Source organism: Heterocephalus glaber, unplaced genomic scaffold (genome assembly GCF_053883595.1).
Source record: "Heterocephalus glaber isolate CG9 unplaced genomic scaffold, H.glaber_assembly_v1.0 deba00001813, whole genome shotgun sequence".
Classification (NCBI taxonomy): Eukaryota; Metazoa; Chordata; class Mammalia; order Rodentia; family Bathyergidae; genus Heterocephalus; species Heterocephalus glaber.
The window spans coordinates 1,291,215-1,363,303 of NW_028258484.1; the positions used below are offsets into that span (position 1 = coordinate 1,291,215).

General features: G+C 41.9%; 1 protein-coding gene and 2 pseudogenes across 1 annotated transcript; 1 reads left to right on the plus strand and 2 right to left on the minus strand.

Moving 5' to 3' along the window:
- Positions 1-4,196: 4,196 nt before the first annotated feature.
- Positions 4,197-46,045, minus strand: Ulk2 (unc-51 like autophagy activating kinase 2). The gene is given in 17 exon segments (XM_087203917.1): positions 4,197-4,545; positions 5,693-5,828; positions 8,326-8,392; positions 8,394-8,481; positions 8,805-8,923; positions 9,377-9,555; positions 11,779-11,987; positions 13,610-13,649; positions 13,651-13,757; positions 30,930-31,033; positions 31,518-31,705; positions 35,892-36,012; positions 36,014-36,173; positions 39,935-40,015; positions 41,633-41,673; positions 41,675-41,745; positions 41,747-46,045. Coding segments are annotated over 17 exon segments (2,037 nt in total). The 5' UTR covers positions 42,014-46,045; the 3' UTR covers positions 4,197-4,486.
- Positions 46,046-61,171: 15,126 nt separating this feature from the next.
- LOC147820659 (MAP3K12-binding inhibitory protein 1-like) lies at positions 61,172-62,505 on the plus strand (annotated as a pseudogene).
- Positions 62,506-63,998: 1,493 nt separating this feature from the next.
- On the minus strand, positions 63,999-64,772 carry LOC147820660 (syncoilin pseudogene; annotated as a pseudogene).
- Positions 64,773-72,089: the final 7,317 nt, after the last annotated feature.

A 72,089-nucleotide genomic window follows, 5' to 3' on the forward strand; every position in this document is an offset into this window, starting at 1 on the left:
TCTAAATAGAGTATCATGTCATCTACAAATAATGACAATTTGACTTCATTACCTATCTTTATTCCTTCTATTTCTTTCTCTTGTCTAATTGCTGTGGCTAATGTTTCCAGAACTAAACTGAACAAGAGTGGTGATAGTGGACATCCTTGTCTTGTTCCTGATTTTAGTGTGAAGGATTTCAGTTTTTGACTATTTAGTATGATACTGGCTGTTGGTTTTTCATAGATGGCTTCTATCAGTTTGAGGTAGAGACCATCTATTCCAATTTTTTGTAGGGGTTTTATCATAAATGCATGTTGGATTTTGTCAAAAGCTTTTTCTGTGTCTATGGAGAGAATCATATGGTTTTTGTCCCTGGCTCTATTGATATAGTGTATTACACATTGATTGATTTTCATATATTGAACCATCCCTGCATCCCTGGGATGAATCCCACTTGATCAGGGTGTATGATCTACTTGATGATCTTCTGCATTGTTTGCCATTATCTTATTAAAGATTTTTGCATCTACGTTCATTAGTGAGATTGGCCTATAGTTCTCTTTTTCAGTTGGGTCTTTCCCTGCTTTGGGGATCAAGGTGATGCTTGCTTCCAGGAATGAATTTGGGAGTATTGCTTCCCTTTCAATTTCACTGAAGAGTTTAAACAGTAGTGGCAGCAGTTCCTCTCTAAATGGCTTGTAGAATTCAGCAGTGAAGCCATCAGGGCCTGGGCTTTTCTTAGTTGATAAGTTTTTAATTACATTTTCAATTTCATTGGTTGATATTGGGTGGTTCAGAATTTTTAGGTCTTCTTCGTTCAACTTTGGTAATTCATATGTATCTAGGAATCTGTCCATTTCTTCTGTGTTGTCCATCTTATTGGCATATAGGTTCTGGAAGTAGATATTGATGATCCTCTGGATTTCTGCTGGGTCTGTTGTCATTTCACCCTTTTCATTCCTAATTGCATGGATTTGGGCCTTTTCTTTCCTTTTTCTGACAAGGTTGGCTAAAGGTTTGTCAATTTTGTTGATTCTTTTGAAGAACCAACTCTTGGCTTCATTGATTTTTTTGTATCATTCTCTTAGTCTCCATTGCATTGATTTCTCCTCTGATCTTTATAATTTCCTCCCTTGTATGAGTGTTGGGGCTGTCCTGCTCTTCTTTTTCTAGAAACTTGAGGTTCAGCATCAGGTTGTTTAATTGGGCTCATTCTGTTTTCCTAATATGCATATTCACTGCTATGAATTTCCCTCATAAGACTGCTTTCATTGTGTCCCATAGATTCCGATATGTTGTATTGTCATTACTTAATTGAAGGAACTGTCTGATTTCTTCTTTAATTTCCTCTGTGACCCATTGGTTATTCAGAAGTGTGTTGTTCAATTTCCAAGTGTTTGTGAAATTTTTCAAGTTTTTTTTGCTATGGATCTCCAATTTCACTGCACTATGGTCTGATGATATACAGGGGATAACTTCAATTCCTTTGCACTTCCTTCAACATGTTCTATGTGTGAGTATGTGGTCTATTTTTGAGAATGGCCCATGTTCAGCTGAGAAGAATGTGTATTCTGATTTTTTGGGGTGGAAGACTCTGTAAACATGTTAAGTTCATTTGTTCAAGAGTTTGACTGAGTTCTAGTATTTCATTACTTATTTTTTGTCTGGTTGACCTATCTATTTGTGACAGTGGGGTGTTGAGGTCCCCCACTACAACTGTGTTTGTGCATATGACTTTTCATGTCCGTATTTCTTTTATATAGTTGGGTGCACTAGTGTTTGTTGCATAGATATTTATGATTGTCATCTCTTCCTCTTGGATTCTTCCCTTTATAAGGATGTAGTGTCCTTCTTCATCTCTCTTAATCAGTGTTGGTTTGAAATCTACTTGATCTTCAAAGAGGATAGCTACTCCTGCTTTTTTCTGGGTTCCTGTCACATGGAGTATTGTTTTCCACCCTTTAACTTTCAGTCTATGAGTTTCCTTTTGAATTGTGTTTCCTGTATGCAGCATATTGTTGAATTTTGCTTCTTGACCCATTCTGCCAGTCTATTTCTTTTGATTGCTGAATTGAGACCATTAACGTTGATGGTTATAACTGAAACGTATTGACTTGTCATTGCCATGAATTTTTCTTTTTGTTGGGTTCTCCCCCTTTAGATTTAATTTCTTGTCATGCCAGATGGGTTCATTCTGCTTTGCTTCCTGGGGTTGTGAACCTCAATGTCTGTTCCTAGGATATTGTGTAAAATTCTTTGGAGTGCTGGTTTGGTATTCACGAAGTTCCTAAGGTGCTCTTTGTCATGAAAGTATCTTACTTCTCCATCCATTTTGAAAGATAGTTTTGCAGGGTACATCAATCTGGATTGGAGGCTGTTTTCTTTTAGGGCTTGGAATATGTCACTCCAAGCTCTTCTTGCCTTGATGGTTTGTGTTGAGAAGTCTACTGTGATTCTGATGGGCTTTCCTTTGTGATTTGTTTCTTTTCTCTGCTTGGAGAACTTTGTTCTTCTGTTGTGTTTCTGGAATCTTAACAATCATATGCCTATGTGTAGATTTTTTTTGATCAAGGCTATTTGGAGTCCTATACGCCTTGCCTGTCTGTATTCAAGCTCTTTTCCCCGGCTTGGGAAATTTTCTCCCATTATTTCGGTGAAGAGATTTTTTATGTCATCTCGACTCTCTCCTGTTTCTTCATTGAGCCCAATCACTCTTATGTTATTCTTCTTTGCATCATCTAGCAGCTGCTGGATTGATTTCTCATGTTCCCTTATAATTTTGAAGCAATTTTTCTTTTCCTGGTCACTAATTGCAATCTTATCTATATCTGAAATTCTGTCCTCACGTTGGCTCCTTCGGCTGTGTAGACTTTCAATGGAGTTTTTCATGTCCTGGAAATCTATTTGCATCTGTTTTATGGATTCCATTTGTTTCTTATGTTGGGATTCCATCATGTTCCTCAGCTTCTCTCTCGATTTATTAATCATGCCTTGCACTAGGGGCACAATTTCTCCTGTTAACTGAGAAGTTATTTCTGATTTCATTTTTTCCAGAGCCCCTTTTGTTGCCAGTTCAGTGGGTCCAGGTGGTTGAGTATCAGTGTTTCATCTCATTTCCCTTTGGGGTTGCTGTAGGTGATCTGGAAGTCTGGTTTTGAGACTTATGTGTTTTCTCATTTTGACTAGGGCAAGGGGCTGTTAGTGCCTGCATGGATTACCTCCTCTGAGCTGGGAGAGGTGGGACAGGGGCTGGGAGCAGCAGTAGGGATGGTGATTCAAAAGCCCTTTCCTATGGGTTGGGAGCAGTGGGAGGGATGGTGGCCGGGAAGCCCCTTCCTGTGAACCAGGAGCAGTGGGATGGCAGCTCAGAAGCCCCTACCTCTGGGTTAGGAGCGGTGGGAGGGATGGTGGCCCAGAAGCCCCTTCCTCTGGGCCAGGAGCAGCAGGACAGAAAGTGTCCCAAAAGCCCTTTCCTCTGGGCTGAGAGCAGCGGGAGGGATGGTGACCAGGAAGCCCCTTCCTCTGGACCAGAAGTGAGATGGTGGCTCAGAAGCCCCAAACTCTGGGCCGGGAGCATAGAGACTCAGTACCTTGGTCTTGTGGTCTGGTGTCCTCTGCATCTTTGTAGTGTGGAACCAGGTAGCTGCCTGTCTGCAGCGGGGTGATTCAGCACATTCCGTGCAACTGGGGACCTCGGTAGGGCATGGGGAGACCTGCCTGTCTGCAGCGGGCTGAGTCAGCATGTTCTGTGTGACTCAGGACCTCGGTAGGGCATCTCAACAGAGATTATATATGAATTCTGGAAAGGGTATATGTATATAATCAAGTAAAATATTTCAAACAAGTCCATTGTGCCTCCACTAGTTTTAAACTGCAAAATCCAATACACAGTTGTTCTAACAAAGTAATGCAATATGAAAAATTTTGGAAGATTAACGTGTCCATATTAGATCAAATGGAAGATTTCAAAATTTCCTCCAACAGGATCTTTTGCTTCTTCTTAAACTATTTATTTCCTCCTGAGCTGTCTGAAGATACATGCTCCGATTCAGACAAACTCATGCCAAATATCAAACTGCCTGGTGAGATGTAGATTCTTTGCTTGTATACACCTCCGCAAACATGAAATTTTACACATTGCTCTGTGAACTGGACAGAACGCCACTCACTTTCTTTCATGTTTAATTATCTGTAAGAATAACTGTACTCATAAATCCAGTTCTAAGAGTACATTTATTGTACAGGTTCAAACTGGGAGCCAAGTGGAATACTTTTACTTCTGCTTCTACAAAGAAAAAAGGGAAAGGGGAGTGACTTCTTCAATAAGGCAGATTTTCTACAATGTAGCTTTTGGATTGTCTTCCTTCTTGAAATTGCTGCTTATTCTTTGGTAGTCACAAGTTAAGAAACTATAGTTTTCTGGGGATGGCTGACAGGACTGAGCAGTAATTCCAAACATATCACCACCTCACGCTCGCACACAGGCCACAGGCGAGCTGGCTGCTCACACAGTCCCAGTGCTGCAGCAGAGTGCTGACAATCTTCTTTCAATACTAGATTTATCTAGAAATAGAGTAATAAAAAATTAAATTCATAATAAAGACCATTTATGTTTTCAAAACCAAAGACAGAAGAACTAAGGAGAAAAAAATCACAAACTCTACTGACATCATCAGCTCTATACTATCTTTGCCCCAAAGATAACAGAATGTGAATACCTTTTCCTCTTTCTGGCTGGTAGCAGATTCCATGTGATTGCTAGTAAGTGCTAAACAGATCAGCATGTCACATAGAGAACCTTTCAATTTTAACAGTTAGCTTAGCTTGCTTACAAAAGTGTAAATAATTTTACAATAGTCATCCTCCTGTGGCTATACTAAATGTGGCATGACTAGGTACACCCTACGACATCCACCACCCGTTCCTCCTCAAAAACAAGATTACTGGGCTTGTATTTGATAAGGAGTAATACCATCCTGGTAGGCTATCAGTCTCCTCCTGCTATCTACACCAAATCTGCAGTACATAGGATCTTTATAGGAGTTTTTAGGAACTAAGATTTTAATGATAAAAACAATGTTCTCTTACATTTACCAGCACATATTTGCCAACAAAATAATGTGTAGAAATCTGAAGACTAATGACAAAAGCTATCCATGTTTCATATTCATTTCTAATCCTTACAACTCTGCAAAGTAGGCACCATTATCCCCTGTCTTACAGAAGAAACTAAGACCACATAAAGGTTAAGTAATTTGCTAAAGTTGGGAAAGCCAACACAGGCAATATGATTCCAAATTCTAAACTTTTTCTACTACACCTGTAGGAGACAACTAAATTGGAATCAATAAACACCACTTATCCTCAAAGGATATGAGCCAAGATGCCCAGTGGATGTCTGAAACCATGGATTATACCAAACTCTATCTATAAGTACTGCAACACCAAGACAGTAAATCTGATAAATGAGATGGCTGCTAAGTTGGCAGGTGGCATATATAGCATGGACATTCGAGACAAAGATGGGGCACAGCAGGATAGCTCAAGATTTCATCATGCTACTGATCAGAGCAGAACAAAATTTCAAAATTATGGACTGCTTCTGGAGATTTTCATTTAATATTTTTAGACACTAGTTGATGTTGGGTAACTGAAAATTCCAGAAAATAAAAACACAGATAACGAGAAATTACTGTGTAATTCAGCTTACATTTATGTACATTTTCAATATCTGCAGGATCCTGTAAAATCTTAGTAAGGCCTTCCAAAAGAAGGGCTGCCTTATGGTAGCGATAAACAATATCTTCTGTCTGTTGAAACATCTCATCCAGGGCAGCAGACTGAACCTGGAAACAGTCAATAAGAACGAGAAGATTCTCAACTTTTCCAAGAAAAGAGAAGTTTATTGGGCCAATACAGCCTTAAACAGCTTTAAAATTAATACATTTTAATGAAAAGATATAGTTTGCTAAACTACATAAAACTTGAAAGATTCTTCAGGATGAGCCAAAATAAAGGACCAGCTTTTTTTTTTTTTTTTTGGTACCGGGGATTGAACTCGGGACCTTGCTCTTGCGTGGCAGGCAGTGGAACCACTGAGCTAAATCCCCAGCCCAAGGACCAGCTTTTTAACAAAAGATCTACATTTAAACCCAGCCTTCTGGTATGCAGGGCCATGATTCAAAATTTACACCAGAACCCTTCTAAACTGACTTTTCTATGACTTCATTAAAAGTTTATTTTAAACATATGCCTTCACACTAGGGTATTGTGGCATTTCATTAAAGTACACTTTGTTACATTATGGTTAAATTATGTTAAGAGTCATCTGTTAGCTTATTTTTCCAGTCAAAGAATTTTCAGGTATAGTCTTCATTTGTGAATTCAGAGATACTGAGTACCTACCAATGTGAGGCACTGAACATACCCCAAAAGAGTGCTCACAATCTAAAGGGAATCTCAAGGGAACAACATGCAATTCTAATTCTACAGGGAACATGTTATATGGGAGGAAGCACTGCATGGTATGGATCACACAGGCCATGCATCTAACCCCAACTATGGAAGGAGGAGATTAAGGAAAGCTTCTAGGAGCTGATGTTTAGCCTGAGTAATAAAAAAGGAGCATGAGGGTCGAGATTTAGCTCAGTGGATCCACCGCCTGCCTCTGCAAGCACAAGGTCCCAAGTTCGATGCCCAGTACTGAAAAAAAAACAACAAAAAAAAAACCCCAAAAAGAACCCCCAAACAAGCAAAAAAAAAAAAGGAGCAAGAGCCAAGTGATGGGAAAGGTAAAGAGGGGCTTTCCAAAAAGAGAGGACAGCTGTAGTATTTATAGGTTTTCCCAACAGCATTCTGATTTTCTTGTTAATCATTGAATGCCAGAACTCTCAGGAATTCAGCATCTTAATTTACTTGTTAGCACGTGTCCTATTTCCTTTACAAAAATAAATTCACTTATGATAAAGTACTAAAATGTATACCGAAAATTAGAGCCATGAAACAGAAAACGGTAAATGTAACTATTGATACCTCTAAGCTTGCTAACTAGACACAGTATAAAGAACCCACTGAAATTACAAGGCTACTACTATCAGAAAGGAAAGAAGCAATATAATTTCTGATTAGAAGACATTTTTCCTGGCACAATTTTGTTTTGTTTTGTTTTGTGACAAGGTCTTGCTATTAGTCCAGGCTGGTCTTGAATTCACTATATAGAACAGGCTAGCCTCGACTCTACAACAATCCTCCTTCCTCAGCCTCCAGAGTACTGGGATTACAGGCTTCTGCCCCTGTGCCTGGCCTGGCACAATATTCTTAGGCAGTCTTTAATCAGAATGATACAATGTATATTATTCCTTTCAATGGTTTAGAATCATGTAATGTATATTATTCTGCTCAGTTTATATTGCAAAGTTATTTTCATATTACTGTTTTAATGGCTTTCAAAAGGACAAGAGTGTAATGTCAGTATAACTCAGAGCAAATAAATGGAAATGTATTACATTAATGTGGTAAAAATAACATCTCAATAAATAAAATTTTCCCTACTTACTTCAGAGCTACTATTTTTACCTATAATTCAGAGCACAATTTTCCCCCAGTAGAGACAAAAAATAGATTATTTCCAATGTTACAACCACCAGACAATTAGAAAAGCAGATTTTCCTTGGTGTCCGTACTTCAATAGTAAGTGGAACATTGGAGAACTTGCAGGTTGATTAACAAAGCAGTATTTTTTCTTTTATTAAGCAAAAATTGCTGGGGATTTAGCTCAGTGGTTCCACCACCTGCCTCACAAGCACAAGGACCCTAGTTCGATCCCCAGTACCAAAAAAAAAAAAAAGATTAAGCTATTGAGCAAAAATTAGTTCATTGGTTGTTTGGTTAATTCATGTACGCATGCAATGCTAGGGATCAAACCCAAGGCCTCACACAGGCTAGGCAAGTACTCCACTACTGAGTTATACCTCCAGTCCCCCACATTTCTTAAAACAGTAGAAAACACATAAGCAGAGCCAGCCAATACTTTTAGATGCAAACTATAAAAAGATGAGCTAACACCAAATGTCAGCAAAGTTTAACAGGGGATATAATAAAATTTTTATTAAGAGGAGTTTTAGGGCATACTGTGCATTCTTTTAAAAGGACAGATAACGTCAAGCAGGTGTTCAAAAAATACTCTTAGAGATAAGCATTTTAGTGCTACAAGATATTAAACCTTAAAAATAGTTATCATCTCAGGGCCAGGGATTTAGCTCAGTGGTACCACACCTGTCTTGCAAGTGCAAGGTCCTGAGTTTGATCCCCAGTACCAGGGGGGAGAAAAAATAAAATAGTTACCATTTCCACTGCACAATTATAGATGAGTTTTTCTGCAGTTACACTGTTGATTTCATCAATAAATCTGTTTGTCAGAGAAGAAGCGATTCAGCTTTTCTGTAAGTTTCTTGCACGTGGTGATGCAGAATTTATATCGCTTATTCAGATTTTTCACAACTGGAAAAAGTTGAGATGGGAATTGATTTTCCCCAGAATAACAACACAATGACACAAACCCTTCCTGCTGATATAAGTGACACCACATGACCACTGAAGGAAAGTACTGGTAATCAGGTTCTATGATGTCTTTTTCAGTATGAAAAGACAGCCCTTCTGATTTCTTTCTGTACTGATAAATGGTGAAAAACCAAAAAATAGCCATATTTTCCCCTGTACAGAATAATGAGCAACAGTTATTCCTCCACAAAAATTTTCTCTCTTGGGATGAGAAGGGGTGACTCCAGGGCCATGAAGCCTCATGCTACCATCTGCTTCCATACCTTGTTTCACAGCTGTCGATGGGCTCAGCTTCCCAGACTTGATCTGGGCTTTGGTGAGATGCAGGGAAGCTGCAAGCAGCTGTGTTGCTTTCATGTATAACATCAGCTGCTCCACCCTCCTGCACCAAGAAGACAGGAGCACAGTGTTATCTTTTGAACCAACTCACCAGACTCTGCATACCACAGATCAGCCCACCATTTATATAGTCTTTCTAAGGGAATCTTCTACATTTTTTAAAATGCACAGATAACTCCTAAAGGGAGAACACATGGCTTGGAGAAAGATCTGTAAACTTTGAAAACAACAGAAACACTAAGATAAAAATCCACATCATCTTCTCCTCATCAAGTATCTTCAATGGTATAACTTCAGGACAAACACAATGCTAGGTTTGCACAATAAACTCTCAGCTCATACAGTGACATCATATAATTACATAACTTCTAAAGAGATTCCACTGAAACTTTTAATGATGAGATGTGATTCTCAGTAAATAACAATACCTATGTCTAAGGTGCAAGTTTACAGAAAACAGGAAGAATCTAGAAATTAACTACAAAGGGACACATACCCCCAGTCTTTGCTCAGCTGGCTGACCTGGTCTACAACCACACTCTCCTGAATCTGGTACAAGAACACGGCAGATGTGCACAACTCAGGATTTCTGCCCTGCATGGCTGTCAGGTCCAGCACACACTCGGTGAACATCAGCATCATGTTCAGGCGGCATAAAGTGTCTGTGTGTTCTCTCTACAGCAAAGACAACATCATGTCTTACATGATATTAAGAATTTCTCTATATAGGGCCGGGGATTTAGCTCAGTGGTTTCGCTGCCTGCTGCGTAAGCGCAAGGACCTGAGTTCAATCCCTGGTACCAAAAAAAAAAAAAAAAAAAAAAAAGAATTTCTGTATATGTTCTGTATGTAATATTTTTCCATACTTATGAATGTCAGAATGGTCAAAGAAGACTGCCATTTTTAAATTCCAGAAAGCTGGTAAGAAAAAAACCACAAGTGAACCCATGTGGTTGTGTGTATTTATTTGTATGTATCAGAGCGCCTACATAAGCAGGCTCCAAAGAAAGGAGGTCACTGTGCTTTCACCAGAGAAAAAAAAGAATATGAACAATTAAATCAATACATGTGAGTCAAAGATCTCCCAGAATAGATGTCAAGATTGGAAAGATAATCTTCCCACCAAATCACATTTTTTTTGTGTGTGAATAAGGTCTGGCAACCAGGTTGGCCTTGAACTCTTTGGGTCAAGTGATCCTCCTGATTCTTGAATAGCTGGGACTACAGGTGTGTGCCACCATGCCAAGCTCTTAAATCACAGTTTAATAGTTTAGGGGATTCTACTGACTTATCATTTCAAAAATGCTTTTAGTTTCTGGTACTTTTTCAGTTAACAGTGATTTTTAATAGCAAAACTCTAATTTTCTATAACCTTTTCATTTATTTAAAAGAGGAGGTATTAATTCCCTTGATACAAACATTTGACAATGTATGCATGTATCAAAACATCAAAGAGAAATAGGTTTTTGAGATAAATAATAGCAGCTTCTATTTATTCTATTTAGTGTTCTCCACAAATATACAATTACTGTTTGCCAAATAAAAATAAAATTTTATTCAAAAATAAATAAAAATAAAAGAGGAAGCATGGGAAGACATAACAGCATTCTGAAGGACTATCACTTGAAAACGGGTATTCTAAAATTAGTCTTGAGATTTGCCTTTAGTTATAAGTATATTCTGAAATTTGAAATAAGACTAACAATTTCTCAGTCCTTTTATGGTTAAAAGATCAGACATGGTACTGCATCCCTATAATTCCAACACTCAACAGGCCAAGGTAGCAGGACCCTGACTGAGTTCAAGGCCAGGCTGAGCAATATAGCAAGACTCTGGCTCAAAAAAGAAAAGAAAGAAAAAGAAAAAGAAAAAACATAGGAATTGTTTTGCTAGAAAGAGAAGAATAAATCACTCAGTTTTAGAAAGTCTCTCTGCTCTATGACGCACAACGTCTATGTGCTCCAATACACTGAATACATGCTGGAATAGAATATATGTCTTATTTGATAGGAGACTGAAAAAAGTCAAGAATGAGTTTTGCAATTTTAGATTGGATTAGATGAATTTTGGGAATTGGTACTAAATTACTACAAAATGACTACCTGAATTTTGCATGCATAAAGTAGAAATGTTAGGTCTCACATGGAGAATTTGTTCTTCTTTTGGCCTAGAGAGCTCATCATTTTAATTGAAACCTCAGGCTAAGTTTAACATTCAAGAATCAGGGACTCAATGCATTACTCCACTGAGTGTTGTCCTTGGGTCAAGAGTAAGGAGCTGAACAGGCACAGCTCTGAAATCATAATAAAATGAACTTCTCTGGTTCTACATTTGTGCTCAGCATGCTTCAGGTTATGTGCAATGTGTTTTTTCCTATAGAACTGGATCCAATGAGGGGAAAGGCCTGATATACAAACATAAGTATACAGTCTTTTCAGCTAAACTGGCATTATGATCAAACTCAGGACCTTGCGCTTGCGAGGCAGGCAGCGGAACCACTGAGCTAAATCACCAGCCTATGGTATATTACTTCTAAACTTAGATGTAAGTACATTATTTTTACTTTGTGGAGAAAACCTTGAAAATAAAAAGCTGATTTTAAGGTAAGATTATGCTTTCAAAATCCTAAAACAAACAAATAAACAAACAAAACCCCTACAAATAGTAAAGCTTTGAATAAAAAAATTTAAGGAAACATAATATATATATGTCATTTCCCATGAACCAAACAATTCTATGAATGTCACCATCAATGTGATTTTAAAAATACACCAGTAATATTTTTTTAAATAAAGAGAAAAATGTGGAGCTATTCAAATGTATTTAGCTCTTATGTCATCACTAGAAAATTCACGTTACATCGATATTACATTAATATTCTACTAGAGTCTCCTCTACCTCCATCAGTGTCTCCTCCGGCAGTTCAGGGGCTTCAAAGGTAATGAGCCCCTCTAGGCTGGGGGCCGAAGCACTATAAGGCACGTATCTCAGGCTGGGAGCTGCCTCTGCTCCCGGTGGGGAAGAGCCCAAGCCTAGCCCAGGTGGGGAGCCCACACACACATGGCCAGTGGCAGAGCACAAGGAGCCTCCTGAGCTGCTGGATCCCACTGCAAGGAAGCACAGGACACAGCACAGCACCCAAGTTAGGTTACAAGGGAGTTTCACACCTACTCCTCCTTATTGAGTAAAACTTACTGAAGTAATAAAGGAAATGCTCAAGGAAAAATCCTTAATCCCTCACCAAATTTGAGCATATGACGTTTTTATTTTCCATGTTCTCTTTTTTCCTTGTCTATATGCATATTTATAGACATCATCATAGCCAGTTTTCTTAAAGTCTATTCTAAAATTCATATGCATTTCTTTGTTGTTCCATAGACTTCATAATTATAAAACTCCATAAATGCATAGTAGTTCAGGAGTCATTTATATTATTTCTGATTTTTTTCACATTACAAATATCACTGCAACAAAATGAATAAAGTTTTTCCTTTTGAATGCCTTCTACATGGTAAGTACTCCAACATGGTATTACATAAACAGAATGGAACCACAGATCAAATATTATAAACATTTGTACAGCTCTTCCTAAACACTGACATATTACTTTCCAAAGCAGCAGCTATAAGCACGGATCTCACAAAATTTCAACACTGGGCCTTATACTTTTAAAACAGTTGGTGCATGTGGCCATGGCACTGGATGCCTATAAGCCATTGAGGTAAGAGGATCACAAGTTTGAGGCCACCTTACCTCAACATAAGATCAGGTTTCAAAATAAAAAGGGCTGAGGACATAGTTTAGTGGAAGAGCATCCCTGGGTTCAATCTGGAGTACCACACCCACACCAAAAAAGTTGGCACAGTTAATAGATACAAAATTTTATTTTTAAATTATAATTTTATTAAGATTTTAATACCACTTATTGTGTATCTTTTGTTTATTAATGTGATATCTTGATTAGCAACCTACGTAGAATAAGAGAAATTAAAGGACACAAGGTACAGCACATATGACGATGATAATATATACTGATTGGAAGTCCTATCCCAATACTTTCTTAATGGATAACAAAAATATGTATTAATCTGTCTAAATATTTATAGTATTAAGTGCAAACATAGGGATCTAAAGTATAATACAAAATAAACAAAACAGGTTTCTAAAAAACAAAAAAAGACATTTTAAAATAATTTGTTGATTAAATAATAATATTAAAATAAGACTTCAGGGCTGGGGATTTAGCTCAGTGGTTTCACCGCCTGCTGCACAAGCGCAAGGACCCGAGCTCAATCCCTGGTACCAAAAAAAAAGAGAGAGACTTCAACATAGCTGTTGCTTTGAGGAGAAGTCACATTTGTATTATACTTTGTATTACAATAAACATGACATATGAATATATAACATGTTTATAGATTAATATATTCAATATGTATCACTGTTTTATACTTTACAAATGCTTTTCCCCCAACAAACATTGCTTCATATGCTCCTTATTTTTGATACCGGGGATCGAACTCGGGTCTTTCCGCTTGCAAGGCAGGCAGCAGAACCACTGAGCTAAATCTCTGGCCCCGCTTCATATGCGTCTTATAACTTTTTCAGAAAAGACTCATTACCACTTCACTGATAAAGAATCTGGAGGCAGAGAAGTTAAATAATTTGTCTAAGTTATAATACTACATCCAAAATACTAGCCATAGATTGTGCCAAGATAAACATTCCTCACCTGAGGTGGTTCTTGTTCGAAGGACCATATGAGTATAAATAAGGGGCCATGGCACTGTGTGGAGGAGACCCCACAGTGAAAAGGACAGCTCTGGAACTTGCAACTGTTCCTGCTGATGGTGCTACAACACCACAGGCTCCTGCAGAAGCTACAATAAAGAGTTAATAAAATGGCACATTAACTAGTGTTTCTATTAACTAAGAAACTTTGACTTTTATGTTAGTTTTTTAGTGAAAAGCATTTATTTAAATCAGAAAATTCTATATATTCCATTAAAAATATTTTAGTGTAAACTCATATCTGTCAATCTTCATAACAAAGTCTATACTCAGAGTTACTTTTGAACATTTCTAAAATACATCAATTTCAAATCATATCTCTTGAGGATAATTTGAAAAAGTAGAAACCAAGAACTGGGCTGGGGATTTAGCTCAGTGGTTCCACCACCTGCCTCGGAAGCGCAAGGACCCGAGTTCGATCCCTAGCACCCCCCTCCTCCCAAAAAAGAAACCAAGAACTGAGGATAAAACATATGGTTAAGCTGAATGGTGATTAGGAGTCTCCATAGCTATACAGTTTAGAAAGGTAAAAGAGAGATAAAGTACATTTATGCCTTAGAATCACACCCTTAAATCAATCAGGAAAGAAAGGAGGTGGGACAGGTTTCAAAAGATTTGACGGGCTAAGGTTGGGCTAAATGAGGAGTAGGTGAAAGTCCCCATCCACCAAAATGTAATCAATAAAATTTGTTCAAAGTCTTTTCACATTCAGGTATCTGAAAGACTACATTTATGGGACACAGATGGGGGCAGGAGCTAATACAGACCACAAATAGAAAAGAGGACACTATAACCAAGGGAAACATAAAATGTTGTAGCTTCACTCGCTTTTTCAATTATTTATTTATAGTGCTGGAGACTGAACCCAGGGCCTTCGTACTGAGTCCCTTTTTGATTTTAAGACAGTCTCCCTAAATCATTAAGTTGGCCAAGCTGGGCTCAAACTTTTGATTTTCCTGCCTTAACCTTCCTAAGTGCTGGAATTACAGATATCTGCCACCAAGCCCAGCTACTTGCTTAAAGTTGATTTTAAAAATCTCTAAGTCTTGCAGATCACATCTTAATTTCCTCGGGCCAGGGATTTAGCTCAGTAGCAAGCGCAAGGTCCCAAGTTCGATTCCTGGTACCAAAAAAAAACCCACCTAACATCTTAATTTCCTACCAGCTTTATTGTAGATTGCACCTTTGACTGAAGGCACCTAACTGGTTAAAATTATTCTGCAGCAAAATTGCTTTCTGTTCTCATTCCCTGTTCTGTATCTTAAATTGTAAGAGTAACTATTCTTAAGAAACAAAACTAAATAGACATGAGTCACTGAACTTCTTAATCATTAACTTTTCTTCAGCCTTAGCGAAAACAGGATATCTGACAACTTTCAGATAACATCAAAATGTGCATTATCTACCACAAAAAGCATCATTTGCTAATCCTATTCTTTAACTCAAAGTAGGAAGTGTAGATCATCTTAATTTGAAGGAAAACAATGTGTTCGTTCACTACAGAGATTGACCTGGAAGATGAAGGTGGATTATTATCACTGGATGTTCTGACAAAGAAAAGCCAGGAGGACAACAACAACAACAACAACAACAACAACAAACCCACTGAGGCTTGATGGTTATCAAGCCTGGATGCAGGATTCAGCAAGTAGTCTTCTGGTCCACTGCCCCTGCTCCTGTTTCCCCTCCCTATAAAGGCCTTGTTTGGCCCTGAGTTCCCTGCTGGAGTGTTGAGAACAGCTGCCCCTCCCATCTTCCAATGTGCTAGTCCTTGAAAAAAAACTAATTTCTTTCCCACCAAAGCCTATTTCTGAGTATTGGCTTTAAAGAATAGCTGGGCTCAAGTCTACCAACAACATTAAATCAAATACAGAAGAAAACTGTCTCAGTGCCCTCTTATCTACAACAGAACACAACAAACCTAAAGCATATATCAGGAGGAAAAAGAAAGAGCTCATAAAAAAAATTCTAGGGAGCAAGGGAAAAATAACTAGAAATTATTTAAAGAGCACCTATTTTTACACAGATGTATAAAATGCTAAGAGAATTCTTATTTAATGTGATGCTTTCAAGGTTTTATTTTAAACTGTTTTTTTTTTTTTTTTTGGTACTGGGGATTGAACTTGGGTCCTTGCGCTTTGCGCAGCAGGCAGCGAAACCACTGAGCTAAATCCCTGGCCCAAATGATGTTCCTGAGGTTTTATTCTTTTTTTGTTGTTTTTTTTTTGGTACTGGGGATCAAACCCAGATCCTTGCATTTGCAAGGCAGGCAGCAGAACCACTGAACTAAATCCCCGGCCCTCAAGGTTTTATTTTAAAAGGTATAAAAAGCTACTCATTGGTATATTTTAAGACCCAGGGTACTAATTATTTTTTTTGAAGGTCTTAAGTTTTTCCTATTATCAATAGTTTTTATTTTCCAAAAAATTTCCAAAGAAATGTAAAAATGTGTAATTTTTTAAAATGTCATGTACAAGAGAAAACAAGTTGTCAAAGATGTATTTTATGCCTAAATATTCCTTAAGAAAATCTAGTTTCACATCTATTAGTTTGGATTTAAATTATAACACACATTTACATAGAACTAATAAACTCAGATGAGCTGTTTTCAAAAAGTATCCTAACTCCTAGCAACTTTGTGACTTTTGGCAACACACACACACACACACACACACACACACACACACACACATCCAGATTTCAGTCTGAAGAGTTCTGCAGGTCTGCTCACCAGTGAAATAACTGTACTGATGAAAATGTTTTTTAAAAACAACCACTCTGGGACCGGGGATTTAGCTCAGTGGTTGCGGCACCTGCCTCACAAGCACAAAGTCCCGAGTTCCATCCCAGGTACCAAAAATGAAAAAAAAAAAAACCACTCTGGCTCAGAGGCAGAGCACTTGCCTAACATGCATAAATCCCTGAATTTATCTCTAACTCAGCAAAACAAAAAAATAGGAAGAAAAGCAGATTGTGGAAATTGTCCTAAGGGCATACAAGAAAAAAAAATTATTCAACCAAATCTACACCTCAGTAAGAACTGTCTGGCCTCTACTCACTGGGCACAAGTTCTAACCTAGGCCAGCAGATTGGGGCCCTTCTTGGGCTAACCTGTGCAAGTGGAGGCAAACTGAGAAGACCAGAGGCTTTTATCTCCACCCAGTGCCCAACTGACAAAGATGAGGTGTCCCTCCAAGAAAAATGGGCCACTATTCTCAACCCCAGCTCCAAAGCAGTGGTGCAGAGATTTTCTCCAGCAATGGAGGAGGCATGGAAGTTGTTTTTTTTTCTTTTTTTTTTGAGACAGGGTCTCACTATGTAGTTCAGGCTGGACTTGAAATCACTAGGTAGCCAGGCAGGCCTCAAACTCATGTCCATCCTCCTTCAGCCTCCCACGTCCTGGGATTACAGTTGTGTGCCACCACCCCTGGCCTGGAACAGAGAATTCTGAAGATCTCTCCAAGGCACTTTACTTTATGTGAAACAGGTCATGGAAGATTCAAGACTAAGGTGCTGTCAAAACCAATGAAGATTTTGGCGATAAGCAAATAAAGAAGAGGCTGGTACCTCCATGAGAACAATAAGGTAAACAACAGATCATCTAGAAATTTACCACAGAGAACCAGAGAAAGACATAGCTAAGAAGAATACTCTTGTGCTATAAACAAGAGTCAAAGGTTCTCCTCAAAGACTGTTCCTGCAAAAGACACAAGAAAATATCTCTTGTGCCATCTGACATCATCACAAAAAGGTGAGTACAGTTCAATAAAATATTTTGAGGGGGTAAGAGAGACTTCATTCACATAATTTTTATGATAGTATACTTTTCCTGTTTTTATTAATTGTTGTTAATCTTTTACTGTGCCTGATTTATAAATTAAACTTCACCACAGGTGCATATTTATATATAGTAAAAACAGTACATACAAGGTTTGGTACCATCACAGTTTCAGGCATCAACTGGAGATCTTGGAAAGGATCCCCTGAAGATAAGGGGCAACTATTATACAATAACAGAAATGAAATTCATTACAGGAGCTCAGCAGCAGATATGAACTGGCAGAGGAAAGAATTTGTGAAGATGGATCGATAGAAATTAGGCACTCTGTGTTCTACCCCCACAACATCAGAATATATATTCTTTTCAGTTGCACATGGGACATTCTTCAAAATAGGCCACACAGTAGCACATAGAACATACTTAAGGAAATACAAAGGAATTGAAATTGTCCCATGTATACTATCGGACCATAGTGCAATGAAATTGGAAATCAATGGCAAAAGAAACCAGAAGAACTTCATAAACACATGAAAATTAAATAACACCCTCTTGAGCAACCAGTGGATCACAGATGAAATTAAAGAAGAAATCATAGGGCCGGGGATTTAGCTCAGTGGTTCCGCTGCCTGCTTCGCAAGCGCAAGGACCCAAGTTCGATCCCCGGTACCAAAAAAATAAAAGAAAAAATAAAAATAAAAGAAAAAATCAGACAGTTTCTACAAATTAAGCAATAATGACAGTACAACATACTGGAACTTACGGGATGCAATGAAAGCAGTCTTACGAGGGGAATTTATAGCAGTGAATACCCATACCAGGGAAACAGAGCGGGCTCAAATAAACAACCTAATGTTGAACCTTAAGCTTCTAGAAAAAGAAGAGCAAGTCAAGCCCAAAGCTTGTACAAGGGAGGAAATTATAAAAATCAGAGCAGAAATTAATGCAACAGAGACAAAGAAAACAATACAAAGAATCAATGAATCAAAGAGTTGGTTCTTTCAAAGATTACATAAAATTGACAAATGGGAAGAAAGTGTTCAAATGGGAAGGGAAGAGGGAGAGAGAAAGGAAGGAAGGGACAAGAAAAAAACGGAAAATAAAAGGAAAAAAGGGAAACAAAGCTTTTGTACATAGGGAGGGAAGGGGACATAAGGGGAGGAGGGGAGGGAGGGGGAAGAAAATAAAATTTATTAAATTTTTTTTTAAAAGTATGCACTCTGTAGAAAAGAGAGAAAAAGAATAAAGCGTAATTGATCCTTGAACAAAATCAAGTTAGGAGACCAACCATCACACAGTTACAAATTCAAGGAAAACTTTTAGCCGGGCATGATGGCACATGCCTATAATCCCTCCACTCCAGAGGCTGAGGTAGGAGGATTGCCACAAGTTTCAAGGCCAGCGTGGGCTACATAGCAAGTTCAAATCCAGTCTGACCTACAAAGCGAGACCCAAGGTAAAACACACACACACAAGAAACCAAAAACAAAAACGCCAATCCAAGTATTTTTTGACTCCCCAAAACTTTACTAATAGTCTGCTGTTGACCACAAGTTTTACTGATAAAGCTGATTAACACATAATTTGTGTGTTATATATGGTAGTGAAAAATACATAAGAATTATGAGCTTTGTGACAATATGCAGTTTTTTGCACCTAATTTTAATTTTTATTAACATAATATGTTTACTTATTTATGGGGTATGGCATTATAATTCTACACGTTTACAATGTGTAATGATGAAGTCAGGATAATGAGCATCCCTATCTCAACAGATATGATTTCTTTGTGCTGAGAACTTCCAAATTCCTTCCTGTGTAATTAGTTGACATGTGTAATTAATTGTTCTAGGCTACAGTTATCCTACTAGGCTACAGAACATTAGAACTATGTTTCTTCCAATGTTATTTCAGCATCCATTATCTACTTTCTCTTTCCCTCCACTCTTCCTATCCTCTAGTGAGCTGTACTTCGCTCTCTACCTCTATGTGATCAACATGTGGTATTTGTCTTTCTGTATTTGGCTTATTTCACTTAATATAGTATCTTTCAGTTCCATCTATGTTCCTTCAAATGACAGAACTTCATTATTTTTTTTGACTGAATATTTCATAGGGGTCTACTTTCACTCTTCTGCATTTGTATATCTAGTTTGCCCCAGCACCATTATTGAAGAGAATCTCCTTTCTTCAATGTATGGTCTTGGCATTGCAATATACAATTTACTAGACAAATGAACTGTTCAAGAAGAGATGACATGAACATGGCCTTTTATGTGGACCCTCACAACATTTTAGCTGACTGCATTGCTAACAGGCAATAACCATGAAATTATTACAGTAGGACACTATGTACTGGAAGTTAATCATATGCAATTATGATTTAGTATTATATCCCTCAGGCTGGGGATTTAGGTCAGTGGTTCTGCCACCTGCCTCAAAAGTGCAAGGTTCCGATCGCTGGTACCAAAAAAAAAAAAAAACTTTACATTTCTCTTGACTGTGAATGGCATCATGTTCAGTTTTTGAGTGGATAAATTTTAATAAATTTTAACTTTTTGTAACATACTTGTGTATATGTTATACTAAATGACAAAAAAGATTATTATCTATATATGTTCACATGCATTTGTGACAAATGTTCTTATACTTTTTAAAAAGTTTTCGGATATTTTTAGGCTACAGATTGTTCTTTCAAATTGTTATAAATCTTCCTCTGTGGGGGGCCTTGCCCCCCCGCTAGAACTCTTGAGTGCCTTTTACGGACATATCCGGGCCTGCTGCAAATCTACCCGGCAACAAGGAAGTAGCCCCAGTACCCTCCTCTTGCTCCTCCCCTCTAGCCCTACGGTATATATGTTGTAACAGCTTCTGCAATAAACGAGACTTGATCAGAAACCTGTCTTGTCTCCATCTCTCGTGTCCCCTGTCCCCTCTCATCCTCGCTCCCCCTCTAGGGTCTCCGTTGACTTACCCGCGGGCCGGGACAAGTGGCGCCCAACGTGCGGCCAGAGAACGGGGGATCCAGTGAAGGACGCTGCTCAGGGGCCCTAAGATTAAGATTGAGGAACAAAGAGCACACTCGACACGGGAGAGGCTTGCAATTGACGTGGACCTGCCGTCTTTTTGCACCTCGGTAAGTTGAGCAGCGATTATGGGACAGGGCATTAGTCAGCACGAATTGTTTGTGCAAGGTCTCAAGAAGACATTACAGGCACGAGGGGTAAAGGTTACAGTCAAACAGTTGTTAAGATTTTTTGATTATATTAAAGATCTCTGTCCCTGGTTCCCTGCTGAGGGAACCATTGACGAACAGAGATGGAAAAAGGTGGGGGAAGCTCTCCAGGATTATTATGCCACTTGCGGACCCGGGAAGGTCCCGATTGCGGCGTTCTCATATTGGAATTTGATTAATGATATTATTTCTCATAAAGCGAGGGATCCACTGGTGGCGCAGGCTATACAGGCTGGGGAGGTAGCTCTCCGAGATGGTAAGGGGCTGACACCCGCCAGTGATTCTGACGCAGTCTCCCGGGCCAATATGGCGCCGGGGCCCAGGCCCGTTGAGACCACGACTTCTTTGTCAGACAAAGAAGAGGACTTGATGTCCTTTGACAGTGATGACGATCCCGCCCCCGACGGACATGACGTCCCTTCGGACCAACCCCAAACGGCCACGAACCCTGCCAAGCCCTGTAGGGCAGGGCCTCGCCGAACCCCTGCTTCCTTGCTTTCCGCCACCGACTCTAGGACAGCCCCACCCTCGCGGAAGGTTCCGCCCCTATATCCCTCCCTTCAAGCCTATCGTGGCCCGCCTCCGCCCCCAGATCCGCCCCAAGAGGGCTCCGGGTCGGAGGAGCCCGCGGGGGGAGCATTGTGGGGCGACTCCGGATATCCCCCTCCTTATATCTCTTCAGGCCCCGACACTCCCACTCTGGCATGTCCTGTTGTTGATCCCCAAAAGGAACTCCGGGACAAAATAGAATTTCTAAAAGAACAGATAAGGTTAGAAAAGGAACACCAAGAACTTATTACCCAGCTTGAAGGCTTAAGAACAGGCAAAGCCCATAAAAATGTCCGTAGAGAAGACAAACTTAAGCCACGACCCCCCGTTAGAGGGGCGGCCCCTAGGGTGCCATCCGGGTCGGGAGTATCCCTGAAACTTAAAAATGCGGAAGCCTTTCCCGTAACTAAAACTACTGACGCACAGAGACAGGCGTGAAGACACCACAGTGGTTTTGATTTTAAGGTCATTAAAAAATTTAAAACGGCTGCAGCTCAATATGGGGCCACTGCACCTTACACCATGGCTATTTTAGAATCGGTGGCAGAAAATTGGCTCACCCCAATTGATTGGCAGACTCTGGCCCGCGCCACCCTTACAGGAGGTGATTATTTATTATGGAAATCTAAATATGTTAAAAATTGCCGAGAAACTGCTAGGCGCAATGCTCAGGTGGGGAATGGATGGGTGCTTGACATGCTCCTTGGGGAGGGGGCCTACGCCGCCAACGACCAACAAATACAATTTGATGCGGGGTTATATGCCCAGATTCAGACCGCCGCCACTAGGGCCTGGAAAAAGCTCCCCTCCAAAGGAGACGTGAGTGCCTCCCTCACTAACATTCGGCAGGGCCCAGACAAGCCATTTGCGGACTTTGTCCACCGCCTTCTCACGGCGGCAGGCCGGATTTTTGGGAGCGCGGAGACAGGGACAGATTTTGTTAAACAGCTTGCTTTTGAGAACGCCAATGCCGCCTGTCAGGCCGCTATCCGCCCCTATAAAAAGAAAACTGACCTTTCCGGCTACATTCGCCTTTGTTCTGAGATTGGGGCCGCCTACCAACAGGGCCTTGCCATGGCGGCCGCCATGCAAGGCTTCACAGTCAAACAATTTTTGCAACGCCACGTCGGCAATAAGTGTTTCCGGTGTGGGGCCACCGGCCATTTTCCTAGAGAATGCCCGACCACTAAAATGCAGGGCCCCAATGCTCCGCCCCCCGGGCCCTGCCCCCGATGTAATCGGGGGAGGCATTGGGCGAGTGAGTGCCGATCCAAAACTGATGCCCAGGGCCGACCCCTTCCCCCTCTTAAGGATTCGAATTCGGGAAACGGGAAAGGGGGCCAGCCCCAGGCCCCCAACTCCAAACAAATTTACGGGGCGCTCAATTTTGCTCCAATAAACAGCAATCCATTTCAGACCTCATCAGAGCCACAAAAGGAAGTGCCGGATTGGACCTCAGTGCCACCACCCACACAGTATTGACCCCAGAAATGGGAGTCCAGGCCCTCGCCACAGGAGTCTTTGGACCCTTACCTAGAGAGATTTTTGGCCTCGTAATAGGCCGAAGCAGTAGTACCATAAATGGGCTGTTGGTTTACCCAGGAGTGATAGATAATGACTACTCTGGGGAAATTAAAGTTATGGTTTCTTCTCCCAAAGTTATTAATACCATTCAATCAGGCCAAAGATTTGCTCAATTGCTACTCCTTCCCCTTCTCTCTACCTCTAATAAGGCTCTAAACAACGCCCGAGCCAGCCAGGGATTCGGCTCATCTGATGTTTACTGGTCAGAGATACTTTCAGCACAAAAGCCTCTCGTGACCTTGTGGTTAGATGGGAGACAATTTTCTGGGCTGGTTGACACTGGTGCCGATGTAACTATCATAAAGGGAGAGGATTGGCCTCAGGCATGGCCATTAAAATACACCCTCACCCATCTCGGGGGTATAGGTCAGAGTGAAAATCCTAAACAAAGTGCCAAAGATCTGACCTGGAGAGACCAAGATGGTAATCAGGGCACCATTCAACCTTATATCATTTCAGGGTTACCTATTAATCTATGGGGAAGAGACTTACTATCACAAATGGGGATAATTATTTCCAGCCCCAATGAAATTGTCACTATGCAGATGTTTAAAAATGGGTACATTCCAGGAACGGGACTGGGGAAACACCCTACAAACCTTACTCACCCCATTGAGCCTGTCCCTCGGCCCCCTCGGGCAGGGCTAGGCCATTTTCCATAGGGGCCATTGACACTCCTGCGGCCCATGCTGAAAAGATTACCTGGCTCTCAGATGATCCAGTGTGGGTCGATCAGTGGCCCCTCTCTAAGGAGAAATTGTCAGCAGCTCAACAGTTGGTGCAGGAACAGCTTCATGCTGGCCATATTATTCCTAGCCACTCCCCTTGGAATACTCCCATTTTTGTCATTAAAAAACGGTCGGAAAAATGGAGACTCTTACAAGATCTTAGAGCAGTTAATAAAACCATGGTACTCATGGGAGCTTTACAACCTGGTCTCCCTTCGCCGGTAGCCATTCCCCTTGGGTATTACAAGATTATTATTGATTTAAAGGATTGCTTTTTCACCATTCCCTTACATCCTGCTGATCAAAAACGCTTCGCATTTAGCCTTCCAGCGACCAATTTCTGTACCCCAATGCAGCGCTTTCAGTGGCTGGTTCTGCCCCAAGGCATGGCCAATAGTCCCACCCTGTGCCAGTCATTTGTAGCCGCGGCACTCCAATCCACCCGAGACAATTGGCCTCAAATGTATATTATCCATTACATGGATGATATCCTTGTAGCGGGGCAATTAGGAAGTGAGGTTTTAGCTTGTTATGCTGACCTTCGACGGGCACTTGAATCTCATGGCCTCCAGATTGCCCCTGATAAGGTTCAACTAAAAGACCCTTATAACTACCTTGGATTTCAGATGAAGGGACGTCACATTTCCTCCCAAAAGCTTACCTTGCGGCTGGACGGTCTTAAGACTTTAAATGACTTCCAAAAATTGCTAGGAGACATTAATTGGCTTATGCCCTATTTAAAGCTCACTAAACATGACCTGAAGCCTCTCTATGATACCCTACAAGGTGATAACCACCCTACTTCACCTCGACAGCTCACTGCCGAGGGGCGCAAAGCCATCAGTACAGTGGAACAAGCCATTCAAAATCAAACAATTAATTTTATGGATTATAACTCTCCTTTACAGTATATCATCTGCAAAACCTCCCTCTCTCCCACTGCTGTCTTTTGGCAAACCGCTCCCCTTTTGTGGGTTCATCTCCCAGTTTCCCCTAAGCGGGTCTTTTACCCCTATTATGTTGCAGTTGCAGACCTAGTTATCTTGGGCAGAGACCATGGAAAGATGTACTTTGGAAAAGAACCTGATGTCATTATCCAACCCTACCCTAAGGACCAGGTCGATTGGCTTATACAAACCACCGATTCCTGCCCAATTGCTCTTGCTTCTTATTCAGGGTTATTGGACAACCACTATCCTCCCAGCAAACTTATTGACTTTGCCAACAGACATGACTTCATTTTCCCGAAGATCACTTCTTGCTTTCCTCTGCCAGAGGCTCTACCCGTTTTTACAGACGGTTCTTCCACTGGAATGGCTGCCTATGTGTGGGATGATAACATTGTCCAGTTCCAAACCGCCCACTCTTCGGCCCAGTTAACCGAGCTCCAGGCAGTCATAGCGGTCTTTACCGCATTTCCTGCCCGAGCTTTTAATCTCTTTACTGACAGTACTTATATTGCCCAATCTGTTCCCTTATTAGAAACATGTGGACTGATCAAACTTGCCTCTCAGACTGGTGGTCTTTTCCTCCAATTACAAGATCTAATCAGAAAACGATCCAAATCCTTTTTCATTGGGCACCTTCGCGCCCACTCTAACCTACCCGGCCCACTTGCAGAGGGCAACCGCTTAGCAGACCTAGCCACAAGACCTCAGGCTTTTGCCTATTCAATAAATACTGATGCCCCCAGTCCGATTGACCAAGCACAGAAGGCACACCAATTCCATCATCTTAATGCTCACACGCTTCGCCTTATGTATAAGCTTACTAGAGAACAAGCTAGACAAATTGTTAAGGCCTGCCCTACGTGCACTCTGCACCTTCCTACACCTCATCTGGGAGTTAATCCTCGTGGCTTGATTCCAAATGCCCTATGGCAAATGGACATCACACATTACCCTAAATTTGGAAATCTTAAATATATACATGTCAACATTAATACATATAGTGGATTCATATTTGCCACCCTGCAATCTGGGGAAGCTACTAAACACGTCATTGCTCATCTCCTCACTGCCTTCTCAGTGCTTGGCTGCCCACAACAAATTAAAACAGATAATGGTCCTGGCTATATCAGCTCTGGCTTCTCCAAATTTTACAAACAATTTACAATAACACATATAACGGGAATCCCATATAATCCACAGGGACAAGGCATTATAGAAAGGGCTAATCTCACACTTAAAATTACTTTAGACAAAATAAAAAAGGGGGAATGGTATCCTACTAAGGGGTCTCCTAGAAATCTGATATCACATGCACTATTTATTCTTAACTTCTTAAATTTGGATGCCAAAGGTTTATCTGCAGCCAATCGTTTCTGGCAACCAGAGACGCAACGACAATTTGCCTCGGTGATGTGGAAAGACCCCCTGGACCACTCATGGCACGGGCCGGATCCTGTACTTATCTGGGGCTGAGGATCGGTGTGTATTTACTCCAAGGAAATGAAGTCAGCCAGGTGGCTCCCAGAACGCCTAGTAAAACAAGTTGATAGGTGTGCTGATGATGCCGATGACCTGACGTTGTCCAATCTTAACCAGTTAACAATGGCACCTACAATTACAATCTAATAATCATCAAGAGTATAGTATAATTCAATTTGGCTAGTTATATTTGGGTGCACCCTAATTTTACACACTGTCTTATATGTTTGTCTATTGTCTGTTGTTTGTGTTTGTACAGTTGAGCTCAATATGTTCCTTCCTCTTCAAAGGATATTCGCCTATTGTTAAATTGACTTATAGATAATATTATTAAACTAAAGACATGCTTTTCTTCCCAGGTTGTTAATTGATCAAAGTACCACTGAAATTTATTTTATGAAAGTGACGTGCATTGTTACCCACACGCAACAATCAAATTACAATTAACAGTTATAAAATAAAAAGATATATATTCTTAATTGTTTGTCAAAACGATTATAGATGGGAACTCCCTTTGATGAATATAGAAGTGGCCACCCAGAAAATGATTATTCTGGTCTTAATTCATTAAAGGGACCCCCTAGTAAATTTTATATTATATAATCTTATGGGAGACATATCACAATGAATATTATCTAAATATGTTATAAATTGATTGTATTGGTTGTCCTTGATATTTAAGCACTAAATATGTTGTTACAAAACGTTCATATTGGTTAAGTTCTGAATATGTTATTGTAGCATGTCCACATTGGTTATCTTCAAAAGCTTAATCAGGGTAGCTTAACTCTCTTATTCACAGTCTAGCCTTAAATGAACATTGCTGTTTTTATGCCAACAAATCTGGGATCGTCAGGGGAAAAATTCGCGAACTTCAGGAAGATTTAAACAGATGACGACAAAAATTCACTCAAAATCCCCTCTGGACTGGCCTCAATGGTTTCCTCCCTTATCTCCTCCCTTTGCTGGGACCCTTATTGGGTCTACTCTTGCTCATTTCTTTAGGGCCCGTACTTTATAACAAAATCATGGCCTTTCTTAGAGCCCAGATAGAGGCAATAAAAACAGCGCCCATACAGGTCTACTATAATAGATTGGCAATGGCTGACCAGGACGAATGTCGGACCATCGATTAGGTCCTTGCCGTGGCGAAGTGTTCTCGCCCCACCTGGTGAGTGGGCTGGCAAGCCAATGACGGGCAACTGAGCAAGCGTGCCATGCAATGAGAGAGCCCTCGTGTGCCGCCTAAGACAGGTGCCAGAGCCTTGATTCTCTGGTTAACCGATGACGGGTAAGGTGCACGGTAGAGACACGTGTGTTGCTCTGACCCAAGACAGGCTCAGCCCCCGCAGGCTTGGCTCTCCTGACGCCTTTCTAAAATTATAATTTTAAAGGGAGGACCTGTGGGGGGCCTTGCCCCCCCGCTAGAACTCTTGAGTGCCTTTTACGGACATATCCGGGCCTGCTGCAAATCTACCCGGCAACAAGGAAGTAGCCCCAGTACCCTCCTCTTGCTCCTCCCCTCTAGCCCTACGGTATATATGTTGTAACAGCTTCTGCAATAAACGAGACTTGATCAGAAACCTGTCTTGTCTCCATCTCTCGTGTCCCCTGTCCCCTCTCATCCTCGCTCCCCCTCTAGGGTCTCCGTTGACTTACCCGCGGGCCGGGACATTCCTCTCTCCCAAAAAATCTTTGTATATATAGATCCTTGGAGTTCAAACCTGTGTTGTTCAAGGATCAACTGTACAATGAACAAGAAAAATATGGGAAACTATTAAGTGTACCAATATATACCTAACAAGAATACAAGGAGGGAAATGAATAGGAAAAAAATTCAAATATACAATGGCTAGAAATTCCCTAAATTTGATTAAAAAAAATTGTATAGCACAAAAGCTCAATAACGTTCAAGTAGGTTAGAGGCAGAGAGTTACCTCCAAACATATCACAGTAAAACGGTGAAGGACACAAACTAAGAGAAAATCATGGGAGTTGAAAGAGAAATATAACTTGTCATATACAAAAGAACTCAAGAGTAATAGCTAACTTATGATCAGAAATAGTAAAAGCCAGAGAAGGTAGTGTGATAACAGATTTAAAATGCTGAAAAAGAACCAGGCATGGTGGTATGGAAGCAGGACTTTAAAAAGAAGGAAAAACAAGTTTCTCCAACATAAGTAACTCCTCTTTAGTCTTCCCTCTCCTTGTGGCTGCTGTTCTTTGTCCTGTCAACTTTGTTCCTATAAGTAACAGTTTCACAACATCCTGTTTTTATAAGAGCCTGTTTCTCTTCACCCGACCAGGGCCACCAAGATGGGCTAGGTTGCAAATTATCAGTGTTTGAACAACTAACTGCCTTTGGTTCTGCTTCCATAAACTTGCTTGTCTGCCCACAAATTCTGCATCGTTAGGTAGAGCAAGCTCCCTGTGACCACATGTATAAAACTAGAGCCCTTCCTTTGTGCTGGGCTCACTCAGCCTTTGGATTTGAATCTGCTGAGCCGTTGTGCACCTAAATAAATCCTTCTCTTTCATGCACTGGTCTCTCTGAGCTCTTAAATTCTGCAACAGAACACATCCGTATAATCTTAACTGCTTTTGAGGCCAAGGTGAGAAGACCACTCTATCTCAATCAATGAACCAATATGTTTTAAAGTTCTGAAAAAGCCTGGCCTGGGTAACTTTGTTGACTTAGTAAGACCCTGTCTCAAAATGAAATTTTTAAAAAGTGGTGAAGAAAAAAAGCTGTCAATTAAGAATCTTTTTATCAAGCAAAACTTTTTAAAAAATGAAGTGAAAACAGACATTCCCAAATGAAAAAAAAAGCTGAGTTAATTTACTGCTATAAGACCTGGTAGTCTTACAAGAAACAGCAACAGAAATTCTTCAAGTCAAAAGCAACTGACCCCAGAGGGTAATCCCAATCTAAATGAGAGGAAAAACAAAGAGTAGAGATAATGGTAATTACTGTTTATAATTATAAAACATATTATAATCACATCCTCATTCTACTTTCTTGAATTATTTAAAAAGCAGTTTTATTATACATATATAACTGCATTGTTGGGTCTCTAACATAAAGAAATCCAGTATATTTGGCAACAGCATAAAGAAGGCACGTGGGAGCAAGTTGTATTGGAGGAAAAAGATAACACTAGATAGGAATTCGAATCCATAAAAGCAAATGCAGAGAACCAGAAATGACAAATAAGGTAATACAACATACTATAAATGCAAACTTATACTCTTTTCTTGCTTCAGCTTTACATGACATAAAATTATATAAAGTAATATAACAATATATCACTGATTTTCTACTACATACATAATATTTATAACAATAACACTAACAGAAAGTGAGACTATAGTACTCAAAGGGAAGAGGGAAGAACAATGTGGGAGTAATGTTTCTGTTAGTGGAATCAGGTTAGTGTAAATCTGTAGTTGATTGTGATGCAAACACTAAGAAAAGTACTTTCAAAAACAGTGAAAACCTTCATTCAAGGGATCAAAATGTGACACTACAAAATATTCACTTAATACAAGAGAGAGCAGTAAAAAAAAGGAACAAAAGAATAGCATGACATATACAGAGAAAAGTAAAATGCACAGGTAAACCCAACTAGGTCAAGAATATTAAATGTGAACAGACTGAATAATCTAATCAAAAGTTTGAGATTGTTAAATGAAAAAGATAAACTATATACATCTACAGAAGACGTATTTTAGTGCCAAAGACACAGCTAGACCAAAAGAAAAAGGATGGGAAATGAAGTGCTCGCTTCAGCAGCACATATACTAACAAAAAAAGGATGGGAAATGACACATAAACCATCCTAAGAATTACATTGGACTTCTCTTCAGAAAGCACACAGGTAAGAAGGGTCCAGTAAAATATTAACTCCTACAGTATTTTCTTTGGATTAGAAAGCCATATTTAACCAGATACGTTGTTGGCCCAGGTGTTCAGAAAGAGAATCAATTTTTTTTTTTTTTTGGTACCGGGGATCGAACTCAGGGCCTTGCACTTGTGAAGCAGGCGACAGAACCACTGAGCTAAATCCCTGGCCCCAAGGGAATCAATTTTTAAAAATTACAGAAGATGGGCCGGGGATTTAGCTCAGTGGTTTCGCGGCCTGCTATGCAAGTACGAAGACCCGAGGTTCGATCCCCGGTACCAAAAAAAAAATAAAAATTGCTGAAGAACCAGGCATGGTGGTGCACACTTGTACTCCCAGCTACTCAGGCAGCCGACTACAGCTTCAAGGCCAGCCTGGGCAGCTTAGCAAGACCCGGTCTCGTAATTTTTAAGAAGGGCTGGGGATATAGTTTAGCACTTATACTTCCTACCCTTAGTAGGAAACTATAGGGGAAACTGTAGTAGGAAGGGGAAAAAAGAAAAAAAGAGAGGTTAAAATAGATCTCCAAATTTGAGTATACATAATAATCACTTGAGGACTGCAGGAATTCATCCCCCAGTATTTGATTAAGCAAGTCTGGTTTAGGTTTGGAATCTCCATTTTGTTTTTATTTCTTCTGACAAACAGTTTAAGTAATCTAAATGGTTTGTGAACATAATAGTCCCTTGAATCCCTGAAAGGTTCAGGGATCTCGGTAACAATGAGTCTTTATAGGGTCCAGGTTCCATAATAGAAATGCTAATCAGTACATGTATGTTTAGACTAACATTGGCCCTCATGATCCTACTAATAAAAAATAACTTAGGTCAGAATTCCTTCCAACTCATAGGCTGCTGATCATCAAGACATTAAACAAGCCTCATCTTATCCAGCACTGAGAAACAAGAGATGACAGGGATGATCTCAGGAACTGTGAGATAATACATTTCTCTTGTTTAAAGCACCAATCTTGTAGTAGTTTGTTACAACAGTAGTAAGAAACTAAGACATATGCTAATAAATTATTGGCCTAAATAGAAAAAAGACTTTTCTTACCTATATCCATTGGTCGCTTTGTATTGAAACTATCTGCGCTGCCTTGGTGTCCACCTAAAGGCGCCTTTATTTGTTGATCTGATAATTTTCCAGTACTGACAGATCTAAAAAGATCAGTGAAGTTAATAACAGAAAAGTACACTTTTTAAGACTAGAGGAGTTAACAGGAAGTCAGAGAACAAGGACAAAAAATACATGCCAAACAATTCAGAGTACAGATAAACTTCCATAACCAAAATAAAAGACAGAAATAGAATATTCAAGTTCAGGAAGAATTCTGTATTTACACACTTACAGGATGTATTTATGGTTTTCAGACATTCTAAATGTATACAGTATATGTTAATAATCACATGGCATTGGGCTGGGGATGTAGCTCAGCGGCGCCACACCTGCCTGGCAAGTGCAAGGTCCTGAGTTAGATCCCTGATTAAAAAAAAGAAAGAAAGAAAAAAAAGGAAAAGAAAATAATCACACGGCATAAACCAGTTACTGAATAATATGGTCTGGTTGTTTTTATAACAGAAATACATTTACTTTGCTATTACAGTTTTCATGTTGAAGGCTAGAAAGGAAACAGTCTTTTACCGGCCAAACACTGCCTTGTTCTGCTGCTCAGATGGATGCCTCTCACTTCCTTGTACTAAGAAGCAATGGGAACATTCCCGTGGGTCATTCCCATCTTTGGACTGCCCTTCAGCAGGCCCATGGTGTGTGACCAAGGCTAACAGGTTGGAAGACGCTTGTGTTTTAGGGATTTTGAAAGGAGCTGTGGTCTAAAAAAGCATATGGAAGCTAGTTAAATATCTCGCATGAAGTGTTCTGAATTGGCAGGCAGTATACAGCATGCTACTCAGGAATACAGGCATTGGAATTAGGTCAGACCTGGATTCCAATATTGGCTCTACTAAGATAAATTATCATTATTTGCAGATGACCTGATTCTCTACATAGAAGACCCCAAAAGCTCAACCAAAAAACTGCTAGATTTAATAACCAAATTTAGTAGCATAGCTGACTACAAAGTCAACACTCAAAAGTCAAAAGCATTTATGTACACAAATAATAAACTCACTGAAAGAGAAATTAAGGAAAGACCACCTTTCACAATAGCATTGAAAAAAAATGAAATACCTAGGAATCAATCGAACAAAGGAAATAAAGGACTGATACATAGAAAATTACAGCACTCTGAAAAAGGATATCCAGGATATCAGAAGATGGAAAGATAGCCTCTTCTCTTGGATAGGAAGAACCAACACAGTGAAAATGGCCACACTCCCAAAATTGTTATACAGATTTAATGCAATCCCAATCAAAATTCCAACAGCGTATCTCATAAAAACATCATACTACAATGATATATGCATACCATGTTTACAGCGACAGTTTGTAAGAGCTAAATCTTGGAAACAACCCAAATGACTATCAACTGATGAATGGATAAAAAAGATGTGTTTTTATACAAGAGTACTACTCAGACATAAAAAAAAACTTGAGACTATATCAAGTGAAATAAATCATACATATACACATAAATATCGCATTGTCTCTCTGGTGTGAGAAACTGAAAGGACCAACATGTATAACAAATAATATGAAAGAGGAAGAAACTGTTGAAAGGGAAAGGGGGGAAAGGAAAAAGGACAATGGGAGAAAAAAGCCAAGGGAAAAAAAATGCAAACAAACCTTTTGTAAATAAGGGGGGAGAGGAGGCTGAAGGGAGGAAAGGGGATTGGGAGAAAAAGAGAAATCAAGATATATCATGTAGGAAGCTCAGCCGGTCCCAGCACCCAGAAGGAAGCTCCCCACTGCCATCCCAGGCTCCTAGGGCAGTGAAGCTCAGCTGGACCCAGCACCCAGAAGGAAGCTCCCCCACCGCCATCCCAGGCTCCTAGGGCATTGAAGCTCAGCCGGTCCCAGCACCCAGAAGGAAGCTCCCCCACCGCCATCCCAGGCTCCTAGGGCAGTGAAGCTCAGCCGGTCCCAGCACCCGGAAGGAAGCTCCCGTGATGCCATCCCAAGCTCCTAGGGCAGAGGTGAGTCACGTGGGTGCCAGAAGGTGCACCCCCCCCATGGAAATGAGAAGACACATAAACAAGCCTCAAAAAACAGACTTCCAGATCACCTACAGCAACCCCAAAGAAAAATGAGATGGAAAACTCTGATACTTAACCACCTGGACTCTCTGAACTGGCAACAAAAGAGGATCTGGGAAAAATGAAATCAGAAATAATTACTCAAATAACAGCAAAGATTTTGCTCATGGTGCAAGACATGATTAATAAATCTAGAGAGGACACAGACAAAAAAAGTAGAGGATCTGAGGAACATGATGGAATCCCAGCATAGGAAACAAATGGAATCCATAAAACAGATACAAACAGATTTCCAAGAGATTAAAAACTCCATCGAAAGTCTGCATGGCAGAATGAACCAATGTGAGGATAGAATTTCACATATAGAAGATAAGACTGGAATTAGTGAGGAGGAAAACAAAAATTGCTTTGAAATTGTAAGGGAACATGAGAAATCAATCCAGCAGCTGCTGAACGATGCAAAGAAGAATAACATAAGACTGACTGGAGTCAATGAAGAAAGAGGAGAGAGTGCAGATGACATAAAAAACCTCTTCACAGAAGTGATGGCAGAAAACTTCCCAAGGAGGGGAAAAGAACTTGACATACAGATAAGTGAGGCATGTAGGACTCCAGCTAGCCTTAAGAAAAAAAAAAATCTACACACAGGCATATAATAGGATTCCAAAAATCCAACAGAAGAATACAATTCTACAAGCAGTGAGAGAAAAGAAACAAATCACATACAAAGGAAAGCCCATCAGAATCACAGCAGACTTCTCAAAGCAAACCCTCAAGGCAAGAAGAGCCTGGAGTGATGTATTTCAAGCCCTAGAGGAAAACAGCCTCCAACGCAGACTGATGTACCCTGCAAAACTATCTTTCAAAATTGATGGAGAAATAAGATACTTTCATAACAAAGAGCACCTCAGGAACTTCATGAATAACAAACCAGCACTCCAAAAAATTTTAGGCAATACCCTAGAGGAAAAGACAACGAGGATCACAACCCCAGGAAACCCAGCAGAATGAATCCATTGGGCATGACAAATTAAACGCAAAGGGGGAGAATCCAACACAAAGAAAAAGTCATGACAAGGCTTTTAAAACTTTTGACTTCATCTCCCTAATGAGTGTGTAATTCAATCTTATTACTGTACTGATTAGTATTTTTCTGATTCTAGAACTGCACACCATTCCTTGTGCTATACTGGCTATTTATCATCTTCTTATGTCTACATTTTAATTGGGCTATTAATGAGCTCTAAGAATTCTTTATATATTCTGCTCACAGGTTATATGCATTGTAAATATGGTCTGTTTAAAGACTACTTTTCATTTCAATGATGTCATTTAAAGTTCTAAATTTTGATGGAATCTCATTTATTGATTTTTTTCTTTTATACATCATGTTTTTTGTATCCTAGGTAGTTCTTGCCTACCCTGAATTCATAAATATTTTCCCTTATAATTTCTTCTTAAAGTTTTATACTTTTAGGCTTTCTTATTTAGGTCCATAGATCCCTTCAAGTTATTTTCATGTATGGAAAAAAAGGGTTGAGGTTAATTTTTTATATATGGATACCAGGTGTTCTAGTGCCGTTTGCTGAAGACACTGTCTCTTCCTTGGCTCTTGAATCAAGTTTATATTCTATAAAATGCTAATGTTAAATAATCTTTCAAAACTCAGTGGGCCATATATGTGTGGCTCTATTTCTAGATTCTGTTTTATTCAAATGATCTTTATGTCTTTCCTTACACCAACACTGCCTTGATTACTGTAGCTTTAGAAGTCTTAAAATTAGGTGCTAAACATCTTCCAACAGTGTTGTTTTTGTTTTTGGCTTTTCTGGGTCCTTTGTACTCCTACATAACTTTTAAGTTCAATATCCAGTTCTTCATTTATGGCAAGTATACACAGACCTGAATTTTTATATATACCTTGTGTTTTCTAACCCTGCTAAATTCCAGTACAAGTCTAGGGGCTCCTAGAGATTTCTTAGTATTTTCTCTGTAGATGATCATTTCATCTGCATAGAAAGATTTTGCTTCTGCTGTGCCAATCCTATCCTAGCTGTATCATTTTATTGCCAGACTATTTTGGTTTAGACCTATGTTTCAAAGTCTAATGGACAGATGAAGAGTAGGCATATATGCCCTTGTTCCCCACTTTAGAAAGAAAGCATTGTATCATCTCCATTCATAGAAGTAGTTTTTGTTGGAAGTATGGAATACATGTCTTTGATCTGTTGAGAAGGTTCTGTTCTACTTCTAGTCTCCTGATGGCTTTTACCATGAACAGCTGTAGAGTTTAGTCCAATACTCTTTCTCCAACTAGTGACAGGATCATATGGCTTTCTCCTTTCCTCTGTTAAAATGATGACTTTTGGGAGTAGATCTTCCAATGCTGAACCAACACTGCCATCCCTATAATAAAACCACTTTCTACATACTGCCAAAAAAAAAAAAAAAAAAAAAGATATATCATGTATAGGTAAAACTCCCTTTGATAAATGTGATCATTATGTATATGTAAACTGTACCAATAAAATTAATTTAAAACACTGATTCTTCTCTTTGTAACATGTTTTAAGCTCTATGAGCCTCAATTTCCTTTTCTGAAGATTAATAGGATCACACACATACAGTATTCAACAAGTTGAGTTTTTACACCATGCCTGGCACATAGTGAGTGCTCATCAAAATTATGACTGTTAGGATCGGGGATTTAGCTCAGTGGTTCCGCTGCCTGCCTCACAAGCGCAAGGTCCTGAGTTCGATCCCCAGTACCAAAACAAACCATTTACGGTTATTCTTATCATGAATCCTTTCGATAAAATATTATACCAGTTTCACAATCTACAAAATGCTTTCAGAAACACACCTTAGTAGGAGAGCTGATGATTGTTGGTAAAGGATTTTTAAAGAACCAATCAGAGCTCTGTGGAGATGATCCCATGTGCTTGGTGGGAGAGGTTCCAAGGCTGCCAGGCTGACTGGGCTGAGTAGTTGTACCCAGCTCCAGCATGGGAGGGGCACACAGGGTCAGAGTACTGTTTTCTGAGCTTCTGCTTGTTTTGATAGATGTCAGTGAGGGTGGGGGCGCTTTGCAGCCTAGCACCCAATAAGAGAGACTGCGGTGACTGAACCTGTGGCACTGGAGAACCTACCAAGAAAATGAACGTAATAGTAACCCAAAGTGAGGAAGTACAAGGCAAAACCCTAAGAAATAAGAAGACAATTATTAGTGAGAATTCTGATGAGTGTCTTACTTTTCTTGAGATAGTCTAATTATTAGCTAGGCAAACTTTACAAAGTAAGTATGCTATTGTATTCTCAGGAGATTTAATGACAATGGATATACCAACTGTTTTTAGCTGTGGCTATCAACTCAGATTAATGCAAGGTCTGAAGAGATCTATAAATTTAATAGTTAAAGGAAATAAAAACAACAAAGACCTACATTGAACAAGATGATTTCTAATCTTTATATGCACCACACTTGGGTATATGAATGTAATTATTCTCTTTTCTTACATAGCAACTAAAATAAATTTTCAAACTAACCCAGGATAACCCCTTACTAAAAAATATGCAAACCGCAAAGTCATAAAGATAATAGAGCTATCCTGAGTTTTATTATGTCTAACAATAACAATCGTAGTGATGTTTTGTGTTGTGTCAGTTTCATCAGTGATACATTTAAAGCCTAGTATATTCATAATTCTCTACAAAGACAACACTTGTCTGCCAGTTTTCTTGAACTTTAAGGGGACCTCACATCAAGGGACTGAGAGACTAGGCACTCCTCTCCTTACATAACCAACCACCTTATTGCCTACCGTAAGAGTTGTCCACTTACATGGTACTTTTATCTTAATGTGGCCAGTGCCTAGTTAATTGAGTTCTAGTTACACATTCTCTGGAGTTTCTTGCAAGCAAAACCATCACCAGTAACATCAAAAGCATACAAAAATTCTTAGTGCCCTAACCATCTGCTTTTTTTTTTTTTTTTTTGGCTACCGGGGATCAAACTCGTGTCTTTCCACTTGATAGGCAGAAGGCGGAACCACTGAGCTAAATCCCCAGCCCACCATCTACTTTCTAAAAATAGACAGGGATAGAAGCTTTGCTACTGACCACTCTTGGCTTGATCTCATTCCAAACCTGACATTTAGTTTTTTAGAATTGTGTTTTGTCTTTTATAGAAATAAATTTTATAAATACATAAGTAAAATTAGTGGCAAAATATTATGAATGGTGAATTACATCATCTCTTTCTTAAGCTTTATTTTTATTTTTACTTTTTTTTTTGTTCTTTTATTGGTACATTTTAGGTATACAATTTGTTTACATTTATCACTGGGTGTTTGTACCTATACATGATACATCTTGGTTCTTATTTTTTCCCCCATTACCTATGTGCCCTTTACCCCCTCCACCCTTCCCTATTTACATAGATATCATTTCCTTTTTTTTTTTCTTTTCTCATAGTTTTTTCTTTTCCTCTTTTCCTTTCCCCTTCCCCTCCCTTCACTCCTTCGTCTTTGGACCTTTTTTCCTATTTCAAATTATCAATTATCCATTTTCATCATTTTAACCCTTCTTTACACTATCAGTTTCTCACACTAGAGGAACTATTCGGTATTTACACATGTGTATCTTATTTATTTCACTTAAGAGTATGGCCTTGATATGCATCCATCTAGCTATAAATGACTCTAGTTTTTCATTCTTTATGGCTGAGTAGTACTCCATTGTATAAAAACCCCACATTTTCTTTATCCAGTTTCCAGCTGATGGGCACTTGAGCTGCTTCCAAGCTTTAGCTATTACAAACTGTGCCGCTATGAACATGGGTGCACATATATCACTGTGGTAAGATTCTTTTAATTCTTTTGGGAAGATACCCAGCAGGGGAATAGCTGGTTCAAATGGGACCTCTAGTCCTAGTTGAGGTATCTCCATACTGACTTCCACAGTGGTTGCACCAGTCTGCACTCATACCAACAATGGAGAAGGGTTCCTTTCTCCCCACAACCCCGCCAGCATTTATTTGTTGATTTCTTGATAGCAGCCATTCTTTGTGGGGTGAGGTGGAATCTATGTTGTTTTCATCTGTATCTCTCGAATGACGAGTGATGTTGAACATTTTTTCATATATGTGTTTGCTGCTTTTACTTCTTTGTCTGAGAAATGTCTGTTCATTTCAGAGGCCCATTTTTGAATTGGGTCTTTGAGTTTGGGGGGGGTCTGATTTTTTTCAATTCTTTATATATTCTAGATAGTAGACCTTTGTCTGAGGTACAGCTGCTAAAAATTTTTTCCCATATTGTAGGTTGTCTGTTAGCTCTGTTGGTGGTTTATTTTTAGAAAGCAAAAAAATATTAATAAACCTTAGAAAATAGTAATTTTCTAAATGACATACGATTCCTTCAACTAACTCTTCACATACCCATACAACAGAACTTGACTTATAAAAGTATAATTCACATGTATCTTTTTAGTCATACATATATATATATAATAAAGCAATAAGCATGTTTTTCTTTTTTATCTAAATACTCTAATACTCTTTATCAAGAATGTATTAATCTGTGAGCCAAATTAAACTTCTCTTTTAAATTATAGGTGCATTACTACACTTGAACTTATAATCCTTCTGCCTCAACATCCTGGAGTGCTGGGATTACAGGCCTAGGCTACCACACCCAGATTTCACTTTTCTGTTGTACTATAAATAATTAGTTTATGTCTACTAGTCTCACTACACAGTGACTACCCTGAAGAAGGTAGGAATAAATTGATTTAGTGTTGTGTTCTCAGACACTGATCCTGTTTCAGCTGACTTGGAAGCATTTGGAAAGTGTAGAAGGACTGAATTGAGAGAGCTGGAGCATCAGAGTTCTAAAAGCCTAGTTTTTCATTCTTCATTATGCTGCTGTTTGACACTGAAGAAGTCACTGCCCACCCCTCCTAGTTTACCTACTTTTCCATAAATAAGGAGGAGGTATCCCATCTGCCCTTCAGTGTTCCTCTAAGAATTCATCAAACAATTAATAGAAATTTGTACCTCAACTGCAAGAAATTAATATTTAATATTAATAAAGTTCATAGCCTTCATTCACTTCTTTCTTCAGATTTGTAAGGTGCTCACCAGCATAAAAAAAGCTTAAATAAAGAGTATGAAGGCCAAATTTTATGTCACGCACATACCAAATGACAGTGTCTCTAAAATCAGAGGCCTCTAGACACAAAATGCATTCTGAGCAGTAAGGAGATTAGTTGAGACACTTGACAAGCCTCTAACCCTAACCCACTGATTTCTAGGTAAATATTTTAGACAATAATTTTGCTGGAATTATCTGGATTTTTATTGCCTATTTCATCCAGATTTTATGTGAAAATCATTTGAAACAAAATACATCAAAAATATATTTATCGGGCCGGGGAGTCAGCTCAGTGGTTCTGGCGCCTGCCTTGAAAGCTCAAGGTGCCAAGTTCAATCCCTGGTACAAAAAAAAGAAAAAAAAGTATGTATTTATCAAAGTAATGAAATTTCACTTTCTATATTTTCCTTATATGTGTGACAATCAAAATTTACCTGTTATTTCATTCCTAAGAATATTTTCATAAAGTAATTTTGTATGTAAAAAGGGACAGTACCTATATGACACACAGAAACACATTAGGGGGCCAGGGATGCAGCTCAGTGGCTCAGTGCCTGCCTCAATAGCATAAGGTTCTGAGTTTAATCCCCAGTCCCCCCCCCAAAAAAGAAACACATTAGACCAAGATTCTAAAAAATAGGATAGCAGAGGAAATATTTCATATCAATTCAGCTCTTCTGATAAGACCAGAAAAACATAACTTAAATCCATTCATAATGAAATTCAAATTATTAAAATACCAAATACATTTTCCTACCTGAGGAGTTTCTACTCCTGGATTCATGGCCCTGAAGATGCCCACAGCAGCACTGACTAAACTGCTCAGGAATGGTACCAACTATAAAAGAAAAGATGGAGAACGGAACAAGAAATTATTTAAAACCAGTGAAGGATGCAAACAGGCAACATATGCACAAATTGCTCAGTATATACTGTAATAGCTTACAAAATTTTAAGTCGTAAAGATTTAGTTTGGAACTAACATGGAACCAATGATGTAGGAATTGGGCATGCTAAGATTAAAAAGTATATAACTGGATCAAAAGGAAAGAAGGCCATGTAAATGAATCAATGCCTATACAAGCATGTGTAAGACAGAAGCACAAGAGTTTGAACAAAATGCATGAGCCTTGTGCAACCGAAGAGCACAACTGACCAAAAGCCCAGCTGCTGTCCCTGTGGATTCCTATTTATGCTGAGGCTAGGCCTCCCCAGGGGCTGCTCCTAGCCAATGACTAACTCAGGCCTGTTGGAGTCGGTCAGGGAATTCCTCTGTCAACTCAGGGCTTAGGGCTACTCCTGCAGCCTGACTAAAACATTCTTAGAACCGCACTATCATTTCAGGTCTCCACAGACATTTTTCTTGACTGCAAATATAAGGTTTAAATCTTATCTTCAAAGATTTTTGGAGTATACCTTAGGGACAGCTACAGGGGTGAGAAAGGGGCAAAATTTTGAAGATTTTTTTTTTTTTTTAAGTAAAAAGAGAAGCAATGAGGGGCTGGGGATTTAGCTCAGTGGTGCTGCGCCTGCCTCACAAGCTCAAGGTCCTGAATTCAATTCCCAATACCAAAGAAAAAAAAAGTGATGAGGAAATTTAAGCTGATTTTTGGTGTTTTTTTAAAAAATTACTATCACAGGGCTCTTGGGGAATGGTTATATGCAGCCCTGCTTTGCCTGCCTTCTTCTGAGGCATCTTGCTCTCCACCTTAGTTCTCCTCCAGCAGTTCTGACTGCAGCCAGGGCCCCTCCACACCACCTGTTTTTCCCATTACCTCAATGCTGCTTCTCATAAATGCTATGAAGTTCGGGGATTTAACTCAATGGTTCTGCTGCCTGCCTCACAAGGGCAAGGTCCTGAGTTTGATCCCCCATACAAAAAAATTTAATGCTATGGACTTAGTAGCTTTGGCTTCCCATACTCTGAGTTGAAGCATTTTCTCTGCCTCTTAAATTTCACTGAAGGGGTGGTTTGTGGTTTTTCTGTTTACATAAGGGTTCTCCTTGTTACCATGAATGATTTCTAAGTGAAGTGAGAAGATCTGTAACAAAGCTGCTACTATATTCCTAGTGGAGGTGGAAGGCTTCTGATGAACGTGACCCAAAGCTTTTTGTATTTTAATCTTTAGACGTCTGAGTGATGAGTCAGGTAAGGCACTCTATGCATTTTAACCTAGGATCTCTGATTCTGCAGTTAGAACCCAAATCCAGTGAGAGTGCTTTTGATATACAAGATCCAGTTATTGACTGTATTTTCAACAGCAATCCCAACAGATTTATACAGAGGTTCTCAAAGGACAGTTAGGAGTTGGATAAAGTAAGAAGAAAGCGTCATGCCCTCCAATCAGGTCAGAATCACTGCTATGGTAAACTCATGTTCCTAAAAAGAGTGCATCGCGTCAGATTTGTTATACTGAAAATAAGGTTGAAAATAGCTGCTGTAAATTCTCCTTACCCAAAGGGGAAGGTGAGTAAGGCCTGGAAGACCCAGTAGAGTCTTCGTCCAACTGTCTGTACTGTGTCTGCTGGTGCTGGGGAGCAGGATCCCAGCCTGAGGAAGCCCAAGGGGGCTGGTGTTAGACCTTCGTACCACTACAGACCTGGTGAGAAAATGAGAATTCTTTACTCTTGTAGGTCTAGGATTTCCGTTTTTTGATTGTTTTGTCTGAAATTTCCTAACTATATGGCACAAAAAAACACTTTCTAAAAATGTGTAGCAGTCACATGGAACAAATATAAAAAGTATAAAATAGTGCCAGGGATTTAGTTCAGTGGCACTAGGTCCTAAGTTTGATCCCTGGTACCAAAAAAAAAAAAAAAAAGCATAAAATAACATAGAGTACAAGCTCCCTCACCTCTTCTATCTCTAATTCTCAACACTTCTCTAATCCTATTCAAAAAGCTACCAGAAGGGCTGGGGATTTAGCTCAGTGGTTCTGCCAACTGCCTTGCAAGTGCAAGGATCGCACTTCGTTCCCCAGTACAAAATAAATAAATACATACATAAATAAATAAATAAATAAATAAATACAATGGAAAAAGCTACCAGAGCCAGGTGTGGTAGCTATAGGTACAGGTATAGGTGAGATTATAGGTAATCTCAGCAATCGGGAGACTGAGGTGGGAGGACCGGTGTGAGTTTGAGCCCAGCCTGGGCTACATGGTGAGTTCAGGGCCAGCCTGAACTACAAAGGGAGACCCTACCTCAAAAAAACCAAAAAATTACCATGAGTTTTAGTTTCTAGCATGGCCTTCCAGAATCCCTTAATGCATATACAGTATAACCAAAATGAATACATATTATTATATTCATCTTGTTTTAACAACAAAGATGATATATATTACTTACTTTCAGTTTGTGTTAGGTCCCCTTTATACTCTTTTTTTCCCCCTTTATACTTTGTTTTTGCCCTTTATACTCTTAAACATTACTAAAGACTCCAGAGAATTTTTGTTTATACAACATCATCTACTGATACTTACTGTATTTGAAATTAAAATGAGAACTTTAAAAAATTCATTAACAATAGTAAATGTATGAAATTTAACAGAAGAATATGAAAAATAAGCATATTTTCCCTTTAACCACGCAGCAGAGTGTGACAGTACTTCACAACTTATGATTGCATCCTATCATGTTGTATGGGTAGAATGTGTTTCTTTCTCCACTTGTCCATTAAGTGGTAGACAGTTGGATGGTTTTCTCTAGTGGCATTTCCTGCGAGCTTCTCTCCTGGTGTCCTGTAGCACCAGGTTAAATTTCACCCCATTCAGAGATTAGGCAATAGAGCTAGCAATCGGGGAGCTGGGACTTTAACTTCAACTTTCTGACTTTGAAAATCATAGATTCATGTGACAGAAGAATCAGAAAGGTGTGAAAATGTATTTCATGAAAAGGCACCATTCTCCACCTACCAACTTCACACCTACAGTCTTCCTTGCTCTCTCAGGTACATCTACATCGACCGCTTGGTCCATCCTTCCAGAGAAATTATGGACTCATAACACCATGTGTACTTATCACAACTGACGGAATACTCTGTCCCACTCACTTGAAATTCTTTATATTTTGTTAAATCCCAATGTGCTTTTGTGTGTTTTTCAGAAATATTTAGGGGTGTTTCATATGTGCTGTTTCTCTGGAATCCTTTTCATCAACTTCTAGAACCATCCCTGAGATCCATCTAGGCACCCTGAAAGCTGACCACCAAGGAAAAGGAATCAATCTGTAGATTTCCTCAGCCATAGCCAGCTTCACACAGTCTCCACCGGTTAAAACTCAAGCCTGACTCACGTTACTGCAGTCACACTAGAAGGTAGTGAGGAGCTCACTGACCGGAGGATCAAAAGTGTAGGCAGTGCACATCAAGCTGGGCTGGCTGCAGATGCCTTCCCTCGTGCTGGGGCACACGGTGTCACTCACCTGACAGGGCCTTTTTCACAGCCCTTCTTGAATTTCCTGCAGAAATCCATCAGGCAAACTTAGTTGCCAATGCTTCAAAAGGAACAACCACAACCACTCTGCACCCCCCGCCCCCCAGCCCCACCTCTGGCCTTTTGACTGTGCAGCTACTTGGTTACACACTGCAGAGGCATAGGGGGACATAAAAGCCATTGTCCTGAGAGGCACAAGTGAACAACAGAGAGAGGGCCTGTCTTAGGCTCCCTGATGAAAACAAACCCACTGGAAAAGTGAAGGGAATCTCTGCAAAAAAGGCACAGCAGACCACTGTGATTGGTAAGTTGGAGGGACAGGGAGCTCAACTTATCACCAGCTCCCATCGGAACCTGGAATCTGCCTCAATCTCACGGGTCTGGGACCAGCTTACTGAGACTCATTGACTTATAACTGCACACTGCTGCCCACGTTGTCTATTGTGACAGCAGAGACATACCCTGAAGGAGGAGGCCCTTCATCTTTAAAGGTGATAGATTAATAACTACCACAAATTGTCATTCTCTAAGATGTATCTGATGCTACGGTGTTGCTGATTGTATCACTTGGGCTAAGGGGTTGTGATTGATCTACACAGTTGTCTTTCCTGGTATAATGAAAATGAGATAGCCTCAGAGTCATTAGAGACTCAAAACCTAAAGACCAGCTATATCTGGAAGACACCTCTGAGAAGCAATCATTCCATAAGGGTTTTAAATACATCAACAAAGATCTTACAATAAACAACTTCACAATATCCACCCAGGAACTAAACCAAGGACAGTGCCAAAAACAAAAATGAGAAGACATTTAAGAAAGTCACAAACCCAGACTTCCACCCCACAAAAGGCAAATTCTGGGGGAAATGAGGTGGAAAAATATGATAATCAACCACCTGGACACCCTGAACTGATAGCACAGGAAGTAACAGAACAGATGAATGATGCTCTAGAAAAATTCAAAGCAGAAATAATCTCCCAGAAAACTACACAGATGGTGTGACGGACCAGCCGTCACCAGTCAAACAGTTCCTGAATGGGGGAAAGGAGGACTGAGAAAAATAAAGAGAAGAGACAGAGTCGGGAGGGCTCCCAAGACCGAGAAAGCAAGTTTATTTTCACCTCTCTTTCATACACTCAGTGAGTTAGGTCATTAACCATGACCTTTATCCAAAACACCTGCTTCGTTGTTTGCTAGTTTTCTAGACACTCCTCGCCCTCATGGGCTACTTTGTTTCCTGGGGTTACAGAGGGTTCACCTTGTTGCTAGGGCAAACTCTAAAGGGAAACATCGGAGTTAGTGGAGACACGGTTCCCCATTACATAGTCTCCTGGCTATTTATAACAAAGGGTAAAATTAAAATGAAGCTTTTTGGCTGACACCGCTCCCCACAAGATGGTGAGCAGAGTGAGAGACATGATTAGAGGCTCTAGAACAGGAACTGATAAAAAAATAAATAAATGAGCTCAGAAACATGCCGGAAGCCATGAATGCCCAGCGTAAGAAAGAAATGGAAACCATGATCGCCCATCATAAGAAAGAAATGGAACCCATGAAACAGATTCAAACAGATATTCAGGAGATTAAAAACTCCACTGAAAGCATGCAGAGCAGATTAAGAGAATCTGAAGATAGAATATCAGCTATAGAAGGCAGGATTTGCAGGGAAGGACGATGAAAACAGAGATTTCTTAAAAATAGTAAGGGACCATGAGAAATAAATTCAGCAGCTGCTAGATGATGCAAAGAAAATAAGATGCTCAGAGCCAAATTTGATTTTTACCAGGGGAATACACATGGACAACTAATTTTGTTTGAAAGGCATTTGGGAAAGGGGGTTGTGGCTGTTGCACTCACGACAGGCTCCGCATTAGCGGGACACCCGCACACACCCTGAAGGGGCTCACGGGTGGACCGCGCTGTGGCACCGCGCCCTTCCCAGTCACGGAGCTCCAAGGACGTGACGATGGCCAAGGGCTTGTTGGTCCCTGACACCGCACGGCTCCCCGGGCCCAGGAGCCCGGGCGGTGCGCCCACACGTCTGCCCGCGGCGGCGGCGGCGGCGGGAGTCCGAGTGACCCCCCCCGCCCCGAACCTGGCCACAGCCCCAGGCAGGCGCCTGGCCACGGGTCTCGGCTCCTGCGCCACCCCCGACCGCGGGGGCCCGAGAGGAAGGGGCGGCCGCCTGCGGAGACCAACTGAAGCACAGACTGCTCTGCTCGCAGGCCGGCCGAGGCGGGGCAGGATGTCTCTCCCGCGCACTAGGGACAGGACCCGCGCCGCTAAGGAGCAGCTGGGCCACAGAGACGGCGACCGCAAGGCCTCTTCCCAGAGGGGCATCCCGCGTTCCGGCGATCGGACTCTCGCGCTGGAACGCCCGACTTAGAAGACAACACCGCTGAGGCGCAGAGAAACCGGCGCCTGTGCAGCTCCTACTCACCTGCCAGGCTCAGCTCCCCCTCCGTTTCCGCCCACGTCGCAGCTGCCAGCAACCACCGCAACTCTCAGCTCGGAGACGCTGGGCAAAAGGTCCCGTGCTCCTACCGACCCAATGGCGCCCCGCCTATCGCCTTCAGGGCGCACGCAGGCGCAGGGGGGCGCGCGCGACTCGGCGCAAGGAGCCCTGGGAGTTGTGGTCCAGGAGTCTGCATCTTTGCTGGGCGCCACCTCCATCGGCCAGCAGCAGGTGCTCCGGCCTTTCTCGCTGCTTCCTCTGTCTCCTCAAGGACTCGTCTTCCACTCCTGGATGATGGAGGAGTGTTTTCACGAAAGACCTGGACCCCCCCCCCTTCTTGGCATTCCACACCAGCGTTCCAGTGTGGAAACGGTGGGTCACTCCTGTAATCTCAGTGCTTTGGGAAGCTGAGGCAAGAGGATCTCAACTTCAGCTCAGCTGGGGCAACTCAGTGACTTCGTAAGACCCTGTCTCGCCATATATCTCCATATATATGCATGTATATATACTATGTATATATATGTACATGTATATATACATTTGGACACAAGGTGTCTCTCTCTCTCTCTCTCTCTATCTATCTCTCTCTCTCTGTATATACATATACATATAGGCTGGGGATGTAGCTCGGTGCAGAGACCCTGGGTTAAATTCCAAATATTCAAAAACAATTATTTCAAAGTGAGGTACTGGGACCAGTAGCTTCAGCATCATGTAGGAACTTGATAAAACTGCACATTCTCCTACCTACCAAGGCTATTTTGTTTTTGTTTTGTTGTTTCTTTCTTTTGGTGGCACTGGGAAAGGAACCCAGGACCTCACATTTGCTAGGGAAGAACTGTACCACTGAGCTACACCTCTAGGTCTACTTGGTTTGACCACATTAAAAGCTCTGAAGGGGTCCAGGGATCTACCTCAGTGGTTCTGCTGCATACCTCACAAGCAGAAGGTCCTGAGTTCCATTGCCAGTACCGAAACAAACAAACAAAGAAACAACAACAAACTCTGAAGGTGGGTCCCACCAATCTACAATTTTCTGCAGGCACCTCAAGTGATTCTGACTTTGAGAACTTGACTAAGCTTCCCACTGCCCGCTACAAGGAGCTTATGATTCCTATGGTAGTACTGTTATTACATACATACATACATGCATACATGCATACATACATACATACCTGTGTGCCCCTAGGTAAACTGCAGGAAAACCAGGAATTTATATCCCAGCCAAAACCTCTCCTCTCACTCTATACCATGTCCAACAACATCTCTAGCCTGCATCCAAGACACCCAAAACTCAAGGTCATGAAAAAACCCAGGATTCTCCAGGGCCGGGGATTTAGCTCAGTGGCTCCGTCGCTTGCCTTGCAAGCTCAAGGCCCCGAGTTCGATCCCCGGTACCAAATACAAACCAACCAACAAACAAAACACCCCAGGACTCTCTACTTCCCTCAAGCTGGTTCTCCTCCAATGGGCTTTATGGTCACGATTTTGAAGGACATTCTCTGTAGTTATACATATAGACCCCAGGCAGAGCTACCACGGCAGGACCTTGAGTCAGATTTGAGGGAGCAAGGATGAAACAAAACCAACTCGGGCCAGGGAATTAGCTCAGTGGTGCTGCTGCCTCCCTCGCAAGTGCAAGGTCCTGAGTTCAATCCCCGGTACTGGAGGGAAAAAAACATGTGAGGCCAACAAAATGAATTCCAAGACCTTGCCTGGTTTAGGAGGAGGATCAACTGGTTAAATAAATGATTCCAGTTTTTGATTCAGAAGGCTAGAGCTTGAACAAAGTAAATTTAAATGAAGTAGAAAGATAAATACTAAGAACAGAAATTACTGATGTAGAAGGATAAAAATCAGTAGCACTAACCAAGAACTCCCAAAGCTGGTTCTTCAAAAAGATTAATAAAATAAGCGATCACTAAGCACATCTGGCCAATAAACACTAGTGTTGAAAAAGGTAACATCACAGATACATGAGTTTCTTTTCCTCCAACGTACTATACAAAGCATTGTGCTACCATAGGTTAAAATTCAATAGTATTAAAATTCAATGACATTAATGGCTTTCTAGGACAATGAAAAGTACCAAACTGACTTTGAAGAGATAGAAAATCTGAAAAACATCAATGGTCATGTAAAAAAGCTAAACGGCAGTTAACTTTCCAAAAACAGCGGCAGGGCAGGGGGCAGAACTCAGTGGTAGAAAACTTGCCTAACTTGGCCTAGGCTCTGGACTCAATCCTCGGCACTGCAAGACAGAAACAAGACAAAACACCAGCAGTCTGCAGTCAGGTTCTGCCAAATTCCAGAAACAGATTATTCTTCTGTTCCAGAGTGCAGAAAGTGATGACAAGTTTCCCGATTTAATAACCAAGGAGACCATAATTCTAATTAGGAGCTCACAAAAATACGGGAGGAAAAAGAACTATACAATCTCACTTATATATATATGGATACCAATGCTTTAAACAAACCAGCTTGATTTCTTTACAAAGTGACATAACAAATCCAGAAAAATTAAGGGTCTGGAGATACAATGGGCTACTGAGGGATTAGCAGGATTGTCAGGACTAATGTTGGCAACAATTCTGCCACCATCCTCCCTCTTGGGCTGAGGAAAACGAGGTATCAGGTGGGCCTGTGGACCCTAGGGAGACAACTGGGCAGCCTGGGTTTATAAAGATTCAAGCAGATATGACCAGAGGTGACCCTGCTCACCGTCATTTAGTTGTCAGTCATGAGGTTACCCTACACTTGCAGCCATGCTATCAGACAGAGCCTCTGTACTCTCATCATCCACACCTCCCTCTGACATGAAACACACAGATACCACTGCTCCTTCCAAAGCCATCATTTTCCAGTCTCCTCCCATCTCCAAGGTCAACTACAGCCCAGCTGGCAGCTCGCTTCCCGGTCCTGGGTACTCACCACATGGTGGGAAAGCTGCCTTAGCCCAAGCCTATGACACTTCACAGACCCACAGGGTTCAGGACATGGGCAAATTTATACCACACATCAAATCCAGAAACTGGGCCTCAGCCCACACTGGGGACCCCAATTGGACAGCAGAATGACCACCTCCTCCTTTTGTGGAAAGCCTGTGGCCGCAGCACCAGTGATCAACCTAGCCTCTCCTGCAGGCCAAATACCCAGTGGCAGCACAGGGCAGCCAGGACTTGGGGGGAAAATCTTCACCCCAGTCTGCACATGGCACGGCATTAGTCAATCAAATGGCTTCTGCCAAGGCTACAGGTGATTTGCACCCTGACAGAGCCAGTAGTTACTGTATGGAACCAGGATGAACAGCTGAGGGGATAGCATCTTGGTCTATGCCAAAACCACACCTGTCCTGGTGGCATGTATGGGACCTGCAGCTCCCATGAGTGGATGGATCTTTGGGTTTGGCAGGTCCACTCCAGACTGCAGTTCCAGATCTAGCCCCTAGCGAAAAACCTCCAGACTGCAGACACCCACTGAGGGGAGGAGAAGACAGGTACTGGGTCATCAGCCATCTTCCCTGGCCTGGCCGTGAACTTAGCCATTCCTAGATGTGGGCTGCTTTTCTCTACCCTGGACTTGGCCTGACGCCCACTGCTCTTGCCCAGTGTTCACTTTCCCATACCCGTTCACCTCAACGGCCCTTACATTTCTCCTCTTGTATACATAAATCCAGATTATTTTTAAGCTCTCTGTGTTCAAGTGTCCTCTTTGCTCTCGGACTTGACTACCAAATAAGAATTGACATTTATAAGAGATGATGTGCTCTCAGAGACTTTACGCAAATTTACTCTGTCCTAGAAAAAAAGGCTGTGACAGCTACATTCACGACAGTCTATGAAAATAAACTACGGGAGAATTCAATAAACTCAGCCCATGCTGGAAGAGAGTTTCTATTTGGGACTGATAGGCTTTGCTTGGAACACACCACTCTGCCTCACTTTTTTATAATAGTTTCATTGAAGTTAGATAGCCATACAATGACCTGTATGCAATTACATTATGGAATTAGAGAAGTTTTGACATATGCATATTCCCAGAAAGGCATGAGCACAGTTAAGAAAATGGGCAGATCTATCACTCTCCAAAGTTTCCTCATCCCCCTTGTTATGCCATTCCAAGTTTCCCTGTCCTGTCCCACCATGTCCCAGGCAAGGACTGACCCGCCTTCTGTCCACACATGTTTTCACTTATTAAACTATATATAATGAGTGTGGTCTCTCTGGCTTCTTTTACCAAGTGTATTTACTTTGAGATTAATCCATAGTCTTATTCTATGTTTTGCTGTGTAGACTCCCATTACATGAGTTACTAGTTTGTTTATTCATTCAGCTGTTGCTTGATGTCTGCATTTTGATTTCTAGTTATTTAATACGAAGCTGATGTGAATGTGCTTCTAAATGTCTCAATATGAGCATATAGAAGATGAGAAGAGTTTAACGATAAGGTGGATAAGTGTTTTACTCTTAAACTGCCGATATATTTTCTGAAGTGACTGTACCACTCTAAAGGCAACTTAGTCTCCAAAGCCTGGTGCAGTTGGACTTTTTAATGTTTGCTCTTCAAAAGGTACAGAGTGATATCTCCTTGTGAAATAAATTCTTTTAGCTGATAACTGATTTTAAGAAGCAACTTTTCATGTGGCTCTGCGAAGCCTAAATGCATTCCATGGTGAGATATCTTTTCAAATTATGTTACCTGTGCTTGCAAGCTTTTAAAATTTTCTAATTGTTTGGTTTTAGAGTTCTTTGTATCATATAGAATAAAACTTTCTCTGATGACTTGCAAGTATTTTATCACCATCCGTGCCTTGTGCTTTCACTCTCATAACAATGACTTTCCAGGGGTAATTCTTAATTTTCACAAAACCCGAGTCATCATTTCTGTTCCTTTACGGACATTGTTTATAATGTTGTTTGTTGGACAACATCACTACCTAAACTTTGAGCATCATGATTTTGTCCCACAGAAATGTATATTAGTTATTTTCCCATGGCTGGAATACAATACCCAACACCCACGGTGTAAATGTGGAGTGTTTCAGATTGGCTCACCGATTCAGTGGGATGAGTCCATGGTCAGCTCCAAGGCAGATACTACATGGTGGAAGGCTGGCACAGGAAATCTGCTGGCTTCATGGCAGCCAGAAGCACAGCATGAAAGGAGGAGCAAGGGACAAGTATACAATTTTCCACATCTCAGCCCTAGTGACCCGCCTCTAACAAGGCCCCAACTCTGGTAACAACACACTCAGCCAGGGAGCTCACCAGGCAATGAAATCACTGATAAGTATAGCACCCCATGACCCAGTCAACCTCCACACACGTGAGCTTTTGGTGGCCATTTTAGATCTAAGCCATAACAAAATAACATAGATTTATGTTTCATATTTTCATATATGATCAATTCTGAGTTAATCAGTTAATCTTTGCATGATAAGAGATAAAGATCAAAGATCATACTTTTTGTATGTCTATGGACTCTACCATATACAACTTGCTTGCAGACATATTTGTCATACAGACTCTCTTTTTTCCATAAAACTGCCTGTGCATCTTTCTTGTATGTGTGCCTCTCTAGGAGCTCTACTGTGCTCCTTTGACAAACCATATCTACCATTTATTGAGTATAAAAAGTGTATTTCTGACCACTCTTTAGTTGCCCATGTATATTGGCTACCTGTATTATGGCCTCACCATTTGACACACATAGCTAGATATATCTGAAATGCATTTTATAAATCAACGCATCTGGACAAAACTTGAGTAACTTCAGAAAACTGCTTAAAATATTAAGATATAGAGCCTGTCTTTTAGGTAGGCTACTAAGCTGAAATTCATAGTACAATATCCCAAAAGCATGTTGACACAAAGCGCACAGTGTGAGGTTATACCAAAAATCGATCTCGCCAGCCCCAGTGGAATCTATCTTGTCGCCCCTGTGTTGCCCCAGAACCTTGGGCCAGTTCAGGCCCACTCACCACCTCCCCACATTGCCTTCCTCAGAGCCCTAGTATGGCTCCCTTTCCCAGGGGTGCCCAGACCCTCCTCCCCACTTTTTGGCCTGCAAAGCTCCCACCTCAATTCCTGTAAAACACTGGGGGACTGGAGTTATGGCCACCTGAACGGGCACTCGGCAGCTGAGCTCCTAGCATGTGCAGGCAGGTTCTTAAGACAAGTAGCAGTGCATCCCCAGTTTCTGGGCTAAAGTCCCTGCATTTCACATCCAGGTCAAAAGGCTGGATCATCCTTCACTTGCAGTACGTTCTGAACACAAGTTTCCTGAACCTGCTGTACTGTCCTGTGCTCTCAGCCTCCACCTCTGGGGGATGAACCTGTCCCCTGTGGTCTCAGCCAAGGCTCTGCTGGCCAGGGAGAGCCTAAGCTTGCACCATTGCCAGGATGGATTCTGCGTCCTACACAGAGGGAATGTTTCTATTATTTGCACCTCCCATCTCTTTGGCCCCTCTTCAAGCCAAAGCAAGAGGCTGATTTTACAAGGTGGATACTTATGTGTCAGTTGAGAGCCCTGCTTCTCTCCTCAGGGTCTGCTGTGATGAGCTCACAACCTCCAGTGTCATCACCTTTCCACTCTTCTCTCATGACATGTGGGTTGAGGTGTCTGTCACCTGGAACATGCACTCCATCCCAGGCAAGATGCGGGGAGGTGAGGGTTCAGACATTGAGAGGCTCAGATCCAAGCTGGTGGTCAAGGTCTTGGCAGGAGGTGAAGGGTCTGCCCAGAGGAGGTTGCTCTAGGCCCCTTCACTCTGTGCCAGGCTACCTGTGAACGGGCAGAGAAGAGTGGCCTGGGAGGTGTCCTGGGAGCCTGCCCTTTATAGTCAGCCAGCTCAGGGCACAGGCAAGGGAGGCTGGTGCATCTCCTGCCCCATGCTTTTCCATAGGGCACCGATTTTGTGGAGGGCGGTTGCCAAGGTGACCTCATGATTGACAAGTAAATATCCATGAGCTAAGCCATCTCTGGCTATGTTCCCTAGACTTTCAGAAATCCAGGATGTCTGCTGCCCACCTAGGCTGCTGGTGCCCTTCTGGTACCTCATTTTCCCTGACTGCTTGAGAGGCAAGATAATGCCTCTCAAGACTTGTTTCCAAGATTAGCCATGACAATCCCCCCGAACCCTACTAGGCCACCTGACGTCCAAACCCTTTGCTTTTTCTGACTTTGTAATAAAACTTTATAAAGCAGCACAGTAGGGTTCCCCTTGGTGAATTCAAGCCAATATATCCACCACCACAGGTGTGGAGAAGGGTTTGCTGCTTGCAGCAAGTAAGGAAAGCTCTGGGGATAACTGCCAAAACAGTGTCTCTCAAATATAGGGGGTGGAGTACTTTACTGCAGAGGCATCACATTTGTATTTGGAAGACTGGTGATCACAGGCAGAGGCGGGCACATTCCTGAGCACATGGGCTCACATTCCAGATTATGCTACTTTATATATCATATGGTCGAAAATCGAAGATGGGATCACACCTGGATCGGGTAGAGAATTTTGCACTACAGTGTGATTTTTTTTCAGTACTGGGTATTAAACCAATGGTTTATGTACTGTTCTACAAACTCAGCTCCCTCCCATCCTTTATTCTGAAAGAAGATCCCATTAAAACCTCTAAATTGTCCAGGGTGGACTCAAATCTGCAATCTCCTTAAAAGCCTCATAGAGTAGTGGGGTTATAGGTGTGGGCCTATACACCTGCTTTATAATTTGATTATAATGTGCCAGGTCACCCAGACACTTAAATCACTGAAAGAGAGGCTGTGTGGTTTTGGCTGGATGAAACCAATTCCTTGAAATCTTCTCTGGAGGACCTCAACTGAAACAAAGAAACAGCTTGAAGGGCTGTTAGCAATAAGCAGCTTCTTTCTTCCACCTCTGGAAATACAGTTGCTTAATCTATCACTTCCTAGCAAGACTCCTCCCAAAGAAGGTTCCCATGGGCTCTGCCAGTCGGCAGCTCTTGATGTGTAGTGCCCTGATGGAGCTGAGTGTCATTCTTGAGGGGGAAACACAGCAAGGGCAGGAGAGGGTGCTTGTGGAACTCACAGATGGGAGGGAGGGGTTTTCTGATTTGAGTGGGCTTCTTCGCCTATGCGGGTGTCAGTGGGGCCCCTCTTCAGTTGATCAAGAAAGAGCCCTTCTGAGTGCCACTGGGGCAGGGTGAGTAATGGGCACCGTGTGTGCCTGGCAGCCTAGTGGAGCCTTTGGGGATCTGCAGACTTGTCCCAGTGCCACCTCCCCAGTGCCAGACAGGACAGGCCCTGGCCCTCCTGGTACCTATTCTGGCCCAGTCCCATGCTGTCACTCCTCTGCTGTTCCCATACCTAATTTCCCCTACCCAGTCCCTGGATTTCCCCCCAGGCCCTCTTGGGACCTGGGATAGGATCACAGGAGGAGATTCTGCCCGTGCAGCTCTCTGAAGTCCAGGGATCCCTTGTCTCTACTGGCACCCCAAGGATCAGTGGAGACCAAAGTCCAGGATTGGGTCAATACCTAAGCCCTTCCCCCTTCCTCCACTTCCTCTCTCCTCTTCACTTCCCCATTTATCCTGCTCCTTTGCTCCTCTTCTGCCCTGTCCTCCCTTGTCCTTCCCACCCCACATAGCTAGGCTTCTGCTAAACTTGGCTGGCCTGGGAACTGCTCTATGTTCCCAAAGCAAGCAAAGGAGTTTTACAGTACACCAAGAAGAGACACACAGAATAGAACAGTGAGCTCAGATACAATGCAAAGCATACACAGTCAGTAAGGATTTTCCTTTTGTTTTGTTTTGCCTTGTTTGCATTGTGACAGGGTCTTGCTTTGCACTTCTCACTGAACTTGCACTCACTGTGTGTTGCAGGATGGCCTCAAACTCGTAGCTAACCTCCTGCCTTAGCCTCCTGCACATAGAGATTACAGGCATTTGCAACCGTGCCTTGCTCAATGAGTTTTTAACCAACCTATGAAGAACCAAGGTGTGGTAGCACACGCCTGTAATCCCAGCACTGTGGGAAGGGAAGGCAGGAGGATTGAAAGTTGAAGCACAGCCTGAGCACCTTGGCAACTTGTGAGACCCTGTCTAAACATTAAAAATCATAACTCAATACATTCTTTTAAAAAACTTAAAGCATGTTAATGTAGCTCTGTGCAAAGGCCCTGGATTCAGTCCTCCAAAATGAAAAACAAAAAATACAAAAACAAAAACAAAAAAACAGCCCCGTGATGGTACTGTTTTACCATGGCCTGGTCTACCTGGAGGGCAGTGTGCCCCAAGTAGCTTTAATTGGACTTTAGAAGTGATGGAATTCCATAAGGAATGGGAAAAGGAAGATGATTATCAATGGATACAAAGCCTCAGTCAAAATGAAGAAGAAATTTTTAGTGATCTACTGCACTGCGTGGTGACCACAGTTACTAAGAAGTATGTATTTCAAAAAGGCTAAAAAATGCGATTGTTAATCCTATTCACCACAAAAAAATTGTACGTTATTTAACTGACTGATATAAAGGCTGGATCAAGTCTTTCTACAGTGTATACATACATGAAAACAGCACACTGTACCGTATACATACACACAATTTTTATACATTAACAATAAGGATATCTCATGTCTGTAACCCCAGCATTCTGGGTGGTTGATGAAGGAGGATCATAGGTTCAAGTTCAGCCTAGGTAATTTAGCTGCTTACTGAGATCCTACTTGAAAGCAATTTTTTCTTTTTTTTTTTTTTTTTGGCATTTAAGGGCTGAGGATATACTCAGTAAGAAGGCTCTGGATCAAACCCAAGCACTAAAAAGAGAAAAAAGAGCTGGATGTGGTGGTGCACACTTATGATCCCAGCAAGGAGGCTGAGGCAGCAGGATTGCTGCAAGTTGGAGGCCAGCTTGGGCTACATAGTGAGTTCAAGTCCAGCCTGAACTACACAGTCAGACCTTGTCTCAAAAACAAAAATCATTTTTTAAAAATGTAAGAAAGAATACTGATAAAATTCTCATTGTACAAAAATACTCCAATCCTCGGAGAATATATTTAGCAACATATATGCAGGCATCTCATATAAAAAAGATAAAAATAAAAATTGAGAGTTTATTTTTGAGCCTCTTTTTCTCATAGGTGCTGAAGCGACGGGCTGGTGACTGTGCCAGCCAGCTTGGGCGTCCCAGAGTGGGCCCTGCAACACCACTCAGCGGTGGCGCTGAGGAGTCCGGCCTGGGGTGGCCAGAAGGGATGCCCAGCATGTGGAACCCAGAGGAGTTCGAGCTCCACTGGCAGGCCGAGTTCCCTGGGGAGCAGGCTCCAGTCATGAGGCCAGGGTCGGGGTGGACATGAAGCGCAAGCTGGAGCGCTGCAAACTTAACCCAAAGTGGCTGGCCAAGGAGAAGTTCAAAGTCTCTTACCTGGAGACCGCCCAGGCCAGCGAGAAGGTGGACCAAGGCCGAGGGCCCGCGGAGGGCGGAGATGGCAGCAGTGGGGGACCCTTGGCAGGGGATCCGGTCCCCAATGCCCAGGAGGAGGATGCGGCGGGCGAGGGCGGAGACGGCCCGGACCCCGAGCGCCCCGACCAGGAGGTGGTGGGGAAGGCCGAGCCAAACCCCTACTTGTGCCCGGACCTCCCCCCTCCCCGCTCCGGGCCCCGAGTGGCGGACGGAGGGGGCGCGGTGCTCAGCTTGATGGCCCTCATCCACCCGCACCTGCTGCAGCCTCGGCTCCTCTTCAGGGCCAGGGAGGACTGCGCGCCCCTGGCAGCGATGGCCCTGTTTCCCAACGTGCCGCCGCGCTGGGAGAGGAGCGATCCTTGGGGACCCAGACGGGATGGGGCGGGGCTCGGAGGGCGAGCCAAATGCCTCCGGGGCGGACCAGGGGGGCGACAGCAGTGACCACGACTTCGAGATGGTGGATTTGAATGAGAAATTCGTCCTCGGCCACTTCGTGGTGGCCCCCTATCGGTTCGGTTCGGGGCCCGTGATGAGGCGGAGAAGCTGGTGCGGGCATTCAGCCCCCACCGCTGGATGCATCTGATACCCGGGTGCCAAAGGCACCGGGGTCTGAGCGGAAACCTAGAGCTGGAGGTGGAGACCCAAGGACGGTCGGGCCTCCCTCCTAGCTGAGGATGAGCCCCCCAGGCGTGGGGCCCTTGAGCACTTTCCCTATTGGGGGCGCAAGAGGTTCCTGCGTGTGCCAGAGCGGGACTCGCCCAGTCACAGCTATCCGGAGAGGGCCAGAGACTGCAGCCGCAACAGTTCAGACCAGGAGGATGGCTCCTCTGCAGGATCTCACTTTAGAGCCCACACTGGCCCCAAACTCACAGCCATCCTCCTGCCTCAGCCTCCCAAATGCTGGAATAATAGGCATGTACCACCACACCCGGCTCCACCAAAAGATTTTTCAGAGCTGATAAACACATTCAGCAAAGTAGCAGGATATAAAATCAACATTAAAAGAACAGGGCTGGGGATTCAGCTCAGTGGTTCCGGAGCCTGCCTCACAAGCGCAAGGTCCCCAGTTTGATCCCCAGTACCAACAACAATAAAATAAAATCAACATTAAAAGGACAGTAGATTTTCTATACTCCAATAATGGACTAGCTGAGAAAGATACCAATAAAACCATTTCATTCACAGTAACTTAAAAAAATACCTAGCGATCAATCTAACCAAAGAAGTAAAAGACCTCTACAGTGGAACATTGAAGAAAGAAATTGAAGAAGACAGTAGAAGACGGAAAGGCTTCTTATATGTTGATGGATTGGCAGAATTCATATTGTTAAAATGCCTATAATACCAAAAGCAATCTACAGATCCAGTGCAATTCCCATTACAATACCAATGACAGCCTTAACAAAACTAGAAAAAATAATACTGAAATTCATATGGAAATGCAAAAAACCCCTAATAACCAAAGCAATCCTAATCAACAAGAGCAAGCCTGGAGGCATCACAATACCCGATTTCAAATTATACTACAAACCCATAGTAACAAAACCAGCATGGTACTGGCACAAAAGTATACATATGGACCACTGGCACAGAATTCAAGACACAGAAACAATTCCCCCAACTACAGCCATCTGATTCTTGACAAAGAAGCCAAAAATATATGTTGGAGAAAAGATAGCATCTTTAACAAATACTGCCAGGAAACCTGGATGTCTAGTTGTAGAAGACTGAAACAAGATCCCTATCTCCTCTGTACAAAAATCAATTAAAAATTGATCAGAAACCTAGGTTTAAGACCTGATACTTTGAGACTGCTAAAAGGAAACATAGAGGAAGCACTTGAAGCCACAGGCACAAAGACTTCTTGAATGGGACTCTAATAGCACAGAAGATGATGGCAAGAATCAATAGATAGGACTACATCAAATGAAATAGTTTCTACACAGGGAAATAACAGAGTGAAGAGACAGCCTACAGAATGGGAGAAAATTTGTACCAGCTACTCTTCTGACAGGATTTCTATCTTGTGTATAAAAAACACAAAAACTTAACAGCAAAAAAAATCAAATATCCCAATCAAAAGACAGGCAAAAGAATTGAACAGACACTTCTTTAAAGAAGTACACATGGGGTGCGGGGATTTAGCTCAGTGGTTCCGGCGCTGGCCTCGCAAGCGCAAGGTCCCGAAGTTCAATCCCTGGTACCAAAACAACAACAAAAAAAGAAGTATACATGGTATCCTTAGTCATTACAGAAGTGCAAATCAAAACAATATTGAGATTCCATCTCACCCTGGTCAGAATGGTTATCCACAAGAATATAAACAAAACAATAAATGCTGGCAAAGATGTGGGGAAAAGGAACTCTTCTACACTACTGGTGGGAATGTAAATTAGTATGGCCACAATGAAATTGGTATGGAGATTCTGCAAAAAACTAAAAACAGAGCTATGGTTTGATCCAACTATACCACTCCTTGGTCTATAACCAAAGGAATTAAAATCTGCATGCAATAAGGATAGAGCCTGCATACCTGTGCTTATTGTAGCACAGTTCACAATAGCCAAGATGATGGAACCAGCCTAGGTGCCCAATGACAGATGAATGGATAAAGAATATGTGGTAATGCAATGGCTTATTAATCAGCTACTTAAAAAGTGAATCTTGGGCTGGGGATTTAGCTCAGTGGTTTCTCCGCCTGCTACACAAGTGTAAGGACCCGAGTTCAATCCCCAGTACCAAAAAAAAAACCCCAAAATGTGAAGCTTGTCCTTTGCAGAAAAATAGATGGATTTGGAGATGACCATGTTGAGTGAAATAAATCAGACAAATATTGAAAAAAAATGAAAATTGAGAACATTGCAAATACCTGATAGTAGACCAACGGCTATATGCTGGTAAATCCTATGCAAGGTGTGTGCCCTAAACATATGCAGGAAAAACTGCAAAAGATTTTGGCTGGTGAAATTATAGGTAACTTTTAAATTTTCCCCAAAACAAAAATATATTGAGTTTTACGTAATATAAGAAGCTTCCTATGAATCTAACTATAAACCTTCAAATCAGAAAAACATGAAAATTAAAGGATGAGGTTTAAGAATCCTGAAAGAAAGGGGGGGGGTGGAGAAATCTCAAACTCCAGTTTGAACAATCACTTCCAAAAAGGCCATACTTCCAAAACTGATATACAGATTTAATGTAATTCCAATCAAAATATCAGTGTCATTTCTCAAAGAGCTAGAGAAAACAATCCTAAAATTCATATGTAACCAAAAGAGACCCATAATAACAAAAGCAATCCACGGTAACAAAAGCAAGGCAGGAGGCATCCCAATCCCAGACTTGAAGTCATACTACAAAGCCACAGTGATTAAAACAGCATGGTACTAGCACAGAAACAGGCATGTGGATCAATGAAACAGAATAGAGGAAGCGGAAACATCCCCAGGTACATTCAGCTACTTGATCTTTGAAAACAGGGCCAAAAACATGCACTGGAGGAATCAAAATTCCAACAGCATATCTAACAGAATTAGAAAAAAAACAACCCTAGAATTCATTTGGAACCAGAACAGACCTAGAAGAGCAAAGGCAATTCTGAGCAACAAAGGCAAGGCGGGGGGGTATCACAATCCCTGACCTGAAATTATACTACAAAACTATGGTGATAAAAACAGCATGGTACTGACAAAACAACAGACCTCAGGATCAATGGAACAGATTAGAGATGCAGGAACAACTCCAGACATACTCAGCCACCTTATCTTTGACAAAGGAGCCAAATACTTTCACTAGAAGAAAGCCTATTTAATAAGTGATGCTGGAAAAACTGGCTTTCCATATGCCAAACACTGAAATTAGACCCATGTCTTTCACCATGCACTAACCTAAAATTGAAATGGATGAAAGACCTAAATATTAAAACAGAAACACTAAATCTGCTGGAAGACAGAATAGGTAGAACGCTTGAGGACACAGGAGTAGGCAAAGACTTCATGAACAAAGCCCAGACCACATGGGAAATACTACAAAGAATCAAAGACTGGGACCTCACCTTTTTAAAAAGTTGTGGGTTTGTTTTCTTTTTTTCAGTCATGGGAATTGAACTTGGGATCTTAAGCATGCCAGGCAGGCATGGTGTCACTGAGCTACATCTCTGGCCCTTAAAAAGGTTTTCCACAGCAAGAGAAACCACCAACAGAGTAAAGAGACACCCCACAGTATGGACTACTATCTAGAATATACAAAGAACTTGTAAAAGTCAGAGCCTGCAAATTTAAAGATTCATTCCAAAAGTGGGCATCTGAAATGAACAGACACTTCTCAGATGAAGAGGTAGAAACATCAATTAAATATATGAAAAAATGTTCAACATCACTGGTCATTTGAGAAATGCAAATTAGAACAACACTGAAATTCCATCTCACTCTAGAAAGAATGGCTGTTATCAAGAAATCAACCAATGACAAATGGTGGAAGGACTGTGGGGAAAAAGGAAACTTTTTCCACTGTTGATGGGAGTGTAGACTGGTACAACCACTGTGGAAATGTCTAAAAAAACTACAACTAGAGATATCGTTTGATCCAACTATTCCCCTTCTTGATATCTTCCTGAAAGAATTAAAAACATCAGCCAGGGATTTAGCTCAGTGGTTCCAGAGCCTGCCTCACAAACCCAAGATCCAGAGTTCAAGCCCTGGTACCAAAAAGACAAAACAAAAAAAAATCAGACAAAAAAAAATGAAAGTAGAAGAATTAAGAACATCATACCACAGTGAGGTCATCCCCTAAGCCACCAAAGTATGGTGGGGGTGGGGTTGTAATTGTACCTCAGTGGTGTTAGGGGCAGCCAGTGAAGGTGTCATGGTTGCTGCCACAAAGCTTAATAGCCCAAGCAACAATGACAGGAGCCTAGAGTGAAGCTGCAGCCCCAACCACTCCCAAGAGGTGCTGTGCGCAATCTTTTGCTCCCTGCACACCTTGGCTGTGACAGATGGTTTCACCTCTAAGATGGTCCCATTACACAGACCTATGACTCCACTAAATTTGAGATGTCTTTTTAGTTTTTATGAAGTGCTGCATCTTCTTGGCCTTTTAAAATGCTTAACTGCAAAGATGATGTGGTGAAAATTACAATCTCTTGGAACAAGCTCCAGAGCCTCTCAGCATTCCAGCCTGCATTGTTCTTTAGAGCCCTTGAGCAACACATTTTATACTTACAGCCTTTTTAAGCAAAACTTTAGCCTGTGATTTAAGAGGAGAATTCAGATGCTATTGAAGAGATAGGAAAAACAGAAACAAGGAACAAGAATGAACGAAATGCCAAATTTCCCACTGATGACTGACAAGAAGAAAAACACAAAGATTGTGATTTAGGAGATGTGAAAAAGATGTAAGTCCATTTTGATCCAGAAGTAGTTCAAATAAAGGCTGGAAAACCAGAAATTGAAAGAAGAGTATCTGCGTTTATTGAAAGAAAGAAAGCTGAAATCAATGAAAACAACATCAGGGAATTCTGCAATGTTATTGATTGCAATCAAGAAAATAGTTGTGCAAGAACTGATGCCAATTTTACACCTTACCCTGGATTTAAAAGTCATGTAAAGGTTTCTAGAGTTATGAATACATATGGACCACAGACTAGACCTGAAGGAATTCAAGGGCCAGGAGATATTCGAGATTGTGGTAATCAGGCTGTAGAAGAACGACTACAAAATATTGAGGCTCACTTGCAATTGCAGTCAGGTGGTCCAGTTGCATGAGACATTTAGAAGAGAATTTAAAAACTTGAAGATAAAATCCTTGAATTGGAAGGCATCTCTCCTGAATATTTTCAGTCTGTGAACTTTGCTGGAAAAAGAAGAAAAGTTCAGCCACCTCAACAGACTATTCCCTGGCTGAACTTCATGAGAAAATTAGTGCTCTCAAACAGGCCCTGCTCAGAAAATCAAGAGAAGCAGAATCCATGGCAACTCACCACCTTCCATGAAAAACTCCTCTCCTCATCATTTCACTTTTTTATGTACATGTGTAGCTTACTCTGTCATTAATTAAATGGATATGTATTTATCAATGTGAAGTTTTCTGTGAATTCAAGGTAGCAAATACTCTTCAAGTAGTCCAGGGAGTTTTGAAATGTATTGAAAATAGCATTGTTGGAAATTATTCTGTTTTAAAGGAGGCATTTTGGAAATTAAAAAACTCAATTTGAAAGTACTTTATTTTGGTGGAACACAGAAAGATTACTGTGATACTGATATAGAAAAGGACTTTATAAAGTTGACTAATCAGTTTATCAGTTTAAATTAGTACTTCATACTTACTGGTAATTCAACAAAAATTTATTGATTGAAATGAATTTCTTTTTTTTAATAGAAAAGAGCTTTACTCCCTTTCAGGGAAATGTCAAGACATAAAACACAGCCAGGGGTGCACAAACTAGTCTGTGATAAAATGGCGTTTTAAAAAAGTCAGTTCCTAGAGAACTATACAGGCTTTCAAATGTCAGAGGCAGTATGGTAGAATTTAAGGCAAAATTTAAATGTGGAAAAGGTTCTTGAACCTTTTCTCACAGAGAGATCGACTCTCCCCAGTGTTTTTCACTGGGGCCTGTACTTAGAGGATCAAAACAATAGGCTCTGAAAGCCTGCTTGCGTGCCATAACCAGATAAAGTGATTGCTTCTTTCCAGTCACTCAGTTTTTGTTTTTGATTGAGTAGATCATTCTGACCCAAAATTCACTTCAGATCATTTGGGGAAAATCTGAATACAGTGGTTTTAAAGCATTACATTCAGATCTGAATTGATTTCCTTTTCTCAAAGTCGGGTTTGCCATAGAGTACTGTGAAAATTATCTTGACAAAAATTTTAAGTGTAAACCGAGTCTGCATAGCCCTTAAGAAAAAGTAAACTTGGTAAGTGGATTCATTTAAAATCTTAACACTCATGGCACAAAAGAATTCAAATTGTAAACCCATATAAAGAAAATTGGCTTTTTGTCCCCCAAAATGTTTTTGTTTGGGTCAACACAAGGCAAGATACATTCTTCATAATACTGCAAGATATAGCTATACATTTATCCTTTACTCAGCATGCATGTGAGGGTTGCTGCTGGAAGATGGGGCATCTTTCCATTCCTCAGCACATTCAGGTCAGTACCAGTGGCCTATGAAGTAGAATCCAGCAAAGAGTTGGCTTGTGTTTTTCCAGCCAATGATAGAATCACTTGAACCAGTAATTGCAATTTTCACAGAGTGAATTGCTTGCCAGTTTCTGGCACTCCTTGTCTGTTTGGGAAAAGGCATGTCCAAAAGGGTACTTGGTAATTAAATCTTTGCTAGGAAGTACTTTTGGTTGTTTCTGTGTTGCAGATTCTCCCATACAGTTCTAAACAGCCCTTATATTTTGAGAGCTCTTGTGCGAGACTGATCCTCAGCTGCTGCTCCATGTCTTTGTTCTTCTGTTGTTGGAGTTGCACCCCACTTCTTAACTTCCTCTTTCATTCCTCCATTTCCTCCTCCTGTTCCCTGTACTGCTGTACTTCATCTCGTTTTTGCCTCACAACCGTGATCTGGTCCTCCAGGTTCCTCTTTTGCAGGTGGAGCTGCCGGGCCTTTGCTTGCAGGGGTCTCAGAGCCTCCTTCGTCTCCTGGATCTCGGCCTGGGTTTTCGGCAGAGCTTTGGTCCCTGATTCTTTCCTCTCCAGGAGCCCCAATAGCTGAGGCTCATATTCCTCCTCCAGGCCCTGGTGGCTCTCTGCCATAAGATGTTCAAACTGGGCAGACAGCTGCCGGCCCTCCTGGAGAAAGGGCCCATCCCTCTGGCTTGGAGGCTCTTCTAGTTGTTGCCTCAACTGCTCCTTCTGCTTCTGATAGGTATCCCGGAGTTGGGCCAGTTCTCCAGACAGCTGGGCTGCCTTTGTGGTCAGCACTTCCCAGAAATCAGGGAACTGAGCCACGTCCTGCTGACGGCACTCCAACTGGTACTGGTAGGTCACACATTCCTTGGTCACCTTGCATAGCTTCTGCTTGACCAGCCTGATCTCTTCCCTTAGCCCATCTCTCTCCAGCTCTGCCTACGCATGCAGCTTATAGGCAGCCAGGATGTCCTGATGGACTTGCTGTACCTTCTGCTGGGCCACTGCTTGCACACACTGCTGGAAACGGCCCTCTAGCAGTTCCAGATCCTCAATGCTCAGGTTCTCCTCTGGGCTGGGGCTCCGCTCAGGTTTGAGGTTCTCCTCAGGGTTGGATTTTTCCTCCCTTTCAGTCATCTCTCCCTCACAAACAATTTGCTCTGGCCTCAGGCTCTTTGCTAGATCCACAGGCTCTTCGAGATTTGGCTTCTCAGTCTCCTTATACTGCATCTCCCTTCCACTCACAGGCTCTTCCACCAATAGTGCCTCTGGCTGCCCAGTCTCCTCGATATACACTATCATCTTCTGGACTCTCAGGCTCCTCCACGTAAAGTGTCTCTTCGAAGTCACCTCTGTCCCCTAGGTAGAGAATGTCTTCCAGGTTCACAGCCCCCTCCAAAGATAGAGTAGCTTCTGGGTTCAAAGTCTCAGCCTCATTCAGGGGTTCAGAATTCTCTTGAAGAGAAATGGCTTCTGCTCTTATTTCCCTCGAGGCCTGGGCTACACTGTCCCTGGCACTCTGGGACTCCAGGCTGGCCATGGCTGCACGACCCGGGCTCCGCGGGAGCGTTATTAATAGCCAGCCCAGCTGGCCACCACGCCTGTGCCTGAAATGAATTTTTAATATGAATATAAACTTGTTGTTTTATTTTTCAGATGTCAGTGTCAATGTAAATAAATAATAAGTCCAGCTTTATTCCTTAAAAAAAAAAAAAGAACATCATACCACAGTGATATAGGCACACACATTTATAGAGGCACAGTTTGTAATAGCTAAATCTTGGAAATAGCCCAAATCCCCATCAACTGACAAATGGATAAAGAAGATGTGTTTTTTTAATACAATGGAGTACTACTCTGCCATAAAGAAGGATAGGCTTCAGACATTTATAGCTAAATGGATGTACTTTGAGACCATAGTCTTCAGTGAAATAAATTGGACACACATGTTTCAATACTGCATTGTTTCTATGGTGCGAGAAACTGAAAGTGGAAATAACAACAAAATGTATAATAGATATTGGGAAATGGGAAGAAAATGTTCAAATGGGAAAGGGAACAAGAGAGGTGGGAAAGAGAATGGACAGAAAGGAAAATACAAAAAAAAAAAAAAGAGAGAGAAAATAGAAGGGGAAAAAGGACCAAAAGCTTTTGTACATAGGGAAGGCAGGGAGCTTGAGGGGTGGACTGGGAAAAAACAGCTGAGATGCATCATACACAGGTACAAATTCCCTACATAAGGGTTATCATTATGTATGCCTCAAATGTACCAATAAATGTTTTGCTATTAAAAAAATACTGACTGGAGGAAAGATAGCCTCTTTAATAAATGGTACTGGGAAAACTGGATATTCTCATGCAGAAGATCATGTCTAGACCCATATATCTCACCACATACTAAATGAAAAACAAATGCATCAAAGATCTAAACAATTAAACAGAAATACTTATTCTTCTAGAAAATAAAGTAGATAAAACTCTTGAAGACACAGGAGTAGGTAAGGAGTTTCTGACAGGACACCCATGGCACAAGAAGTAATATCAAGAATCAACAAGTGGGCCGGGGATTTAGCTCAGTGGTTTCACCACCTGCTACACAAGCACAAAGACCCAAGTTCAATCCCCGGTGCTGAAAAAAGTAAAAAGAAGAATCAACAAGTGGACTCCTGTCAAATTAGAAAGACTCCATACAGCAAAAGAAACAACCAACAGAGTGAACAGGCAACTTACACAATGGGAAAAAGATTTTGCCTGCTATTTCTTGGACAGACAACTAATATCTAGAATGCATAAAGTACTCAAAAAACATAGGAGTGCTGGAATTTAGCTCATGGGACCATGCCTTTCTTGCAAGTGTAAAGTCCTAAGTTCAATAACCCTTATCAAGAAAAACAAAGTGGTATTTATACACAATGGACCACTACTCTCCTACAAAAAAAAAGATAAACTTGAGGGATTTGTAGGGAAAGGGATGCAAATTGAGAACATAATGTTAAGTGAAATATGTTAGACACACAACCTTAAATATTACATGGCTTCATAGACACATTTATACATGAGATACAGACATATATGATAGATATATATGACATATTTATGGTAGATATAGAGAAAAATAGAAGATCTATAAACAGGAAGAGGGGAGAAGTCTAGATCATTCCCCAAATCATCTACTCCACTGTTTAAAAAATATTTTCCTGTATATGTCAATTTGCTTCATTTTATTGAAGAGAAGGTTTGGTGCTTGTAGCTGCTTGTTTTTTCAGTATAAGAATCTTTACTGTCTATGACTCAAACTCCGAGCCATTCTTTTCAGATTCTGACACACGATGCATTAACTATCGCTACTCTCTAATGACTTGCTTCTGAAATTTTGTTTTATTTTTTCACAGAAGTAAGAAGAGTGCTTTATATATTTTCATTAATATCCACTTTTATTACATTAAAATAAAAAACATAAAAATTGAAAACATTCTGAAGAGAGCAAATATTTATTGCATTACCCACTATCAAATTACTGAGGATTAGTAATAAAGGAAAGTGACAAAGAGACTATGCATAAAAAAAAACAAAAGGAAACCAACCACTTCAAAAGATGTATCACCAATCTCTCAGTTAAACAGACAGCAACACTATGAGCTCACAAGTTCACAGCTAGGTATTTTCCCCTGGGAATGAAAGTCTATATTCCTACAAACATGTGTATAGGAACGGTCAGAGCAGCTTGAATTTTAAGGGTCAACATGGGAAATAAAACAAATGGCCATCAGCAGATGGATGCGCGAACCATTGTGATTCATCCACACAATGGCGTGCAATGGCTTCGCCACTGACAAGCAACAGCACAGGGGGAATGCAGCATGGTGACACTGCTTGAATAAGACCTACCAAAGAACACTGCTATTGAAGGGTTACGGTTCCATCGCCTCTAGAAAAAGCAAACGATCCACCAGGGGTGCAAAGCACATGGTCTTCTTGGGATGGGAGGACAGCAGGTGATAACAGCAGCCACAAGAAAAATTTCCAGATGATGTGTGCATGTGTTCTTCATCACCATTGGGGCAATGAGCTTCACACTCTTATAAAGAGTTCACCTTGCAATCATCACCTGCTGTCCCTCCTCACACTGAGTACTGAGTACTACAGTTTCTGGTTGAGTTCCATATCTAAGTATGAATAAGTAATCACTTATATGTCCCTGAAAATTAACATCTACTACAGATCCTCTACTCCTATTGATACAGGGGTTAACATTTAAAACATTCATACCTGTTAAGGAAAATTATTATGGACATTCTTAATACATCTCCATACTTGTGACTGAAAATGAAATAAAACTGAAACTGACCCATCAAAGAAAATCATCTTAAAATTTCACAGATCTCTAAGTGATATCACTGAGCACTGCATCTTCAGAGAAAATGGAACCTTTGGATGGAAAAGGACACTTTGCCCTGGGGCTTCCACATTTAAGCATCTGCATATTTGTTGCATTAAATCTTCAAAGTTCACCAGAGTCTCAAATCACACAGCTTTTCTAGGTTTTCACTTGCTGTTTCTAAGGGGAGAACAGAGATTTCTTCCACTATGAAAAGAAAGGGGTCCCCTTCTGTCCCTCTTAGACAGAACCTATCTTGCGATCAAATTGTCCTACTCTTAAAACACAAACGAAAAGAAGGGGGGCTTCTTATCAGAAAGTGTCTTCTTATCAGAAGGGGGGCTCAGCTAAGGACCCCAGCACATGACCTCACTTCCTTGGTGACAGGTCCAAACAGACCTTGGAACCCTGTCACCAGGCACCACGGTCTAGCGCCAACTGCCCTCCCAGTCACTTGGCTGGAAATAGGCAGCAGCGAACATGCTGTGCTGCTTTCCCAGGCCTCCAGGCCACAGCCACAGGACCCCACGCAGGGAAACCACTTGCCAACGAGTGAGAGGATGGTTCACTCGGCCCAGAAGCTTCAGGACCCTCATCAGGAACCACCCAACAGTCATGGGTGGCACAGGGCAGGTCTCACCAGACCCAGCCCCTAGATGCCCAGAGACAAGAGAGAGCCCAGGGCAGGTGTCCCAAGGCCTGACCTTCATCCACTCAGAGGCACTGAATCCACTACAGGTCTACGTAGACCCGGACACCACTGTGAGTCCCTTGGCCCAAATCCAGCACTTCATCCTCAGAGTGTGTGGGAGATGGGAGGGGGAACAGGGTGCTGAGAGAAGTCCTCCTGGACAGGCACAGGTGGCGGGAGGCCGGGAGCTGAGGGTCCTATCACTCGCCCACCCTGCACAGGGCTGCCAGGGAGACAAAGGCAGTGCCCAAGGGGTTGTCCACAGCTCCACTGTCATCTCCTATCCTCCTGAGGAGGGCAGCCCGCGACAGGGCGGCATATTGTTTGAGGAGCACAAGGTTGTCTGGGGGCAAAAACGGCACAAACTGTGGTCTAGCACAGCCTCACGCTTCCCTGCCAACTGCTGGGCACTGTCCCAACAGAGCTGGACGCTGGACACAGGACACCTCCGGGAGCTGGTCACTGGGGGCCTGTATGCCACGTCCCTGTACCAGACATTGGGGCCCCACAATTAACACCAGATGCCAGCTCGGGTGCAGTGTGCGAGTGTGAGCAGAGGGGACTCTGAGCAGAGGAGAACTGAGAGGACCTTTGGGGCTAAATAATGACTTGAGCACCCCCTCCAACGTTTGGTACACAGCGGGCCTGTGGTCCTGTTCCCAAAGGAGTCTGAGGTCCATGTTCTCGTCTACAACATCCTCTCTGCTCAGCCACTCACTTGGCCAGGGGCAAGGTCACTGTCCACACCATGCCGGGAGCATCAGGATACGGACAGGGACACTTCAGTCACTTCACTTCCTGTCATGATTTAACTCTGCCATTTCACCTCCTTGTAATCCTAGACCAAGCGTCCATGTAGCCCTGCCCCAACTGTCCTTCCGCCCTCTCAGCTCTTACACATCATCGCATTGGCAGAGCCGAGCTCACTCACATCAGGCCATGCTACTCTGTCCTTTTCTCTGGCACTTGCTGTCTCACACCGTGGGGCCCCGCTGGCTACGTGACATTGTACAGGGGAGGCAGGGAGCGCAGCCGCTCGACCTTACAAGGCTAAGGAAGCCGCACCTGATTCTGTCCCTGAGACTTCTCATCAGAAACCAGGGAACATTCTGTGTGACCTCCTAAATGACAGGGACACCACGGCTGGGCCTCTGTTTTCCCATTTCTACAATGGGAGGTCATCACAGGTCTCATGGGCTGTTGCTCTCATGCACAGAGTTATAGACAGCCTCTGCTCCTCTAATGAACTGTCCTGAAAATGCTATTATTCCTTCGTGTGTCTTGTAAAATGTCACTTTCAATATGAGAATCCCTTTTCTAAACGATCCATCCTGTGCTCTCTCTGCCATGGGCCTCTAAGGACCCTTTGGAGTGTGGTCTATGCTTCAGCTCCAAACCCTTTGGATCAGTTGACGGGACACCAATTCCCTATCTCCCCACTGTCTCATCACAGATTGGACATCAATCGGCTGAGAGCCCGGCAGAGGTCTGCAGAGTGAACACAGTGCAGGCAGGGGCACCCCACACCCTGACGGAGCCGCTGGAGAAGGCCTTCCTGGACAGGAAGAGCAGGTGAGTGCCATGCATGCATGAATATATATGAAGAGACACTAGGTGCAGACGTTTTTCTAGGTAATGACCGTGATCTTAGAAGCAGAACAGACAAAATCACTCCCCTTTTGGGTTCCAATTTTGGAGGCTGCGCAGTCAGCCTGGGCAGCACAAACAACACTGCTCACATTAGGGGAGATGTGACACCCACCTGGCCTCCCTACCTATCAATACAGATAGTGCAAGAGGTGGCCAGAAAAGGCAGAGAACAGGGGAGCACATTGCCGCACAAACTAGAGACTCAGCTCTGACTCCTACTCACAGACTCTTACTGCCCACACACTTCTCAGATTTTTATGGAACATCAGCCATGTGCCCTTGGGTGCAAGAACACACCAGATACCTATTCCTGTCCTCGTGGAGCTCACCCACCAATGGAAAGAGGCAGAGAGACACATTTTCAGGCTTCCCTGAAGAAGGCAGAGGTACCAAACCACTAAACAAGGACTGCCTCCCAGGAAACCTTCTGTCAGCATCTCAGGGCTGCCTGGGACTGCACTGTCCCATCTCCGATGAGGAGTAGGTGGGGCTGGACAGGGCATAGACTGGGCAGGAGGTCCACCTGTCCTTCCCTGCAGGTGAACTGGGCAGGTACTGTGGGAAGTACGGCCAGACCTCTCACATTGCTAGCTACCTATCTTTCCCAGGTCCACCTCTTCTGTTCTAAACTCCTCACTGGAGCTGAACTCTCAAATAGATTCCACAGATGAGCTTCTCCTGGACCATCTGGATCACCCGGAACTTTCTGAGGCAGAGCTCCAGAGTGTGGAGGACTGTGGTATGGGTCTCTGGGGCTGTGGGCCTACGGGGAGGAGATGGGTCTTGGAACTCAGCAAGGAGTGGAGATACTGGGTCACCCAGAAACATCGAGACACTCAGCAGTCAGTGGGGGGGATGCTGTCTGCGAGGACTTCCTGGGGCTGTGTTGGTGCACACAGCTGTCTCTGACAGGCAGAGGGTTTGGCCTGCGAGGTATATGGACAGTTACTGATCTTTTCTCCCCTTGCACCTGGAGTGCCAGCTCCAGGCCCCGATGAAGTCCCACCTGCAGAGCTCGTGCCTGCTCTACCTGCAGCTCCCTCACCAGCTGTGGCCCCACAGCAAGAGCCAGGACCTATAACCTCCTCCCCATCAGCTGCAGAGCCAGAACTCCTGGCATCTCCACAACATGTGTCATCTCTTGAGCTCTACCTGGGGCCGGCTCTTGGCCCACAGCTGCCATTCCTGTCACATACAGATTTACTTATTATACTTATTGTTACTCTGACTGCTCAGAGACAGGACAATGATAGAATTAATGTAAATAAATTAACATTTTACCCTTATTTAAAATGATCACCTCAGTGGATTCTTAATGCATTCTCAGTCCTTTACAATTTTGTTTCTGTTTTGTTGTTTCTTTGTTTTTGTGGGGCCGGGGATTTACTTCAGTGGTTTCGCAGCCTGCTGCGCAAGCACAAGGACTGAGTTAGATCTCCAGTACCAAAAACAAAAAAACCCAAAAAAACAAAAAAGAAAAAGAAGTAAAATTATTGGGGCTGGGGATTTAGCTCTGTGGTTCAGTCGCCTGTCTTGCAAGTGCAAGGTCCCGAGTCCAATCCCCAGTGCCAAAAAAAACCAAATATGGTTTTCTGGCACTGGGAATCCAAACAAGGACCTCAAATTTGCTAGGTAAAGACTCTACCACTGAGTTACACCTTTAGGTCTACTTGGTTTTACTGTACTAAAAACTATGAATGGGGCCAGGGATTTACCTCAGTGGTTCTGCCCCTTA